Genomic DNA, 72,089 nt, shown 5'->3' with positions numbered 1-72,089 from the left:
TTGGACTCAAATAGTGGAGTGAAGAGGAAAAAGGCTAGAGGAGGTGTGTAAGGAGACTCAGGCTAGCTACCTGGAGTGGGGTGGCTAAAGAGAGTGTGGGCCAGTAGAGAGGCTTCACTGCACTCAAGCTGCCTGCAGGAGTTTGGATTGTGTCCAAGCAGAAGATCAGTTTCACTAGTGGCTAAAATCTTGGGCCTGGAGGAGATTCTTGGAAATTTCTTAGCTCAGTGCTCTGGTCCCTGACAAGAAGTTGCCTTTGTCATCTAGAAGAGAAAAATTATGTTATCTATCACTTATTGAGTGCCTACTATGTGACAGATATTATTTCTAAACCTCACAAGTATCCTGAAAAATAGGTATAATGTATTTGTTTTTTGTGAGAACCACAGGATCAGGGGGTGACACTTTCCCAAAGCCACTCAGCAGGGGTGAAGTTTTCTCAGACCCTGAAGTTGGTGTCTTTTTCGCTCTGCCAGAAGCCCATGGTAGCCATGTTAGTCTTACAGACCTCCAAGGAATGGTGGTAATGGTTCCCACCGACTCTTCAGAGAGCCAGTAATACTGATATCAAGGGAGAAAAGCTCCTTCCTACCCCATACAAGTTATTCTTTTTTCCTTTTTTAAAAAAAATTATGTCCACAGTAAAGATAAAGCCCAACTGATTAGCATTCTTTCTATGATTCCACTTCAAAAAGATATTCTTCTAGGTCCTCGTTTTGTGGAAATAGACCTTTGGCTTTAATTGATGGTAGTTATGTTTCTGGTACTGTTGTTGAACTGTGGACTCTTGGCTGAATCTGGACAAGGACAGTGAGTGGCCTCTCTTGGTGAAAGTCCAACTCACCCATGGAGGCCCATCAGCGCCTCTACATTGTCTCCCCAATCTCTTCACTCTCACATGCTGTTTCATACATATTTATTATAAGGCTTGCAATACTTTATTTTGTACCATAATGTGATGATTTATTTTGTGTTAGTTTAAGTGGGCCATGAAGCGCTCAGATTAAGCATTGTCTCTGGGTGTGTCTGTGAGGTTGTGTCTGGATGAGATTAGCATTTCATTGAAAACATTTAGTAAAGTAGACTGATTTCCCAATGTGGTTGGGCATCATGCAATTTGTTATGGACTTAAGTAGAACAAAAGGTAGATGTAGGAGGAATTTACCCTTTTATTCCTGCCTCACTCTTTGAGCTGGGACATTTCATATCCTCTTCTTTTACCCTGGGACTGTAATTTACATCATTGGCTCTCCTGGTCCTCAGGCCTTCTAAGACTGAATTATATCACCAACTTTCCTGAGTCTCCAGCTTGCAGACGGCATACTGTGGGACTTCTTAACCTCCAGAATCGTGTGAGCCAATTCCTTAGTGCATGTGTGTGTCTGTGTGTGTGTGTGTGTGTGTGTGTGTGTGTGTGTCCTGTTGGTTATGTTCCTCTGGAGAATCCTAATACATATGGCAATTTATCTACTAGACTAATTGCCATTATTAGGTAAAGAATGAGTCTTCCTAATGTAACAAGGTAATTTGTAGCAAGATTAATGGTCTGTGTTTTTCTTGCTGATGTATGTTTTCCCCGCTTTACATTCTAAGAAGAGACCCAAACCTTTGTATACACTGTCTTGACTGAATAGTTATTAGTGGCTTTTGTGGTAGAGGGCCCAAAGCAGATGTTGCCAGACTCCCAGAAGATGACCTCTAAGCAGTTTTCTGACAGCAAATCTCATCTGTACAAATTAGAGGAAAATTTTTCAGAGCACAGGGGATCCAAGGTTTTGAATGAATAGAATATTCTTGCATGAGAAGGGAAATGCTTTTCTTGAGAAGAGGTATGGTTCTATAGTTTCTGTTAAGTAGTAGGACCTAGCACCTGGCTTCCATGAAAGATTCTGAAGGGAGGTCAGGCTCTCAGATGGAAATGGTTTCTTGGTCACTTTGGGAGGTTGGTCACTATCTGGGCAGACATTCCTATTCCCTAATTAGGCAGACAACAGCAGAGCTGTTCACCTTCAAAGGACAATAAGCAGGTCATCAATAACCAATGTGGACTAAAGGCCAAAGGCCCTTTCTAGAAACCTGGACTAGGTAAGGCCTCCAAGATTCTTACATGGCTCTAAAAGAAAAAAACAGCCTTCCCTAAACATGTCATGATAAACATTATACTTTTGCAGTTACCTTGACCAGTGAGGGTTTAAAGCAGATTGAATTTTTCTTAAAACAAGTAAGAGTTTTACGCTACCTTAGATGAGAGTAATAAAATACAGTGTCATCTAACACCTTCATCTTTCCTTATCCTACAGTGACTACCATACTGACTCTCTGGTTCATAATGGCTGCCCAATATATCTTTTGGGTCACTGTTTCAGGGATCACAAGACCAACTTGAGTTCCATGATTCACTAGAAGGACTCATTATATTTATAGCTAAGGTTTATTATAGCAGCAGGAGAAGGATATGCATTGAGTAGAGTCTACAGAGGTCAGACATAGGCTTCTGAATCCTTGACCATGTGGGGCTACACAAAACATGCTTTTTCTCTAGAAATAAATTATAGGTGCATGTGCAGAGTGTCTCTATCTAGGGAAGTCCATTCTAGTTTCAGGGACTGAGGCTTTTAGGGGGCGCTGATAATGTAGGGACACACTTGTATGTGACCAGTCATAGTAATCAAAACTCGGGACCCAAAATGAAACCAGGTACGTCATGAATCTTGGTAAACAACAATGACAAATCTTGACATGTACAGCATGCCCCCTTCTCCAGGCATACACAATATGAAAACACCAGGGGCTAGCCAAGTGTGAATCATGGTTTTAGGCCCTCTAGGGACATGCAATGACTGAGCACCCGGTTCTGCGGTGTTAATTCTTTCCTCATAGTTTCACAGTAAACATGTGAAATTTATAAAGATATATAAAGAGAACTATAAAATCACCAAATATTTAAATACCACAATCTCACTAGCTGTCTTTCTGTTTGAGGTCACTTTACATGCATAAACACACGCACATATACAATTTTTAAAATTACTTCATTGCACACCTGTTAACCTTAGAGAACAACAGAGTTTTATCGAGATGTGTTGCTGACATCAAACATGCCACCTCAGTCTCTAGGTGACCCTCACAACTGCATTTATTACCCTCCCAAGTGTATTCTTAGAACTTTATACTTTTATCCTACATCTTATCACTTTGCATAATCAGTGCCCATATATTGATGCTTCCCCTTGTGCAGAAGGGAAGCTTCTTGACTACCTAGACTAAATATTACTCGTAGATATAATCTCAGTGCCTGGCTTATGACATGAGAGCTACTGGATAGTCAATAAATGTTTTTCAAATGAATGAATGAGTGAATGAATAAATTTTTGTCTGCCAACTTCGAACCTCCAGTTAAGATTCGTTCCTCAGCAAAATGTCTTCTACCTATTATGCTACTTTGCTTTTCAACCAGAACTGAATATTACATATAAAATCTCCAGGCTCTACTGCACTGTTATGTTGAAGTCTTCTCCCAGGCATTTTACAGTTGGTAGGAGAGCTACTAGATCTTTACATAGCATTAGGATGGGAAGATTTAGTCTCAGCCACCTTTTCACATGCCCGGAATGTGATAAGTCTGCATAAGATTCAGCCCCAAATTCAAGCATAGTTCCCCACCACCCTATCTCCCCCACATTTTATCCTCACTGCAGTGGGCAGGTGATGGCAAAGCTTTTGATACTTTCCTTCTCCCCACCCCATTTTTCTTTTTCTTTCTTTTTTTTTTTTTGACTCTATCTTTTTAAAACTTTGACTGTTTCTAACATTTCTTTTTCCTGTTTCCTCATATATATATATATATATATATATATATATATATATATATATATATATTTATTTATTTTTCAGTGAAGCACCCATCAATTTCCCCTTACTCTAGGGATTTACATTTTTGTGCTTGTTGTGGCCACTGCTCCCAAAGTGACTATAATACAGAGGATCCCATGACCCTTCAGAGCAGGCTGGACACCAGCACCAGAAACTCTGAAAACCTAAAAGTCAAGAATAATGTTTTTGCATTTTCCTGTCCCTCCCAAAATTTCATTTTTAAGTGGTGAAACCTCTTTAACAAGAGGTTTCAAAAATAATGTAAAAAGTATTGCTTGCAAGATTTGAAAATAAGCCAATTCAACAAATCCAAAATAAAAAGCTAAAAAAAGAACCGGTCTATTTTCTGTTCATTTGGCATGAGGGGGAGATAAGGCAATATACTTTTAGCCTCAGAGTATCATGAACTTGGCCATATTTCATAGGCCCTGACTAAAATATATTCAAAGTATGCTTACAATTCGCCCCTAAAGTTCAAGGCAGAATAGAACAGTCTGTGGGCCTATTTTCAGTTTTTAATTTTTTTTTTTGAAAAAAAAAAAAAAAAAAAAGACGGACAACAGATAATAGAATCCATATTAACTTAAGAAGTTTATTTTGTAAATATATTTCCCCACCATCACCACCTCACCACACCGAAACCCCAAATATATTCCAACACATTGCATTCAAAGCTCAGCCTTTCTAAACCAAGACCATTTTTAATTGGGTAAACATTTATTTTTATTTTATCCAATGTATAACCTTTCCTAAATGAAGATTCTTCATACATAATGATCTCATATTTTTTTCTATCTAAATCTTGGACTTCCAAGAAATAGAATCACAAAGACTCCTCTTGCCTATTTTAACCTGCTCAATATACAGATATCCAGTGGAGTGGATCATAGTAGCCTTTCTTGCAAGAAAACTGCCTAAGTCGTTATCATTTCATTATTTATGAAAAATTTACTTTGTGTCCAGCCCAGGCTGGAGGCAGCCTAACGGAGTAGGTGGATGGGCATTTGAATCCCACAGATCTGGGTTTGGGTTCCAGTTTTGTAATTTACTAGTATTCTTAAAGTTGGCCAAGATACTTAGCTTCTATGAGCTCCAGCTTCTTTCTTTGTAAAATGGATACAATAGTAACTATTTTACCAATTAGGGTAAGAATTAAAATAAGAAAATGTATGTAAAGCTCTTAGCTCAGTTCCTGGTTCCACTAAAATGTAGTCAATAATTTTTAGTTATTACTACAATAAAGATGAAATGAATTTCAAGGGATAATGTATGATTCCCACTTTTAAAACACTATTCTCATCTCATTCAGTTGAGACCAACATTCACAAAGCATGAAGAACACTAAAGGATAATGTTGAAATAAATACTAAATTATTTGATTTGGTCTGTATGGATTAAAAGGTTTGTTAATAGGATTGGAAACTCAAGCATACCAATACTGAAGATTTTTGTGGACATGAAATACACAATTAGGCTAATTACATTAATTAAAAATAAACTTATTATAAATTACAAATTAAATACAAAAAGCTTTCATGTATTTTTTATTCTAGTTTGTGTATTTCTGAATTCTTGGACAGCTAATGAAAGGAAAGGGGACGACTCTTTTCTGCCTATTTTGAAAGGTTAGCTATTTGTTAGTGCTGAGGGCATTGGCAGGTTGATGGACTAAAAGGTAGCTTTTTTGAACAGTTTTCTTGCTGGTCTAAGTCAGTGTTATGCTGTTGGTCCTAGCTTCCAAGGATGGATCACAGAGAAGAGGCAAAACTGCAAGCCCGGCTGCAACCCATAATCAAGCCACATTCCTAAATTCAGGCTCTGTTTCCAAAGTGAGTTTTTGTTGGGTGAGGGTTCAGGGAATATATTCATCAAATGCTCCAAGCACAATGTCACCCTCCCCATAATTTTAGAGTAAACAAAACCTCAGTGAGTGGCAGGTATGAAATATTGTAGACAGGGTCAAGACCATTTCAGAGGCTCTTGCAGCCCCTCATGTACTCAGTAGGATAAGAGGAGTTGTGGCTGGCCCCTGCCTGACAGAGAGGTCACTGCCTTGAGACATGGGACCAAAGCACAGGACAAGACTTGGTGATTACAGCATGGTCAGGAATACAAGCTCTGTTCCCCTTTCAGGCTTCGACTTGGACTTCAGTTGAGGGCGAAGAAATTTCTGAGAAGAAATTTAGAGCTAGAGATTTGACATTAGAAGACATCTTAAAGATGATCCAATCCCAGAAACATTCTGAAGCTTGAGTTCCTTCTGTTCCATCTTCCCAAGCAGTTGATCAGCCTTTCTGTGAGAACAGCTGCTGATGGGAAACGGATCCTTCTCCACATGCAGACATTTCTTTCTCAGGATTTTTCTTGCAGATATTGATTTAATTTTAGATTAGAAAGTTCCTGAAGAGTGACTGCATCCTATTTACCTTTGTAAGCCCAACATCTAGTACAGAACCTGGCACATAGTAAGTGCTTATTGAATAATAATAGCTAACAGTTATTGTGTGCTTAGTATATGCCAAACCCTATACCAATAGCCATCCCTGCATTGATTCGTTTAATTTTCAAAATAGCCCTTGGGATAGGTATTATTTTTATCTCTATTTTAACAGAATTGAACAAAGAGACTCAGAGACTAAACAAATTGCCTAAGGTCACATACTAGCTAATGACAATGTAGAGACTTAACGCAAGTATGTAGCTTTGAGTTTGCCTGCTTAATTGCTATTTTAGATAGATGAAAAAAATAAATTAATAAATGAGAAAAATCAGCACACTTGTAATTTCTGCTATTGATCTTAATTTCCTTCTGTGGCTAGCTGAGTCAAATTCTTCTTCCACATGACATGAGTCATGTTTTTTTTTTTTTTTTTTTTTTTTTTTGAGACGGAGTCTCGCTCTGTCTCCCTGGCTGGAGTTGCAGTGGCCGGATCTCAGCTCACTGCAAGCTCCGCCTCCCGGGTTCACGCCATTCTCCTGCCTCAGCCTCCCGAGTAGCTGGGACTACAGGCGCCGCCACCTCGCCCGGCTAGTTTTTTTTTTTGTATTTTTTAGTAGAGACGGGGTTTCACCATGTTCACCAGGTTGGTCTCGATCTCCTGACCTCGTGATCCACCCGTCTCGGCCTCCCAAAGTGCTGGGATTACAAGCTTGAGCCACCGCGCCCGGCCGAGTCATGTTTAAAGACAGCCTCAGGTTATCTTTCCCTTCTTCTTCCCTTTTTCAGGCTACACATCATTGTTCATATGTTCCTCATATGAATGGTTTCAGGTACCTTCATCCTCCAAATACCTTATATGGACTCAATAAATGCATTTCCTTAAAATTATTTTTTGGCTATTAATATTGCATCTTTTACCGGGGTAATAAAGTTCTGCCCTGATTACCTCCAGCACAAATCCCTGGCTTCTGTGCAGACGCTGCAGTAATGAGCCCCAACACCCTCCCTCACCTCATGGCCCTGGACCCAGAGTTCTGTCTGGTCAGCATGGATCCTCATAGACAATTACATCTCTAACAACTCTCATATACTTTGTATACTCTCCAGGGTGCATTATATGTGTGTATGAGTATTCATAAGTTTAGATGCTAATGATATATAGATAGATACACCAGTGCATAACTGATCTCTCTCTCTCTCTCTATATATATATAGCTCTCTCTGTATATATGTGTATATATAGATATATATGTGTATGTGTACATATACATATATGTGTGTGTGTGTGTGTGTGTATGTGTGTGTATATATATATATATAGAGAGAGAGAGAGAGAGAGAGAGATCAGTTATCTTATCAGATGCTCATAACAGCCTCTCCTAAGGCAGGTGGATATAAACACCCTAACTCATGCTACATGACTTACAAAGGAGACACAACCAATCCCTAACAGATCAAGAGCCTGAACGAGGACTGGCTCCCAGTTTCTGGCCCCTTGTTTAGGGCTCTTTCTGTTGCACCATGCAGCTTTGTAATCTAGATGCCTTGAAAGCTACTTTCTACTCTTAGCCCTGCAGCCTTCTCAGTTGTGGATCTAACATGAAGGGAGTCTGAGAGCTAAGTTATAAGTAAGACTCATGTTGGCCCCAGGAAGGAAGGAAGGAGATAAATGGTCTGCCAAACCGCCATTCCTCACAAGGCCCCAGCCAGTGCACTGCATCTCAACAGCCCCTGGTTTCTCAAGGTAGAGCTCTTCTTTCCCTTGCCCTCCTCTCTTTTTTCTTAATGGGTGCTGCAGTCATGTGCTTTTATACTTATATGGATGCATTTCTATTACTTTTATATTTACATTGATGCATCTCTACTGCCACATCTCTCTCTTACCATTACCATGCCGCCTAAATCTCCTATGAAGCTAAAAGGAGAAAGATGTCTGGAGAAAGCATGCTCTGCATATCCACAGCACAGGTAAACATTTCAGTGAGCATTCGCCAGCCAGAGAAACACTCTGATTGTTTACAATAACATCCTCCTATAAAGCTATCATCCGTACAGCAGGCCCTATAAACTTCTATGCCGACAGAGTGGGTTAATGAATGGAGCAGTCCAGGTGTAAGCAATGGATGGAGGAAGGTAGGGACTGTGCCACGTTGAAAGATGCATGTCCCATCCCAGAGGCAGCTGTTCACTCCAGCTCAGTGTTGCTGCCAGACCTTCTGACTTGTCAAAAGAAGCCAGAAATCTAGGTTTCATAGAACATTTCCCAAATGTTAAGTGTCTGTCATGAATTCAATCAATTAAACATGATAAAGACACCATGTGAGATGTGTGAGTCTCCCAGCTCTCAGTCTGTAGCCTCTGCAATACAAAGAGACTCTTACTGACACAGCAGAGGCTGCTATTCCATTGTACAGATGAAGAACTGAAGCCACGAGAGTTTAAGTATGTTGCACAATGGTACAATTTGTACCTGGCAGAACCAGGTTTGGTCTCACTGGAGAGCCCAACTCTTTCCACCAGGTTGTATTGATCCCCTCACAAAGAAGGGCATCAGAGGCCGGGCACGGTGGCTCACACCTGTAATCCCAGCACTTTGGGAGGTTGAGGTGGGTGGATCGTGAGGTCAGGAGATCGAGACAATCGTGGCCAACATGGTGAAACCCCATCTCTACTACAAATACAAAAATTAGCTGGGCGTGGTAGTGCGTGCCTGTAATCACAGGTACTTTGAGGCAGGAGAATCCCTTGAACCAGGGAGTCAGAGGCTGCAGTGAGCCGATGTCACGCCACTGCTCTCCAGCCTGGTGACATAGCAATACTCCTTCTCAAAAAAAAAAAAAAAAAAAAAAAAAATGAACGGCGTTGGAACAAGACACTCAACAAACCAAATGAGGTCTTGATACATGAGTCCTAAAAATAAACGATATGTCTACAAGTAACTGCCTCGCAGAAATGCCTTGTTTTGGTCGGGCCTTGGTGTCCTCATTTGCTAAGCAAGGCAGCAAGACTACAGCATAGCGAAGACTTCTAGAACCAGATAGCGAGTCTTGGAGCAGAGGCTTTGCCTGCTTTGTGAGGTAGTGTCCCTGGAACCCAGCGCAGTGTGTGGCATATAAAAGACCCTCAGAAAAGAATTCCTGTCTGAATGACAATTTTATAAAATACATTATAAAGTACCCCCAATGTTGAAAAGAGTTTCCTCCATTCTTTCATTTAAATCACAGGGAGGTATTGAGTACCTCCTACGAATGTAGTAATGTTCTATTGGCTCGATGAAATTGATTAAATGAATCATACCTATGTAAAGAGGAGAATAATAATAATAGCTAAGCTTTGCAATGCTGATTTTGTATAACCCAGTACTATTCTAAGCAGGTTGCATTCAGTAATCTAGTTAATCCTTATAATACCCTGTTGAAGTAGGTGTGATTCTTATCCCCATTTTATAGAGGAGAAGGCTGAGGTGAACAGAAGGAGTCACATAGTTATAGTAGTTTAGCAGAGCTGGATTTTAACTTAGGCTGTCTCAATCCAGAGTCCACACTCCTAACCACAGTGCTACATACTAGTCAAGAAAGAAATGGTATTTATTAAATCCTCTGTGTGCCAGGTTCTGACCTAGCTAGGCTCATCTGTAAAACAGTAGCTATTTATTCCTTCTAATAATCCAGTAGGTTAATACATTTATCCTCATCTTCTTATCAAACAATGTAAGCAACTTACTCAGTCACCCAGCTAGCAAACTGTAATAAGAGCTGGAAATGATGGCAGAGCATTTCCAGAAAAAAAGAAAAAAAAAAAAGCCAGGGGCAGAATGGGGACAGCAGAGCAGAGGGGCAAGGACAGGGGGAGTTTCAGGAGAGAGATGGTGCTTCCAGATGGGAGAGAGAAAAGCCGGTTCTCTGCTCCTGTTATCACCTTCAGCTTCCTGTGGCCTTGGCCCATGGGCAGGGTCATTGTTGAAGGCTCAACCCTCTCTCTGTGGCCCAGAGGGCAGCGGTGGCCAGTTGTGTGTCCTGCACCTCAAGCCCCTTACTTGTTTATGCTTCTAGTAGATTATCTGGGGCAGATTCAACATGGCTTATCAAAGGCTCATTTCAGTATTATCTGGCATTTCAGTGACAACAGAGAGGAGCCTGAATTCCTAACACAAGGGTGGATTTTCTGTGAGACACACTTCCATGGAACTGGAGGACTGCTGCTTCCTCAAGGGGGAGGAGGCACCACAGGAGTCTGGTCTTTGAAGTCCTGCTGATTGCAGGTTTGGGGCAGAGAGGAAATGGAGTTCACCATCTTTGTGGCAGAGGAGCATATGCCCCAGGAGCCTGGCCTGGGCTTGTGCAGTCTTCGGTGTGGACAGTAAGTGGCAGTGGCAGGGCTGTCTCTCAGAATTAAGCTGTGTGAGTGGCCCAGAGGCTGTGACTTGGGATGGCAGTGCCCTTGGTCAATAAATGAAACAGAAAGCATTGCTCTCTGTGTCCCTCTGACACTGTGACTTGGTTGATTTTTCCAGAAACAAATCCAAACTACTACCAAAACCTACATGCAAATGGTTATCTCAATCCTAATACTAAATGCAAAAGTCATTTTGTCTAAATACTGACCAGATGTGTGACAAACGTATTTTAATGAAGGGCCTTGTGACTCACAAAGCAATAATGCATGGGTTCTGCTGTTTTAAATTACCTTTTGATGGTTTGAAAAATCCATGCATTGTTCTAGTGGGAAGCCCACAGTGGAACATTGGAATCTGAGTTCATGGTATGATTTTTCAGATAGAGTTCTTCTGTGCTTAAAGATCCCCACTCAGGGGCTTAGCAGGGTGACACTCTGCCCTATGTTCTGTCCTTTTTCATTTTCTTTTCTTTCTTTCTTTTTTTTTTTTTTTTTTTTTTGCAGTCCTCCTCATGTCCTATGCTTTCTGTCCACTCCTTCTGCCACGAAACTCATCCAGGCCTCATCCTCGTGTACCTGTACCCTCAGGTTAACCTCCTAACGAGATTCCCCGATCTCCATTTCACTGTCACTCCAAGAACTGCTGCCACACAGCTACTCCCTGCCTGTCTTCCTACTCTGCCTATGTCCTTCCATTCTGCCTTCTTATTTTTTGTTTTAATTTTTCTTTCTTCCTGATGGATGCCCCAAACCCTGTGCCAGATATTCTGTTGGGGTTTTCAAAATGAAGAAGAGTGAGTTTCTGCCTCCAAAAGGCTTACAGAGAAAAGGGGAAGAAGGGCATGTAAACCACTAAGTGTGATGTAGATGCTGAAAATTCTGTTATATGCCAGAAATGTATACAAGGTTAAGGTGTAAAACTCAAAGAAGAGAGTGGCTAGTTATATTTAGGGCAGTCATGGGAGACTTTATGGTGGAGGTAATATTTGAGTTGAGTCTTTACAAAGCTGTATGGGTAAGAGAGAAGGCAGACAAGGACACTCCATGCAGAGGAGGACCTGAGATTTATAGGGACTTTTCACCTAACAGGACTTGAGGATAAGATGGTGAGAGATGGGACCAAAGAGTTAGAACAGGGCTAGATGATGTAGGATCTTACATGGCACACTAAAGGCCTTTAGGCTTAGGCCTCGGGGTGCCAGAAATGGATTTTATGAGGGGAAAGTATACGTCATTTTTTATTTTGATAGATTACTACACTTGTAGGTTGGAAGATACCTGAAAAGAGCAAGACAGACAGTGGATTTAAGACTATTAGTCCTGTACCCCAGTGGTCCATGTGAGAAATGACTAAGTCCTGAGTCAAGAAGGTAGCTGTGGATTTCAAGAGAAGGGACTGGATAAGGGAGGTGAAGAAAAGCAGAATCAGGCTGGGCGTGGTGGCTTATGCCTGTAATGCCAGCATTTTGGGAGGCCGAGGTGGGTGGATCACCTGAGGTCAGGAGTTCCAGACCAGCCTGGTCAATGTGGGGAAACCCTGTCTCTACTAAAAATACAAAAATTAGCCGGTCATGGTGGTGCATGCCTGTAGTCCCAGCTACTCGGGAGGCTGAGGCAGGAGAATTGCTTGACCCTAGGAGGCGGATGTTGCAGTGAACCAAGATCACGCCACTGCACTCCCGCCTGGGTGACAGAGCAAGACTCTGTCTCAAACACAAACAAACCAACTAACAAAACAACAACAAAAACAGAACCAACAGGACCTAGAGTGTGATTGGCATTAATACATAAAACAAAGAGAGGAACTGAGGTCAACTTCAAGGTTTCTGGTTTAATAAATGCCACCAGCTTCCACTCAGCCATGGGAGGTAAACAAACAAGAGAGGAAAAACAGATTGAAGGAAAGAGAATCATGGATGGATAGAACCCGAGGGCCTCAGCAGATATTAGGCAGACATGTCCAGCAGGCAATTGGCAAAACAGAAAAGATACTCTGGTAAGCTCTAACCTCTAGCCATAGATTGAGAATCCTGGTACAAAAGTTGTGTTGAAACAAGGAGAGTGATTGAGATCCTCAAAGAAGAGCATAAAGAAAAGGTAAAAAGGGCCAAGTAAAACCTAAGGAATGTCAGCCTTTAAAGAGGCAGTAGAGAAAGAGAACTCTGCAAATAAAACTGGGAGGAAAACCAAGAATGAACTCTGTGATGCAAACAAACAGAGAGTTTTAATAATAATTGATGAAATGACCAAAAAGTGTCATAAAACTAAGAAATCATGGAAAATGAAGGCAAACTTTTTTACACCCTCTGCTCTTATCATTTTCAAGTTCTTAGAACACTTAGAACATCAGTCAAGGTCAACTATGATTCATACCAATTATATTGCCCAAAAGTATTCTTCAGTTTTTTCTTAGGCTGTTTTTCACAATGGTGCCTGACTCCTGGGGTCCTTACTCACACTCTTCTCTTCTGATGAAGTCCCAATCTTCTTTCAAAGTCCACTCCAAAATTATCTTTCTTGAAGTCATCCATGACTGAGACATCTCCCCATCAGATCTTCAGTGACTCTTTTCAGAAATTGCCATTAGGCAAAGAACTGCCAGGATCTTTACTAGCAATGGTCGTTCTTCCTCCCAAAAATGTGGAAAGTCTTTGAGATAAAAGCACTTATCTTTACACCTGCAACGACTAGGACAAGAAAATCTCACTGTCAGCAGTTAATGCATCACCAGCGTGTTGTAATATATGATATACGTTTTACTTGTGGACTCTCATTTAAATTCCTAAAACATACCCATTAGGTCAAATAACATCATCTCACTTTGCATTGGAGGAAACCAAGTTCAGATAGGATAGATAGGATATACACCATTCGATGACAAGAGGCTAATAAATATTGATGATGATAAAGAAAAATTATTTCTCCTTAGCAGCAAGTACTAAAACTTTTTAACTGAGAAGATGTATTCCTTTTCTATTGCTGCTATAAAAAAATTATTGGGCTGGGTGTGGTGGCTCATGCCTGTAATCCCAGCACTTTGGGAGGCTGAGGTGGGTGGATCACGTGAGGTCAGGAGATCAAGACCAGCTTGGCTGACATGGTGAAACCCCATCTCCACTAAAAATACAAAAAATTAGCCAGGCAGGGCGGAGTGTGTCTGTAGTCCCAGCTACTCCAGAGGCTGAGGCAGGAGAATTGCTTGAACTTGGAAGGTGGAGGTTGCAGTGAGCCGAGGTCACACCACTGCGCTCCAGCCTGGGCAACAAGAGCGAAACTCCATCTCAAAAAAAAAAATATATATATATATATTTTATATAAAGTTATGTATATTATTTTATATATAAAATATATATTTATATATATAAAGTTATATATATATATTTATTAGTGCAGATGTGGTGGTTTAAAACATGTATGGTAGATACACCTGACAGCAATCAGTTAACTTAGGCATCCCCTGTGTCGCAGGCACACCTGGTGGATGATAGACACACCTGATAGCAATAACTTAAGAAATGAGGGTTGCCACATGGAGGTGGCCAGAGGAGGGTGCTAACTGAAAGTGCTAAATAAACTGCATTCTTTTTGCAAGCGCCTTTGGTTCTACCATTCAGTTTGCCACCACTGGACCGTCCCTGTATGTAAGTGCCCCTAAATAAAACCCTATGTCTCATTTGCTGGCTCCAGGTCTCTTCCTCAGCCTCTTGAAGCTGGTGCCATCCCTATTAAAGTTAATAGGGATCTGGCCTGACAACACAAATTAATCTTACAGTTGTTAGGTTAGAGGCCTAACACAGGTCTAGGTGGCAAACATCAAGTCGTCACAGGACTGTGCCCCTTTCAGAGGGCTCTAGTGAAAAATCTGTTTCCTTACCTTTTCTGGCTCCTAGAGGCCACCTATATTCCTTGGCTCATGACTTTCATCCTTCATCTCCAAGGCCAGCATTGTCACTGTTCTTTGAGCATTCCTCTGTAGTCATATCTGCCTGTGACCACAGCTGGGAAAGGTTTTTTTTTTTTCTGGAGACAGAGTCTCACTCTGTTGTCAGGCTGGAGTGCAGTGGCGCGATCTTGGCTTACAGAGACCGCTGCCTCTCTGGTTCAAGCGTTTCTCCTGCCTCAGCCTCCCGAGTAGCTGGGACTACAGGCGCCCGCCACCATGCCCTGCTAATTTTTGTATTTGTAGTAGAGACGGGGTTTCACCATGTTGGCCAGGATAGTCTCTATCTCCTGACCTCGTGATCCGCCCACCTCAGCCTCCATAAGTGCTGGGATTACAGGCGTGAGCCACCACACCTGGCCGGTTCTCTTCTTTTAAGGACCAATGTGATTAGATCGTGCCGACCCAGGTAATCAAGTATAATCTCCTCATCTCGAGGTCTTTAACTCAAATCACAATTCTAAAGTCCCTTTTCCTATGTAAGGAAATGTATTCACAGGTTCCAGAGATGAGGATATGGACATCTTTGGGAAGCTGTTATTCTACCTACCAGAGAAGACTCTACCTGGGCGTTATTTAAATTCTTAAGCTGTGAAAAACATGAAGGACAAAATAATGTCACTTTCTCCAGATCTCAGGTACCTTATATTAAGAAGTGAAATATTTTTATATTTTATATAGTTGTTTAGATGCTTTTTAATGAAAGCTGGGAACCAGTGAGCACATTGTAATATTGTGCTCAAATGTCTTCCAAGTCTCCAGGCCAGATGTGACAAATGGCTTAAGTGCCAGACCCATATTTCCAAATGTCTTCATCTGACTATGAGCTTGCGAATCCAAACTATGTTTAAAGAGCTGCACGTAAATCCCAAACACAGCAGGTCCAAAACTGAATGCATCATTCCCCAGTCCTATTCTCTTTCCCCATTTCCAAATCCCAGTTAGCAGTGTCATCATTCCCTCAGTCCTCAAACATTAAGATTAACCTTAGCTCCTCTTCATCCCACACAGCTCATGGACCAATAAATCCTACCATTTCTACTTTCGGTCTGTATCTGGAATTTGGTGTTTCTCCCATTCCCAGTTGTTGTTATTATTATTATTATTAAAGCATCTTCATTTTATACCTGAATTTTTTCAGTAGGATCCTAACTTATTTCTCTTCTCCAGTTTATTCTTCTTTTTAGCCATGCCTTCCCTGTGCTACCAGCATTAACTTTCCAGAAAGACAAATCTGATCATATCGCCTGTCTTCTGAAGAAACTTCTGCAAGTCCTCATAACTTACACAAAAGTATATACGGAAAACAATTAAAAAGCATACTCCAAAGAAAATGGGAGAGGGGGAGACAATGCCTCTCTTCTTTTCAACCCATATATCTGTCACAAGTGCTATGTGACTATAATCCCTGCAGATCTTTATGTCCTTGCCCAGGAGAAGACAAACTGTCTCATAATGGTAAGTCTGAAACTCGGACAAATGTGTCATTTTCTACTAGCTCTTCTACAGGCACAGAGCCACACAGAATTTCAGACCCATAAACACCCCAGATTTTTGGATTACAAAAACAGCAAATATATGTAAATCAGCAGTACCAAATGTCTACACAGGGAATAACTCTCCCCTAGCCCTCACTTATGAGCCCACACAAGAAAAAGGAGGGCATCCGAGGGCTTGTTTATCCTGGCTGCCACATGCAAAGGAAGTATGCAAAGCCAATAATGACTAATGTCCTCAAATATTACTTATTACTCATATAGCATAATCACAATAAATACTCAGAGGCCCACACACTATCTGTTTGTTTTGCTGTTTGAACCACAATTTAATGTCTACTCAGTGTGGCATCTCCATAAAAGAACTATTAGCTTACTGAGCTAAACTATATTTAAAGAGCAGTCAATTCTATGGATTCTTTGCTCTTAATTTGCAGCTAAGTTCCAATTAAACCTGTGTTGTATTTAATCAAGTTAAATTGCAGAGACTGTTGAGATAGAAATAAATTTAAAATGACTGTCTGGAAGCAGTTAGACGGTGACTTCACCGATCCTGATTAGAGAAGGATGTAGAGATACTTAATTACAGAGCATAAATCAATACTCTTTCTATGAGAAGGTACCACTATGTATGTCTAGACAACATGTATTTATTGAAGGCTCACTGCCTGGGCATTGTGGAGATAGCTAAAAATATATACGACACAGTTGATTCCAATAAGAATTGAGCCTGCAGAGAGTACCCTTGCTGAGGGATATACCAATGATGCCAGAGACAGCTTAGGTAATTCCCATTGCCATAATGATCAGTTACCTAAGAGTAAACCAGGTTGCTTGATAATTGATCTTATTTCCATCTTGTAAACGATAGTAACACTTGCCCCTTTTCACCTTTATAAGTCAGTTATACAATGGTTAACATCCATAGAATGCCAAATGTGTCCCAGCACTGTTCGAAAGACTGTATACATATAAATTTATTCAGTCTCTGCAACATCCCTCAAAAGTAGGTATTGTTCTTCCCATTTTGCAGATGAAGAAACCAAGGTACAGATAGTTTAAGTCCTATGTTTATGGTCACACAGCACTTCCATTGGTGGAGATGGCTTTATGAACTGCCCATATCTTGTTATATAACGCTGATGATTAGAGAATTCTTCCTATGTTAAGTTCAAGTCTCCCTTTAACTTCTACCCAGCTGGTCATGGTTCTGTCCTCTAGATCCAAACAAAATAGATATAACTGTTTCTCCCCATGTCAGCCCTTTGATATTTCAAGACAGTGGTCGTATCTCCTCTCCAGTCTTCTTTATCCTAGACTAAGAAACCCAAATTCTTGAAACCATTTCAAATCTATCTAGTTTGGAGAGATCCTCACTCTGCTGTTATCTGAGTGATGGACACTTGGCTCTCGTTGTGCAAACAACAAGAAAGTAGCCCTAGTTAGCATTAAACAGACCATTCCCCAGCTATAAAATGGAGGGAAAAGGGTCATTTTTATAGATAATGTTTCTTTGACCTACTTATCCCATAGTCAAATTAGCAAGACCCATAAACACATTATCATATTTAATAAAAACAGCTAGTGTATATTATGGCTTATTACCTACCAGTCACTACTCTAGGATTTATGTTTGAATTTATCTAATTATCACAACAAATATATGAATTAGAAACTATTTTTATTTCTGTTCTGATGAAGAAACAGAGGCATGGAGAAGTTATGATTTGATACTATATTCTACCCCATATGACCCAATGAATAGCTCTTCATAAGGAATAATACCAGAGAAGTACCATAGTGACTTGAATAAGGACATATTTAAGGAACTAATAGAGTGTGGTCTTTAATAGGCTCTTAAACTTTGCCTTCTGTGTCAAAGCAACATCTTGCTTCATGAGTATCTCACAATTATCAGATTTTAAGTTGTGTATAGCAAGAATGAAACACCTCCTCAGACTCAGATGAGACCAACCACTCATGGGCCACTAGTCAATTTCCACCATCCTGGCTGATCAGAATCTGCCCCAGTGATGGGCCATGGTTCAGCTAGAGAATGAGCCCCAGGTCAGTGGGGAACAGGCTGTCAGCCAGGAACAGTATTATAATGTGGGTATGAAATGTTTGCCTTTGCCTCTAGGCTTCCTCAAGTCTGTTTCATGATAGCAACGGTGGCATTTTGTTGCTGCAAGACATTCAATATCCTGGAAACAGTATGTATATATGTGTGTGCATGTGTGTATAAAAGTCTGGCCTTTGTAGTTAGTGTCTATTTCACCCACAATGATGGGCTTTTAAAGTGAAAACATTCCTGTAGGTTGGCACAATTCCGACCTCGTAACATGATAGTACAGGGAGAAAGAGGGAGACTAGAATTTTAAAGACAAGTCCTTGGAGTAAAAAGTGAGCAAGGAGAGTGTTGGAGGTGATTTAAAAAATGAAGTTAGGGGTAGGAGGAGTATGGAGAGAAAGAAGAAAATGAGACAAAATTGGACAATCCTAGAACCAGAGAAAAGGGTAGTAAAATAAAATCCAGGTCCTAAAAACACAAAATGTCAGGGTCCTAAACACACAGCAAAACTTCAGTGCCCATAGGGCATGTGGCATGATCATGGGGTGGGTTAGATAAAAACTACAGATGATGGCAAACATACAATGTGGCTGAAAGAGGATGCAGAGATGACTCCCCTGCCAGTAGAACGGTAAGCCACGGATTCCAGCCTATTATCGCTATTGGTTTTAGGTGAAAGCCTGCTATTTAAACCAACGGGGAAAGAAGTTTTCACAAGGTATCAAGTAAGCACCTGCCAGGTGACATGATGGATTTTTTTCAGGCAAGGTAGAACAGTAGTAACCATGTGTCCCAATGATTCCACTCCAATATGGCCTTTACCCCCAGGTGCATGCATCTTCCCATTTTCCTTTTTCACTGGTTCTCACTGTTCTCTTCCCTGTCACCCAAGAAGAGAGGCTCCTCGTGGGGATGTCACATCATAGACATTTTCACGGTATGCCAAAAAAGGGAAAGCCACCCTTTCCTCCTGGACTGTACCTCTCAGCAGTATCTCCGTTGCTTATTCTAGATGGATGCCATTGGTGTTGGGTGACTACAGATGCCATGGCAATATATTTCCAGGCAAGAAAAGCCTATCACACTTTGCCTGGAGGCATCTGATCTTTCCATGCATTAAGCACTCAGCACAGCCTCACTGTGCAAGAGGGAATTGCATCTGTTTCTTTTCATGGCCACCCAAAACCAAGCAGTCATTCCATCTCAGGGCCCAAGCTGGCCAGCTGATAGGAGAATTGAGAATGAGCTGGGATCTGCTCCCTGAATCGTCCACCAGCTGTCTGCACAACCTCAGAGGCAGACCTGACCTGTTTTCATGACAAACCATGATGTTAGGAGAAGGGAAATCCAGCTGGGTGAGTCAGTCCCAGGTGGGCTTCTTAGCACCATCTGGAGGCTTCATCCTCCGGGCTGCACATGGAGCACGCTCAGTCTGGAAGTCATTAGGAGAACATAAGCCCAGAAAACTCTGATGTCATCTTTAAAAGTGAGAAAAGTTGACCCTAACACTACTCTCCCAAACTATACGCTTCTGGTTGACCCAAATTTTCCAGCATATGCACTAATCTTTTCACCATGGAATTGTCTGTGTGGCGCCAAAACACACTAATGAGATGCTGCCAAGCTTAACTCCAGCCATATTCAGCTATTTTGTTGTAGTCTCCAGGTAAATTTTACTGGCTTATTTCTATGTAAGCTGGGGTTACAGGGCCAGCTCTTTTCCACATTCTTGACACAAAATGGATGCTAACTATGGGCATCAAGAGGGCCTCTGGGATATGGTCAACAGGAGCTACCGAGAATGTGCCCACACCTGAGTTCAGATTGCTGCATGTTCCATCCATCTGCTGGCTCTTCCTTTTGGCAGGAGACCCACTGGAGCCTCAGCACTCTCCACGGGAGGCCCACTGACCCATCTGCCCTGGTGACATTGACCTTGCTGTATTGACCATCCCAGGGCTGAGGGACAAGTAGAACCTGGCAATCATCTTTTCAAAGTTGACAATTTGAAGTTACCAAGTAACTTCAAAGCAATGCTAGCAAGTTTGCTGCAAAGGGAAAGGGCAATCTGCTTTTTTTTTCTTTTCTTTTCTTTTCTTTTCTTCCTTCCTTTTGTTTAATACAGATTTTCAGGCTCTATCTTAGCCCTATTGATTTAGTTTTAATAAACTCTTAACTATTTAGTTTTAATAAACAGATTAGTAACCACTGGTCTAAAATGGTCTGAAATGTTTTACTTAGTTTTGATCTAGTTGTAAGCTTATGAATATGATTGCAGGTACAAACTTGGGTCTATAATTCTCTGATTGTTTTATTCCCTTGGCTGGGTTGACATTCTTCCTTCCCTTTGCCTCTTTGTAATGATTCAGGCATGAGAAAAAGTTGTGCTTTCATTGCTGTTGCACTTTTGCAGGCTAAGCATGCATGGAGGAGGTGACCAGGTGTCTGTACTTGTGCTTTCTCATTTGTAAAAGCAAGCTCCTAGAGCTCACCTCAGACCATGATGTATCCACAGAAGTTTTCATGGAAACAGTGTAAGAGAAAATGTTGGTGATCAGTAAGTTCCAGAAATTGAGAATTTACTAAGAATGTTATGGCACATCCTTCAATGCAATACTGTGCAGTTTTAAAATTATATTTTCAAATTTTGCATACATAGGCTCTTTGCATGGTAAACATCTATAGGAGAATATTAGCTGAAAAGTAGTGTACAACTTTTATGCATCATATCTCAACTACTTAAAATATGCATGAAAATATATTGAAAATAGACTCACTAAAATATTAACAGTGGTTTTCTCTGAGTGGAAGGGATTTTTTATATTTTAATATAATTTTTTAGATTAAAAAATTCTACAATGACTATATTATAACTTTTATATTAAAGTGTCAAAGGTTATTCAACAAATTTTACATGGATATTATGGGAATAAAATGAGATAAATGGAAAGCAGCTCAAAATATGTGGGTGAGCATTGTTGTTTTTGTGGTAATTCAACTTTGGGGGAAACAGTAAGGAAGTTTTAATTGAAAAGTTATCCAACAACAGATTGCACTTTCTTCATTGGTGGGTGATAGTTGCATGCCAAATTTGCACATCACTCAGCTCTTCTTCAAACAATGATGTCAGTTCTTAGAGCACTTTGGTATAGAATAATAATCTGTACCTCTATATCTGAAGGCCCTGACATCCATCGGTTTATTTCACATTGTCCAAAATCACTCCTAGGTAAGTGCACAGGTATTTTGCCCCGTGAATGTGTACCATAGCCTGACCCACTCTCCCTCCCTGGTGCAGCCCTGACTTTGGTTATCACCCCTCAGCTCTTTGGGCAGTAGAGAAACCTGGTGTTGGGTTAGCTGTGGGTGTCGCACAGTCCTCAGAGCTCTACTCTGCACTGGTGTGAACCTGTCATGGGCACGGCCACTTTGGGAGATGACATTTGCCCAGGCCAGATGCTCAGGTCTAATCTCGCTTCCTCTTCTTTCATGTCTCCCAAGGAGTGTAATCCCACTCGCTAAATATAAACTGTATCATCTTAAAATACATATCCTCTGCAGCTAGCATTTTTATTTTTCCTCCCAGATGATATTACCAAAGTTTCTATTAATAAAGATAAGGCCAAGTGGCTGAACAAGGCTCTCTACCTCTCTACCAAAGGACGCACCAGGCCTCAATGTGGGTAGATGTGAGCTGCCCCTTTACTTTTCTCTGGGAATGGCCCACGAGACTCTGTCAGGTGGCCATAGCCATCTAAGACCACATGTGCCTGCTTCTTCTTCTTGTCATATTGCAACCAGCCTTGACCCTCAGCACTGCACCTGGAGAGAAGAATCCTTGAGAGACACACTGAGCAAGGTGGGATGAGTAGGAAGACCACAAACCCGGCTAGACCCCAGCTATCCAGCATAGCTGTTGCCTACAATTTCTGGTCTTTACCATCAAATGTCATACACTTCCTAACACCAGAAAGATGCAAATGCTGGAGCAACCTAATGGCCCATACTATCCTGTGTCCTCACTCTGGCAGTGGCCTCGGGAACACCAGGAAGAACTTGATACTCATCCTCACTGATCTCTGCCCACACCATCCAAGAACCTCTAATAAACCCTGCTTACTCCAAACCTAATAATAGCCACATCATATTGAGAGCTTACTACAGGCCAGGCACTTCAAACACATATGACTAATTTTCACAACAACCCATTAAGGTAGCCATTATTCTTTTTAACAGATGCAGAGACCAAGGCTCCGAGAGATGAAATAACTAGCCTAAGTCTGTCGCTCAACAAAGGATTCAAATACAAACCCACTAGAATCTAATTTTCCTAAGCCATTTCACTTTTTCCAAATTCCAGTGTACTGTTTGCAAGCGTTTTAAAGATAATTTGTTCCAAGGGCAGAGGAGCAGATCAAGGATGTGCTACACTTATTCAACCCAGGCTCACTCTACACAACCTTAGTGAGCAGGACATCAATTTGCAGTCATCCCTTATGAAATTGAGATGGAGCACAATGTTACCTGAGCTGTCCCAGTGAGGATTATCCTTTTTGGGACTTAGAATATCAAGCATATTTCTTATAAGAGGAATTGAGGCTATCTAGTATAATTCTATACCAAGGTTTATGAAGTTTGAAGGAATTTGGTTCTAATATTAACAGCTCAAGTACCTCTGGCCAGAAAGGATGACAAATATACAAATATCTTTCCTAAGATAACACATGGCTGAGGCATGTAAGTCTATAGAAAGAAAAGCCTCTACCAAAAGACTGAATAGTTGATGGCTCATGAAAGCTGCACAAGAAATGGTAGAGCTGTTTGTTATTCCAGGACTTGGGCAGCAGTTTGTCACTGCACTTCCATTGCCCAAAAATGAAGTTTAATGGATGTGGAATTATCTCTTAGTCTAGTTACATAAAGTGTGGGGGTTGGGGAAGCAATTGAGGTGACTTTGAGGGTATCAGTGTTGCACTGAGCTCCCTCAGGACTCTGCCTGGTAACTGGTACTGCCATTTAGATTCAAATGGAAAGGCTGGGGGAGGAGGATCAAGTTAAGTGTGACGGGAGGGCTGGGAAAGGCTCAGGGTCATAGGTTCTCCTGGGTCCCTGTTTGTTCAGGACAACCTGATAAAGGCAGGTCTCTCTAGAAGCCCAAAGATGGTACTCTAAGCTGTTCTGCAGATCAGCAGCCAGAACTCAACTAGCAGCCTTGACTCTGCTTTCAGGGAAGGCATTTTTTTGTTGCACCTGTCTTTCCCTTCCTCTATCCATGTATGTTTTGATGTATGTTATCCGAATCCAACTCAAACAACATACTGTGAGTTAAGGCCTAAATATCAGGATGAAAAATAAGAGGATTCAAAAGGATATAGTCCCTACGCCCTGGAAAAGGTTACAATCTCAGGGCACAAGACAATTTTTTAGAGAAACAAAACAAAGTATGTGATGCTGCAAGGTTTCAAAAGAGGAAGAAGTAATATTCTTGCAGAATTCTGATTCTTATATATAATAATTCAATATATGGTAAAAAATAAAGCATTACAGTTCAATGGAAAAATGTGAGATTATCCACTCTCCATTTATAGTAGCATAAAAACTATAAGCATTTTGGAAAAAAAATAGTACAGACATACACAAAGTAAATTAGAACTGGAAAAAAGTGAATTAACTATTAAAAAGAAAACCACAGAAAAATGGGAATAATATAAGTCATCTAAAACCTTGAGAGGTAAGAACTTTTTCAGAATGGAAATAGTGAAAGAAGTTGCAAAGCAATATGGTGAATCACAGATTTGAATCCTTTAACATTGGAAACTACTGTGTGCTTAAAATCTCCACTAAAACATAACCCAAATGAAAAGGGTTTCTCCAACTTCTTCAGAAAAAACCTGCAGCAAGCCAGACTGGCAAAGATTAATATCTTTATTCACCTGCACAGCAATTTTACAGTCAAACCCTCTGAGGAGGGCTGCAATCACCCCATTTTGCAAATAAGGAACTTGACATAGAGTAGCAAAGTAACTCACCAAAGAGAGAAAAAGAGTTCATGGGAGGGTAGGAGCCAGACTCACAGACTCCTTGCTCAGGGACTGGACTTTTCCTGCTTTTTCTACTTTTAATCATCTACCAGTAGCCCCACATGAGTTTCTTCCAGCTGGGACTAGATAAACTATTCACCTTCTCCATATAAGAAGGAAGAACCATAGCTCAGGTGAAATTAAGTCTGAGACAAACTGAACATATTTTTAGAAAAGACTCTTTAAGAGGTGGTTATTTGGCCGGGCGCGGTGGCTCAAGCCTGTAATCCCAGCACTGTGGGAGGCCGAGACGGGCGGATCACGAGGTCAGGAGATCGAGACCATCCTGGCTAACACAGTGAAACCCCGTCTCTACTAAAAAATACAAAAAAACTAGCCGGGGGAGGTGGCGGGCGCCTGTAGTCCCAGCTACTCCGGAGGCTGAGGCAGGAGAATGGCGTAAACCCGGGAGGCGGAGCTTGCAGTGAGCTGAGATCCGGCCACTGCACTCCAGCCCGGGCTACAGAGCAAGACTCCGTCTCAAAAAAAAAAAAAAAAAAAAAAAAAGAGGTGGTTATTTGTCCCAAAGAAAGTAGATATCATTCATTAAGGAGAATTGAAAGAAGAGGCATAGACTGAAAAAATCCACATACAGCTATTCTTTTCCATGTAGGTATTCTAAAACACAATGCTTAAAAACAGGTGAATCGATGACTGATTAAAACCAGAATGCTAATAATTGTAAAGCAGGAACTTTCATTTAAATCCTCAAAAGGCGTTAGCATTTAGTTTTGATAATAAATAAGAAAATGATTATAAAATTATTTATTTATTGTTCCATTCATTTTTGAGAGAGTCTTGCTCTCTCGCCCAGGCTGGAGTGCCCTGGCATGATCTTGGCTCACTGTAACCTCCGCCTCCCAGGTGCAAGCAATTCTCCTGTCTCAGCCTCCTGAGTAGCTGGGACTACAGGCACCCGCCACCACGCCCTGATAATTTTTGTATTTTTAGTAGAGACAGGGTTTCACCATATCAGTCAGGCTGGTCTCAAACTCCTGACCTCAAGTGATCGACCTGCCTCGGCCTCCCAAAGTGCTGGGATTACAGGATTGAGCCACCGCGACTGGCCTATAGAAACATTTTGAAGTATTTCGAAGAAAGATACAATATATTCAAGGCATTATTATTTTTGTACATACACATATCTATATATAAATTTTGAGATGGAGTCTAGCTCTGTCACCCAGGCTGTAGTGCAGTGGCGCAATCTTGGCTCACTACGCCTCCACCCCCCGGGTTCAAGTGACTCTCCTACCTCAGCCTCCTGAGTAGCTGGGACTACAGGCACATGCCACAGCACCTGGCTAATTCTTATATTTTTTGTAGAGATGGGGTTTTGCCATGTTGCCCTGGCTGGTCTACGAACTCCTGACCTCAGGTGATCCACACCCTCACCCTCCTGAAGTGCTGGAATTACAGGCGTGAGCCTCTGCAGCCGGCCTACATACATATATTTTGTGTGTGTGTGTGTATATACGTATATGTGTGTATATATATATATACACACGCATATATAACCTTAATGCTAATGTTTTCCTATTCTGCAATTACTTTCAAGTTCCTAAACATTGGGCAAGGTTATTTGTGTTTTTAATGCCTGGGCTACATGTAGACACAGCCTACATGTAGACATAGATCTGTGCTAGAGGAGCTCAGAGGTAGGTGAGCTTCCTGGTGGCTGAATGGGGATGGAGAAGAAGTCATGGAAGGGATAAGGATGACAGGCCAGGCAGCTTCTACCCTCACAGAGGCAGAGGCAGAAATGGGCTCTACCCATACTACAGCCACAGGAATGGGAAGAAGGCAAAAATGGAATGTCAGGGAGCTATTACTCCTGCCTTCAGGCCAAAGTCAGGGATCCCAGGCAAGACTTGGGATGAGGAGACCTTGCTTGTCCCAATTAAGTTCCTCAGCAGGGAGAATTAGGCTGTGTGCACTGTAAGTTAAAAAAGTGGAAACATACCTCCTCATTCCCTCAGGCAGAAGCTTAATTAACACAGAACTATAAAATATAACACTCAGTTCTTCAAAAGATAATGTTAGGCAGTAATTCTCAATTTGTATGGCACTGGGTTTAGAAACTTCATGAAGATTTATAGAAAGGGTGAAGCACTGTTACAACTGCTAAATGAGAAAATCTAAATCTTGAGAATGAGTGGCAGGGGAGAATGGAGAAATTATAAATCTGCCAAATGTTTGAGTCAACATCATATTGGAAGATAAATTGAAAACATCTGACTGTGAAAAATCATGGTTGTAGACCGCACTGACAAGCTCTTGGCTAAGATAGTAGAGTATAAAAAGTTGAGCATCACTGCCTTCAACGGTTCTGTCTTTGTGTCAAATTCCCGCTAGTCCAGAAAGGATCGCTTTTCTTAGTAGACTCTATGAATTGGTGAACAAAGGTCTATGTACAAAATAAACACAAAATGAAGATCAAATAATAAAATATAGAAACCATACATAAACATCTGGACCAAAAGTTTTAAAAAAAACAAACACAGGATCTCCTACAGACATTTCCAAATATGTAGTCACTTAGTTGATTGACAGAATTACAGATATTTCCAAATATATAGTCACGTAGTTGATTGACAGAATTCTCATTTCTTTCTAAGCGCTGAGTATTTTATAGAAGTCACTTCCGTTGTAACACATTTATTCATGTATATTTGCCCTACATAATTTTCATCTTGGTAATATTTCTCCATCTTGAAAAAGCAGTCAAAGGCGTCCTTGAAGGCTTCTTTTAGAAAATGCCCTTTAACAGTACAGCCATGATTAAATCAAATTGTAGGCAGAGGCTTATCCAAGCAAGGCCTGGACAAAAAAAACAAGTTATGTCACTCTTCTACTTTGGACCAGGTGTCCCTCATGCCACACCTCCCCACTTTCCAAAGCTACTGGTTATTCTTAAGAACACTTTCCCAGTGCATAGAAGTATTTAGACTCTAAAGTTTAGAGTTTATAAATTATAGAGACATGATGGCAGTAGAGCATTGCCTTCTCTTTTTCCTTGATAAAATATTTAAGTGACAAATTTTAAAACAGAATAAGAGGAAATCTGACAGGTAAATGCTCTGTAGCCATCTCAAGGGAGACAGATTGTTTTTGAATGTGGCCAAAAAAATAAAAATAAATGAATAACCCTAAATATCTTGTTTAAATCAGTTTGGAAATTTTGAGATAAAAATACCAAAGGAGGAAATGATGGATGTAGTCATCATACATGATCATTCAAATTACCTTAGTAAGAGAGTAATCCACACACTTCCCTCCCTAAACAGCTGAGAACATTATGGATCAGTGATGTAAAGTGACTCATCCTGACACAAAATGAATTAGTAGCAAAGCTAGGGTTAGACCTCAGACCTTTTTTGCTTTTTTTTTTTTTTTGCATTTCCTCACCATACAGTACTCTTTAATATGCTGGAACTGAATCCATCTGCTATGGTTTGAATGTTTGTCTCCTCCAAAACTCAAGTGGAACTTTAGATGCTGTTGCACCGGTATTAAGAGGTGGGACTTTTAAGAGGTGATTAAGCCCTGAGAGCTGCACTCTCAGAGGTGGGACTGGTGCTGTATGAAAGGGCGAGTTTTGCCCCATCTTGCTCCCTCTTGCCCTTTTGCCTTCCACCATGGGATGACAATTTCAATCATAGGATGACAATTTCAATCATGAGATGACACAGCAAGAAGATGACCCCTTAAACTTGGACTTCCCAGCCTCCAGAATTATGAGACAATATATTTCTTTTCATTTTAAGTCACCTAGTATCAGGTATCAGGTAGCAAAAAATGAACTAAGACACCATATAAACATCAAAGTAATTTATTTGATTTATTTGAAATTGAGTCATTTCTTTCCCCACCACATCCCCTGTACCTGTTCTGCCCCATCTAAAGTGTCCTAAGGCACAGATCTGATCATCCTGTTCTTTTGACAAAAAACAATAACAGCTCCTTCTTTGTGACTAAAAGAGGCAGCCAAACTCCATAGGTTGGTTCCTCATTAGCTCTTCCATTCTTCACAATGCTGTTTCACTTGGAGTGTTTTCCAACCAAACAAAGCTACCTGCTGCTATACAGCCTCCTCTACTCTTCCTATTCATTCCCCCTGAAAATCCCCCATCACAGTCTTCCCTGGTGAAAATTCCATTTGTCCTTAAGGTGAGACCACATACTGCCCCCTATAGGCAGCCTTCCAGGACTCAGCTTCATGCAATTGCTCCTTCTGCTTTGCTTGTTTCTCTGTATCAAATTTTATTACTGTCTGCCACTTGCTAGTTTGTAAGTTCTTTGAAGGAAAATTCCTCTCCTAGTTATGCTACAATTCCAGTGCTTTGTACAGCACATACAGTTAAAAACAATTGTTGAAAAAGTAAATGTGTAGTTTAATTAAAACTATAACAATCTCACCTTCCCCTACCCAAGAATCAGTGAATTCCCATGAAAATAATCCAAACTTGAGTCTTGGTAAATAGGTAATTATCTTTTTTAATAGTAAACTTGTTTTGCACAATCTCTGCATAACCCTAGTCTCTCAGCAAAACTCTCAGTAACTGGAAATTTAAAGTCAATTTTAGACTCAAAAGCAACACATTCCTCTGGGGAAAAAAATGGACAGTTCTACACCAAATTCCCCAGTTATACACAGAGTCATGGTTTGTCACCATTCATTCATTTCAATGATGCCACAATGCCAAAGAAATGTTCTATTCCAGAACTTATTAAATGTCATTAAATATACTATATGCTTCTGAAAGTACTTATTAACATTTAATATCAAGACATGTGCTTTGGATATTACCAAAGAATAGTTTTTGGAAGAAAAGACCAGATAAAGAAGGGAGTTGGGGTGGGGGGAGGGGGCATGCACTATACTGCCTGTTTAATATGAGGCTACAATGCTACTAAATTCAACAGTTAAATTTCTGGGGACACAAAATTATCCTCATGGCACATCTATTTTGCAGTTAATAAATATAGATGGTAGACAACAACTATGCATAGTAAGTCTAATAGAGAAGCATTTAGTACCTCAGAATCAGGGGTTGGCCCTCTGTTTTATCCGAGAAAAAAGACAAGACCTATAAAATGTGGCCTGGCTGGTCATTTTCCTCTTTTTTCATTTTTATCCTTTATGATGATCTTATTAATCCCTATTTTCAGGTGCCTGGCCTGAGAAACATTCTGTTTTTTAAATGGGTGTGTGTGCTTACAAATTAGCAATACTGTTGTAAGATATAATCTTCTTAACATTTAAAAAAAGTTTAAGTGCAGTACATCTAATCCCTCCTCCTGAAACATTTTGAATTTTACATACTTCTTAAAATGGGAAAGAAAGAAAGAGAAAAGGGAGAAAAGAAAGGAAGGGAGGAAGGAAGGAAGGAAGGAAGGAAGGAAGGAAGGAAGGAAGGAAGGAAGGAAGGAAGGAAGGAAGGAAGAAAAGGAGGGAGGGAGGGAGGAAAAAGAGAGGGAGGATGAAGAAGGAAAGAAAGAAGGGGCTGGGCATAGTGATGCATGCCTGTAAGTTCAGCACCTTGGGAAGCTGAGGCAGGCAGACTGCTTGAGCCCAGGAGTTTGAGAGTAGCCTGGGCAACATGGCGAAACTCTGTCTCTATAAAAAATAAATACATAAATCAATAAAATTTTACAAATTTTAAAAAGGAAGGAAGGAAAGAAGGAGGAGAAGAAAAGAAAAAAGAATCCATGGCCCAGCAAGACAAAGTTAGAATGGTGTAGGTGTACCATCAGCTGTCTGGAGTTAGTGGGTTAAATCAGCGGTTATTCAGTTCACCTTTCTATAAGGCATATTTTGAACATGGAAAATAGGGCTGAGAAAAGCCACTTCCTGATGGGGAGTGCTTGTGGGCAAAGTTCTACCACCATCCATTGCCCTAATCCGAAAGGATGTAAGGAGGCAGTAAATGAAGACATGATGTGTCACTTCTGAAAGATTGCCAAGGGCTGTGTCATCCCTGGAGCTCTAGGTTTGCTGTTCTGCCTCATCCAGATGAATGCTCTCTTAGTGGGACTTGTAAAGCCAGAGCTTTCATGCACACTTTCCTCCCAGATCTGGCAGGCCAGCTATACCGCATCCAATCAATTGTGATCCAAGCTGATTCTACTTAAAAACACCTTCCAATTAGCATGCAGCAACATGGTACAAGAAAGAATTCCAAATAGATCAATTAGAGAGCTGCATTGTGAAGAATTCATTTCCCAAGGGTCTCATTTTTTTTTTTTTGTCCTTTGTGAGTTGGAAAACAATTTATATATTTTTTTCTGTAAAAGATGACTTCTCTGTAAAAATATGAAATGATCTAATTAAAATATTGATTTTGAATGCTACATTTTTTTCTCTGTCCAACAGTCATTATCTACCAGACTGTGAATTGTATAACTCACCTCGTCACCCTGTACTCTTCCCCCAGGATAATGCATACATCACAGGCTATTATGACCTACACCATCAACCCTTGCCTGAGAGCTTTGTTTGTTTTTGTTATTTGAGACAGAGTCTCCTTCTGTCACCCAGGCTAGAATGCAGTGGTACAATCGCAGCTCATTGCAACCTACACCTCCCAGGTTCAAGCAATTCTTGTGCCTCAGCCTCCGGAGTGGCTGGGATTACAGGCATGTGCCACCATACCAAGTTAATTTTTGTATTTTCAGTAGAGACAGGATTTCACCATGTTGGCCAGGCTGGTCATGAACTCCTGACTTCAGGTGATCTGCCCACCTCAGCCTCCCAAAGTTCTGGGGTTACAGGCATGAGCCACCGTGCCCGGCCTGTTTGAGAGCTTTTGACTGGTTTGTCCACTGGTGCAGCAGGCCAGAAATGCCAGGGACTTAATTTATATTTCACAAGACCTCTCAACCCATACTGGTGGGGTTAAGGTGTCAATACCTTCCTTTCCCACCTTTCTGGTTGTGTCCTCTGAAATGTATGTTTCATGGAGTTCTCCTGGAGTTCCCCAGAAGGACTAAACGTCAGTTGCCCACAATGGTAGTTTGCTTCAATACCTCTTTACTGGCTGCCTTAGTTTCCCTGTCTCACATTCCATGCCCCCAACACCAGTGCTTCCTGTGACTGTCTCCCAACGAAACTACTTGTACCCTAATCTTTGTCTCAGCATCTCCTTCTGCAGGGAGTGGAAGGAACTCAAGACAAATCCTCAGCGAAATGTTGTGAGATATCTGGAAGCAGGTGGGCACAAGAACAGTTCATACCTTGAAGCCATGGGATGCCCAATGATTGTGGGTTGGAGACTCAGCACTGTAAATGGCTTCTGTTACCACCATGATTTTCACCTTTGTCACTGCTTCCCCTTCCATAGGAAGGCATGACCTAGAGAAGCAAGGGTGTCAGAAAGTGTACACAGTTTATTATGGAACTGTCAGAGGGGATGAGGTAGGACAGGAAGAAGCAGCTATCTTGGTTGCATGCCTGCTGCATGCTTGGCTGGACTGGCTGGGGAGAGAAAGTGTGGTGGATTCTTAGTACAGTAGCATTTCTCTACTAGTATGTCCCTGTCACAGCTGTGATATTTTTTACCTGTACAGCAAATCTGTTTACAGGACAGGGTTGGCAGTTTCTTCCACCCCAGACTTCTCCTAAAGCTTCCACATCCCTTTAGCTTGGAGGCTTCTGTCTGGGGAAGTGGGTCCTCAGAGCCATGAACCTCCCTAAACAAAAATCTCAGGGCATTTGGCTTTCTCAGCTCTTCCTCTCCCAGTATTCTCTTCCTGGGACTTTCAGTTCTGTACGTAGCTTGGATATTTCTTATATGAGTTATGCTATAACAATAAACTGGTGATGACAACGATAAGAAATGCAGACTAAAAACATGGCAAAATCAAATTGGTCCATTTTTTTTCTGTTTAGAATTCTCCTAAATCTTATCTGAGGAAAATTATTAATAACTTCCTGTTCAATAGCTTCCACGAGGCCATACCCCCAGGTCTCCTCACCAGCTATGGGTAACCTTTCCTTCAGTTGGTTACTCTTTCATTCCTATAGGTCTTTGCTTTTCTTTCTAAGTCAGAAAACCCTGATAAGTGTGTTTGGGCAACTCCCCCTGCCCCAGTCTGCTGGCTCTCAGTTCTGCATGGCCTGCTTGCCGTTCCTAAACCTGGTTGATTGTAGGCAGGTGTCTGAGATCCAGTCATCACTCTGCGCTACCAGCCTGGAAGGCTGGGCCTCATGTTCCATGTCAAATTACTGCCCTCACTGAGGCTACTGAGGACACAGCTTTCATATTCTGGTTAATTAGGGTTAAACAGAATTCACAGAACAGCAGGTATGGGGGCTGGAATCCGAGAACAAGGGACGTCAGTCAAAATTGATGTATTAACACTGCTGCTTCCAAACAAAATAGGTTTCATTGGTACTACTTTCTAGATCTGCAGCCTTCAACAACAACATGAGGTGGAAGGGTTAGCTGGCATTCTGCACCTGGCTTACCAACTGAAAATTGAACGTAACTTTGTTTAAAAAAAATAGAGGAAAAAATATTTATTTTTGAGCATTAACATTACCCTTAAAGATGTCAGAAATGTGGGCTTATCTAGCTCTTCTGTCTGTGACACCCTAGGGTCATAATAACAGATATAATCTCATGTTTTCTCATTCTGTCCCAAGGGAGGCAAAGAACTGTCTGATTAGGACATTTTATAGGTGTGTGACCAGTGGTGCAGAACAGCCAAGCCACTCACCAATGTCACATAGCCAAGTTAGTGGTTCCATTGAGGGAAAATATAAACAAAGAATATTGTGAGACTTTTACATTTCCATGACTTAGATTCTTTGAGTACTATGCTTTCAGGGTCATTTAATTGGATTTTTCGGTTGTGAATTACAATTATTTTCTAGAGCAATGATAACCAATTAGAAATTTATATAGAGATTTAAAAATATTTTTACTGTCAATATTAATCCATTATTTTTTAAGTAATATGTTATTCCTGGATTATGGTTATTAGTAATTGCTGTGGTTTGAATGTTTGTGTCCCCCCCTCCAGATTCCTATGTTAAAATATTAACTTCTAAGGTGATGATATCAGGAAGTGGAGCCTTTAGGAAGTAATCAAGTCATGAGGGGAGAGCCCTTGTGAATGGGATTGGTGCTCTTACAAAAAAAGACCCCAGTGAGACCCTTGTGACTTCCACCATGTGAGGACATAGCAAGATGACATCATTTCTGAGGAATCAGGGCTCACCAGGCATTGACTCTGTCAGCATCTTGAATTTGGACTTCCAGCCTCTAGCACTGAATGAAATAACTTTGTTTTTTATAAGCCACCCAATTTATGTTATTTTGTTATAGCAGCCCAGATGGACTAAGACAGTAATTATAAATATGTAAGAACATATTTGAACTTTTACAAGTGTATGTGAATTTCACTGACCTGGAATTGTATACCAAGGACCTAGGGCATTAATATGACAGTATCTTATGACTGAAGAATTTTTTCAAATGACAAAGTGCTTTTGCATACATTTCACATTCAAATACATTGTATTATTTTAATTGTGTGAAGTCGAATAGTATAGAGTGATAAAGCCAACCTGTTGGTAACAGGTGAAACCAGGTCTCTTTCCGCATCCCTCCTTCTCTATCTCATCACCCACTCTAGTACTTGATATTAAGAAATTTCTCATTCAACCAACCTCTGAGGATTCTTCATGCTAGTAGAAACTGGATTCCTGTTCTTTGCATTGTTCCTAGGGCCAGAAATGAGTTCCTATTTTAATTGTTAAAGTTGGTCCAAATATCTACCACTTATGCCTGCTTTGCTTGTCTCCATACTAGTAAGGCTCATACAGAACTTGATAACTGTTAACAGCACTGTCTCCCAGTTTTGCAGTACTCTCTGAAATAATAAGGAAAGGAAATGTATTAAGGCTTTAGTTATCAAGCACCTGAAATCAGGGCCCAAACCAAAGCAGCTGGTTTTTCAATCAAAATGTGATCACACCTGTCAGCAATTTCCAACACATCATATTTTCAAGGGTAAGAAAAATACATTTTCAACTCTCCGTCCAATAGTCACAGAGGTAGGCTGATGGAAGTATAGCAACATAATTAAACACTTGTGGTAGATGAGGTTAAAAATAGTCATTCATAATTTTTAGACCCTGACTCAAAACTCACACTCATTTATGGCATCCTTCTGGATTAACTGTGTACATTCAGAACACATGTGTTTAGCCCTCTACTCTTGACTGGTGCTTTAATCCACATTATATTCCTTTGCCCTGGCTCAGGAGCTACTTCCAATTGTTCCAGAGTTATTTCACTCTCAGTCGTCTCCTGGAAGGCTAGAATCACATCTTTAAATTTTTTTCAATCTTCCCTCCTCCCAGAGAAAGGAAATACTGAAAAGGAATAAACAGAGAATCTGCAGTTAGAAGATGGGGGTTAAAGTCCCAAGTTGACCGTTCACTAGCAGAGAGAAGATGGGCTCTTGCTGTTTAGCTTTTCTTTAAAGAGCCTTGTCTTTAAAATAAAAATAATAATATATTCCTCCCTTACAGACTAGTTGTAAAGATTAAATGAGATGGTGTATGTAAAACACTCAATCTCATGCCCAGAACCTTGCAAATCTCATGTAAGGGTCATTTGTTTGTTGCAAGACTACTGATGTACCCTGCACTTGGTAGACACTTGGCACATAAATGTTCACCCTACATGTGCACCTTGGGCTTAGGCATCTGTAGACATGGTTTCTTGGTCATTTATGGCTTTTCTCTTAACTAAGGAAGAACTGCTGTGAACATTTCAGAATAAGAGCCATCTTCCTTCTTGTCATTCAGTTGCTTTACAAGTGGGTCATCTATATACTGGCTCCTGAAGGCATTTGGTCTTCTCAAGAGAATATGATCATGTCAATGAAGTAAGAAAGCAGCCACTGCTGTCCAAATGGCAGCCCACACAAGACTCCATCTTTTAATTACTAGGTGGTTTGCTGGTATAATTGCCCAGTAATTGCCTGAACTTGTGTAGCAATGAAGTGTGTTTATAAGTCATCAACCATGCAATAAAGGCCCACTAATTCACATTGGCTAGGGTTTGGAAGGTTTGAATGCCAATTGCCTTGATATGGGGCTAAAAGTGCCTGATACATTTATCTTCAGTGCCTCCTTGAAATATGTTTCTTCTTGTATTCTTTCTATGGGCATTCTAATCATGGCCTAAAGTCATTTACTTGCTTCTTTGTTCTACAAATCTCAAGTAAGCTTTACTTCAGCAAGTATGTAAAACAGTTCACTAACATACTGAGGTTTATTCATCTACTCTTAATAGTGTATTAATTAGAATAGACCAAGCTAAACAGAAAGAAGAGTAGACAGTGCTGAGTAGGCAATGCCTGCTTGTGTTTCTGTGACTTTAACATGACTATATGTTACAGACATTGGTGGGATGTATCATTAGGGCTAGACATAAGAACGTTTTTAAGTAAAGACTAGTCAGAATGAAACATGTCAGAATTTTTCACTCTTTATGCACTTAAGTATGGCTGTTAGAATGACTTATTTCTGATAATAAATTGTTTTTTGCCAATAGAAGCCATTGACTTTGGGGGCATCAAAATGTGGGTTTGCAATTGAACATTAACAGCACCTAGTCCTTGTGAGCAAGTTTAACTTTTGGGGATATTAAATGTATAATGTAGTAGAAAGTCTGGAGAAATATTTTGGGTCTAGGCTCTCCCATTTGCAATTTCTATGACAATTTACTTCAATTACTTATGTCCTAGCTTCTTCATCTAGGAGACAATGAGTTTGGAAAAGATTGGTATTTCCATAGAAAAATATCTGTGAAGCCCTGGAGCTCACATTGGGCAAAGTTCTGGGCCCTCCCTATGAGTCTTGATAAGTAGAAAGGGACCTACTTTTATCTATCTGGCATACTGGCTTTCAAATTCATTTTTTGTAAAGTGCCTGCTAAATTGTATTGGAATACCACTGGACTAGATGATCACATTGTCACTCTGAATTCTCACTTTCTTTAGAACTAAACTTTCACTCTAGAATGTTAAACATTGTGAGGCTCTTGGTTTGCTCCCTGTATGTACCCTGAGAGAAGGCAGATTCATCCTTCCCTGGGCGCAGCCCCATCAAGGTCAGCTTGGGCGTACTGCATGGTCTGGTTGCTGGAAGCCTTGAAGCTTAGCTTTCTGGTTGCTACCCTTGGTTCCTATGTATCATGGTCAGGACCTAAAAACAGTCCTCAGGGGCTGAGTAACTTTAGCCTAATACATGTGCACAAATGGCAGCAGAGTGGGCAACCATTGAGTTGTCTAGGAACCAAAGAAGCTGGAGGACCCATAGCCCTCCCCTCTCCCACAAGGTAGCATCATTTACTTAGATACCAGTTCTAACGATACCATCTCCCTGGAAGGGAGGAAGAAGGCAGAAGTATCTGAAAGCCCAGCATTTGACCTTGGCTAAACATTCATTAAAAGGCTGTATAAATGATCATATGCAACTAGGCTTGAAATTGGTGGGGTTCTAAATTATTCCCCCACTCCAATCAGTCAGTGAACCCTCAGAAAAGAAACCATCATTTTTACAGGCAAAACAAATAGTGTTTGTCATGTGTGTGCACATTTGAGTCATGTTAAGAATTAAATTTGGGGGCTCACTGTACTTAGAAACTGTTAGAGCATTTTGCTGATGACCATCTATTCTCTGGAGTTTGAAGGACTCCTCTGAGTTGTTCAGGCCTATCCTTCTTGTATGTCTTCACCTCCATAGCAGAAAGCACTTTCTCTGCTTTTTCCCACTCTAGGAGTGAGATTGATTTTCAGCATGTATGTTTTATTTGGGCCCCTAAAAGGTAACGTTACCCGAGAAGCTCCTTTTGCATGGATGTCATTGTGCCTGCCCTACGCGTATGTGTTGGTTGCATGGGGGATTTGCTCACTCTGGCCTGTGAACAAGACAGCAATTGGTCATTCTCCTCCAAGCAACAGCACAAACTAGACTGAGCATGATGGGTCATTCTCCTTCTTTGGGAACTGGATGTCCTGCCAAGAGCGGAAGAGAGCTCCCCACACACAGGTATCCCATCACGCTGCGCCTGGCTCCCTGCCCCCTCCCCTCTCCTCTTCCCAAGAACATGTCCACACTTACCTTGGTGCCAGCAAGAGCCTTGTTCTTCGACACAGCCACGGCGTTCCTCACAGGTTAATGCAATTGTAAACACTGAGTCACTGCCAGAGAGTTTAAATGCTGAAGAAACAGCAAGTGGTGTAAAGATGACCTCACAGCCTGTGACTGCCAAGTGGAGGCATCAGACGTTGCTGCTGGCAGGCAACATGGCAGAGAGACAAATGGTATAGGGGGGCTTTTGAACAATGATCTCCCCAAGAAAGAGCCACCCTTTCCTGTGTGTCCCAAATGGTTAGGCTGCAGGTGGCGGTCATGATGAAAGCCACAGGGGCCAGATCTCCACCCCAGGCAGGATGACTTAAGGGAGAAATTAGTCCCACCCAGTCCTCTCTGAGTGTTCATACTTGGAGAAAAATTGCATTTGCTAAGTTGTGTTGCATTGGTGGGTGAGGGTGGGCAGGGAGCAAATTTTGTAAAATGTACTCAGGGATTTCTTTGAAGTATCCTAAAGGACTGCCTTTAAAAAGATGCATGTGGTAAAACAAAAAATAAAATAAAATAAAAAAGTAGTAAAAGATCTTGTCATGAGTTTGCCTACTGTCAGAGGAAGATAAAGCTTAGTAGTGATGTCTGTATTATAGTCTGTACAATTACAAAGCTATTACATTACACACTAGATGCTCAGCCTGTGTCATGATGAGTAGAGGGCAGTAGACAGAAAGGCGAGACAAGGAGTAAAAAGGGATTTTTGCCTTCAGGGTGCTCAGAATCTATAATAGTTCCGGAGAAGTAACTAACTCTTAAACAACCAAATAACATGGTACAGTTCTCATTATCACATAGGCTGAAAACCGAGGAAATGTTCAAAAAGGATGTGGAGGGATAAGAGCTGGATTTCAAAGAATGGCTGGATGTATGTGTGTGCACATATGTACATGTGTGTATGTGTGTGTCTGTGTATGTACGGTGTGTCATGCTTTCAATGTGAACATGGTTAGTTATTTAGGATTGCTGGGGACACTGGCTCTGACCGGCCGCAATCTAGCATAAGTGGAAGAAAGTGTAAACCAAATGTCATAAACAAAGTATAACTTAAAAGCTCTCTTTTTCAAATAAACAAAGTTCTCCAATCAAAGTTTTGAAAGCAGAAATACTTTCTTCCCATAACCTCTAAGTGCTTTGTTTTTATTGTTATTATAGTTACCTGGTTTATGATGAAGGGAAGATATCCACATTTGCGTCATATCTTACATATTAGTAACTAGAACTTGGGCTTTTTTTTCCTGCAACCAGGTTTAGAAAAGAACAAACGGGGAAAATATATGCATCTGCTGGGTGGGAGGTTTTCTCTTTCTTCTCCTTCTTCCTAAGCCCCAGGCTTCTCTCTCTACTCTCTCTTCTTCTGGAAGAGTTAGTGTGCAATTTAAAAAATCATCTGAACTACCTTCCTTTCTTCATTGACTGCTTTTTCTTCCAGTGTCTCTGATCTCCCTGCCTCTCAGGCCCCAGGTCCCTCCAAGCTGCATGGCTGGGGTTTCCTCGAGGGCTCTATAGCCCAGGATCTATGCACAGTCTTTGTACTTATGTGGAAAAAAAGAAAAAGAATTGAGACCCACTGTAATGTGAGGTAGATGTGGTTAGGGATGGAGATGGGAAGAATCAAGGAGTATGGGGGGGTGTGTGTGTGTGTGTGTGTGTATGTGTGTGTGTGTGTGTGTATGTGTGTACATCTCCATTTCCTTTTCTCCCTCATCTCCAATCCACAATTATTTCTTGCCGTTACAGAGCCATATAATCCTAATTTTACAATAGAACCATTTGCCTTAAATAGTTGTCTCTTACTCTAGACTTAATCCTATCCCCAAAGTAGGGGAAAGTAGGGAAAATTGCTTTGCCTGCATAATTTGTAACTAGGAGCGCGCGCGCACACACACACACACACACACACACACACACACACTTTTTCAGATGCTTTAATACAGTAAATGCCACTGCCTATTGATAATTCAGGGAATTTTTAAATAATTTCAGTCTAAAAGTAAAGTATTTTATTGGGTGATAAACTTAATTCTTAGGTACAGCTTCCTTTATTCTCATTTCCCTCTTCACTATCTCTTTCTCACTTTTTCCAGAATCATTGGCACGGTAAGGAAATAATGATATGTGGAACTCCGCAAAGAGCACACTCTTATGGCTGCAGAAACCCCTTACTTTTTATTTAAACTAGAGTAAAATTAACAGAGGTCTGAAACTGCAACTTGAAAGTAAAGGGTATTCTAAAAATCAATGTCTAAATTACTTTATGGATTGGTTTGTCTTTTATTCTCCTCAGATTTTTTCTTCTTATAGTCGGTGTTTGCATGTCAACTTGTCTCTCCAATACTATCACTTCAATCATTGCCTAGAGTCTTTTATCGATTGTTGGTGTTGCTATGGGTATTAGTGTTGCTATTGTTATTAGTGTTGCTATTATTACTGTTGTTATTATTATCCATTTAAAGATGGGAAGAACCAAGACTCAAACTTTAATTATTTTCTTACAACTTTTCTCACCTCGAATGGTGTTAAAAGAAAAATGCCAGTGTAAGAGAGAGAAAGAGAAAAAGACTAGATTAAGTCTAAAACATATGGCAAGTAAATATATCCAGAATTATAGTACAAACACCAGAAATTCTGCTGTTGTGATTTTGCAGTTTGCAAAGTGTGCTGTAGCCCAGGAGCTTCTTGCCAGTGATCACTTAGCAGTGCCCTTCTCTGCTTGGGGGAAAGATACAGGGGTCTCCTAGAACTTTATCTGCTGCTAATTCTGGGAAGCATTAACTTGTATCTAAAAATATTTTATTTTCTATGAAAACTGTTTTGCAATGTTTGCCACACACTTTTGATTTAAATTTTTTCTTATGCAGGCACACTGATCACTGATACCAAGTATGGGTAAGCTGCGGCAAAGAAAGGAGAGACAGGTAACACCAGGAAAGGCACACTGTCTGGAGGGGACCGGGACAAACTTTATTCGCCAAAAAGATTTAAAAATGTTTTACATTAGTTTAAAGCTATCAGAAAATTAAATGCAAATATAGATTTCAATGTATGCTTAATTGTTTTATAGAAACTTTTATACAGATAAAATATTTTTCTTCTAAATTGGTTCTGGCAGGATTTGGAGAGCACAGGTTTCTAGCTTGACTTATAGTGAGGGATGTGTAAAAGGCAGCAGAGGAGGTAAGGTCAAGAGGGGCCAGATGCCGGGAGCACTTCAGTGCCTGAGTAAAGAGATGGGACCTACGGGCTGTCTTTATGAACATATAACTAAACAGCAGCAGGTCAAGCAAGTGTCATCAATAGAGATCCCTATATCAGGGTCCTGTCTACACCTCCAAGTCATTTCTGCAGAGTCGGACATCAATGGAAGCTTTAGAGATGAAATATTTTAAGTACAAGAATACAATTCACTATTGAAAAGATTCCCTTGATAGAGAAAATAATCCTTACTAAAACGATACTATCTCATCCAATATACTAGCCCAAAGGCTCAGATTTGTGAGTGTATCAGTGGAAGACCCTTGTAGTCTTGAATAAACTCTTCTAGAAACCATAAAACTGAGCTTGTGGCTGGTGATCGACCATCATAATCAATCCATCCATCTTCATGATGCCAGCCCTGTGCTCTGGGTGCTGAAGTTTCCTCAAATATGCCAGGCACCTGTCTGCTTTAGGCCTTGACTCTGACTTTCCTTTCTGCCTGGAACACTCCCTTGCCCCCAAACTTAAATATTTTCCCTAGTTTGATCGACTTGGATTAACTTATTTTAAATTGCAACCACCCTGTGGCCTGCAATCCAGATCCTTCTTGCTCTGCTCTACACCTTCCTCTTCCCAAAGCACTTACCACTAAAATATGACATACTTTACTCACTTACTATTCTTATTGTTTACTGTTGTCTCTTGGGAATCAGGGCTTTGTTTGGTTTGTTCATTGATGTATCCTCAGCATTGGGTCAGTACCCAGCACATTGTAGATCCTCAATAAATATTTCTAGAGTGAAGGAATCAATGCCTGGTTTTTAGAGGTTCTGCAGTTAACACAAAATCTTTATAATGTTGCATTTTCGAGCTCATCCTTTCGGTGCCACACCCATGATGCTGCATGATGGGTGTGTGTTCATGACTTGCAACTGCTCCCTCATGGGGTAGCAGAAGGATGCATAGGACTTGGGGTCCAGTTCCAGCCTTGCCCACTGTGTGGCCTTGGGCCTCAGTTTCCTCATCACTACAATAACTTCCTTAGAGGGTTTCTGAGAGGAAGAATGAGGTGACATAAGTGAAAGTGTTTGTAGACCATAAAATGGGATACAGGTGTTTTCCTATTGAGAAACACACAGAACTTTGGGCTGCAGTTTTCACTGTTCATAAAATTTTCTGGCCTGGCTTGCTGGACCTTCACTGATGATCTGCTATGTGACTAGAACTCTCCTAGGCAATTACACATATTATCTCCTCACTGAGCAAATTTACCTTCGTTATCCCACTTTTTACAGATGAAAGAGAGAAGACTCGTGAATTGTCAAAGTCACCTGGGTAGTGAATGTCAGGCTGAGACCCAGATCCTCGACTGTCTGATATGATTGTATTCTTGGTCATACTGCCTGTTTCACTGCTCTCTCTCCATAGCAACATGTCCCATCCCTCTCCCCACTCAAGTCTCCCACCCAGTCTCCCACTCTTTCACACTAACACACATATGTACATATACACCCTGCCCCATGACCTGGCGTAACGTGTATCTTGAAGAATCAGCAACTCTCAGCACTCAGATCACTGCCAAGTCTCAGCATCTCAGCTCATCTTGCCTTTTGTCTGTTTGTTTTGTTTTTTTCACTTTAACCTCATTAAAGGTCAGCAAGGATCACTTAAATTTTGGGTTATGCTCTGTCACATATTATGGGGTAAAGGTTGCATCATAACAATGTTTTGGAGAGTCTTAGAGACCTCTGGACTATCCCATGTGAATGATGAGGTCGTAGTACATATCCATCCTGCAGGCTTTCAGCCTTGACCAGAGGTTTTCATAATTAATGCAGCATCCTTGGGGCATGATCTGAAGCTGGTGAGCCAATGAGGACACCCTGGCAGGGCAGCTGAGCTGCGTGGATCCTTGTTCTGTCACCAAGCCTTTAAGTCATGTGCTGACATGTTACAGTCCTGCCTGGGACCCTTCCCACAAATACTTAAGATACACGGTGAGCTCACAGTCTGCTTGTCTGAGGTGGAAGAAATCATCTGTTCCATTCTTAAATTCCTCCATTCTCTTTCTTTCCCCAGACTTTGGGAATCATCCAACTGATGGAAAGAACCAGGAAAGGAGTCAGGATCTGCACCTTGGCGACTTTGAAGAACACCCAATTTGATGAATGAAAACTCCTCACTTGTGCTCTGGTGGTGTTTTGGGACAATGGGGCCCTCCTGGGTAGTAGTTATTGGTGCAGTCTCTATCAGTAACCACCCCAAGTTTGAGATCCTTTACAAGGGAAGGTCATATTTCCAAAACTGAAACCTTGACCAAGGACCCCAGAGAGAAAGGAAGGAGACACCACTCAAGTGTGTCATGGGCCTGTCCTAGGGCCTGGGAGTCGGCAGTCAGTGGCCTGGGATCCAAGGGTTAACAGCATGACCTGTTCTGGCTGATACCAGTCACATGGTGTGCTCAACCTCACTGTTATTATCTGTTTCGGGTGAGTCACTGAGAACACAGACAGGAAAGACCCATGAACTTAGCTGGTTTCGCCCCAGGGTCTGAGACTCCACACAGCTGAGTCTGGGCCGCTGACAGTGACTCATGGTGAGCCTCATGGGATTGCTGACGCAAGGTTGGAAGGGCACGTGGTCCTTCCCCCCACCACTGGGTAGAATCCCCACTAAAGCATCCAGGCTGGAAATCCATCTTGGTCCACGGGGAGAGAGAAAATAAAACAAAAAGGAATCATTTCTGATACTATAGCAAAGTATACAGGTGGATTTGGCAGGTCCAACTGACAAGTCTTCCACATTCTGAAAGGACTGACTTTCTCACAACGTAAGAGTCTCTGGGAGTACCGGGGAGTGCATATTCAACTGTTATAACTGGCATGTGCAGAGAAAACATCCGTCCTATCTCTGTTCTATGACTAGTGAGGTCTTTGTCCTACTCCTGACCATCCTCTTTGGGCCCCTGGGGGGTCCTGACTGATTTAGCCTCACCTGAGCTCTTGGTGTCACTAGAGACACTCAGTGTGACTGTGAGTCCCATTCATTCACTTCCTGACTGGGCTATCATCCTGCCCCGTTCTACCCATGCTGTTGGAGTTCAGGACAGGCTGCTATAAAATATGGCCCTTTGGCATTTTAGAAAACAGTAGAAGCAGTCAGGACACTCTCTGACCTTCTCTTGCCCTTCTTCCCTTAAGCAGGCTATAAAACCTAGACAGAATTTTCTGACCACCTGAAAGAGGCCATAAGATCCTCATTCAAGAGGTGTCTTCAGGCCATGTGCAGTGGCTCATGCCTGTAATCCCAGCATTTTGGGAGGCTGAGGTGGGCAGATCATGTGGTCAGGAGATAGAGACCATCCTGGCTAACACAGTGAAACCCCATCTCTACTAAAAATGCAAAAAATTAGCCAGGCATGGTGGCATGCGCCTGTAGTCCTAGCTACTCAGGAGGCTGAGGCAGGAGAATCGCTTGAACTTGGGAGGCGGAGGTTGCAGTGAGCTGAGATCACACCTCTGCACTCCAGCCTAGGTGACAGAATGAGACTCAGTTTAAAAAAAAAAAAAAAAAAAAAAGTGCCATCCCGATACCTAGAGGAAGGGAACTTCCTTATCCTCAAAGACACGGAGGCCAGGAAGAGTCTGAACAAGGAGGCCTTGCTAAGTTCCCCTCAGGTTGTTACCATCAGGTCACACCTTTTTGTCCTCCAATCATATTTCTCCTTGACTATCCACTCTTCATCAACCCAAAAATAAACACACTTCTCCCTTTCTTTGGATCTTCATTTCCAAAGGCTCCCCATCCACATAAAACTTATATTAATACCTTTGTATACCTTTCTCTTGTAAATCTGTCTTTTGTAAGGGGCACCTCACCCATGAACCTAGCGATGGATGTGCGAAGAAAATAAACCTTTCCTCCCCTCCACCAGTAAGCTGGACTCTCAGCCACCTCTAGGTCCTGATTCAGGCACACAGGGACCCACGGCATCTCATGAGAGTTAAATCTCAGGAACTCCCATTCTGCTGCCAATCTGCTATACACAAATGGAGTCTCAAAATGGGGAGCAAAGTCAAGAGCCACTCTCTGCCCTTGGTGTTTCTTTCATTTATCATTATTTTCTCTTCTTGTTGAATTTCTGTTGCGATTCATTGAAAGATCTATCACGTACCTGCTATTTGACAGGGTTAACTGTGACCTCAACGACGATGTTTTCCAAAAACTTCCCTGAAAAGTCACTTCCTGCTCTGTCTTTCCAGGGCACTTTACTCCTACCTCTTATTCTGCCTCTCACATGTATTGCAGGGATCTATCACTCCCCTGTTCTGTAGACCTCCCATGTTCCTGCTCAAAAGGAGAACCAGTCTTATTCAGCTTCTCGCCACCAGTGCTTGACACTCTATGAATGTCTGTTGATAAAAAATGAATAATGAAAGGAAACAGAAGGGCAAACTTAAGTACAGAAACTCTTCATACTCAGAGAGACAGCATGGTTTTGTGATTCAGGGCACAGGCTCAAGTCACACTGCCTTGGTTTTAATCCTGGCTCTAAGATTTAGCAGGAGTATGAGCCTAGGCAAGTTATTTAACTGTCGTGTGCCTCACCTTCCACATTTGAAATGTGGCAATAATAAGTACCTGCTTCACAGTGTGCTTGTGAGGATTAAATAAAATAATCTACAGTAAGCATTAGAATAATGACAGGTATGTAGTAAATGCTCAATAAATGTAAACTATTACGGTTTGTTCTTCCCCAGTGGATTTGAGTCTTTGTGGTGAAATGCATATGCGCTTAGATGAACAAATGGTTGGATTTAGGGTGTGAAGAAGAGAGTAAAATTCAAATTCCATTTTCAGTTAAAAACAGGGGAAAAGTCAATGGATTTTATGCTTTGCCGTCAGACTTCCCCAGGTAGATGGGAGATAATCTAATTTTTATTCTCTTTGCTTTACATGGAATCCGATGCAACAAGAAGGATGCAGGGGCATAGCAAAGTGTAGCTGTGTGTAACAAAGAAAATATAGTTGGAGGGCAAAGTGTGTCATGAAACAAGTGAAAAAGTATGCATTTTTCTTACTGAAAAAATGCATACTTTTTTCGTTGTTTGCTTCAGCAGCACATATGCTAAAATTGGAACGATGCAGAGAAGATTAGCATTGGCCCCTGTGCAAGGATGACATGCAAATTAGTGAAGTGTACCGTATTTAAAAAAAAATCATGAAGGTAGGATTTGGGACCGTTTCCACCATATGAACTGCTAAAATACCCATAAGATAAATGGTTACTTTTAGGGAGCTGGCAGCAATCCCTGGTCTGAAAACATATAATCTGAGACAATTTAGTTAATCTTGAATTTATCAAGCACCTCAATAAACTCTTTTAAAAATGCCAAGAGAGCTTTCTCTAAAGATTCCCCCAACACTCACCTTTGGTCTAGTGGCTCTCACTGGTGTTTCAGCTCTCTGTTCAATGTCACAGCTTTGCTAGAAAGTGTAGTGGTCCCCCCTTATCCATGGGGGATATATTCTAAGACCCCTGGTGGATGCCTGAAACTACTGATAGTACCAGACTCTTTACATGCTATGTGCTTTCCTATACATGTGTATATATGATAAAGTTTAATTTATAAATTAGGTGTAGTAAGAGATTAACAACAATAAACTAGAATAGTTGTAACAATATACTGCAATAAAAGCTATGTAAATGTGATCTTTCTCTCTCTCTTTCAAAATACCTCATCGTACTGTTCTGCAGGGTAGTTAAAACTGCAGAAAGCAAAACTGTGGATAAGGGAGGACTACTGTAGTCACAGACTCTTTCAGAAACAGTCAGATGAAGTCTTGAAAAAATGCCCATGAACATGGGAACCACTTGTAGCAAATCATGGAGACCACAGGAAGAGTTAAAACATACAAAATGCTGCCTCCAATTCCCAGAGCACTGAAGAGAAGAGTCTCATGCTAGGTTGGGGAGTTAGGGAAAATGTGCCAAGCAAAAGGAGGCAGGAAAACACACACACACACACACACACACACACACACACAGGGGAAGGTGACCAAAAGCACAGGGCAGCATGAGGGGAATTCGGAGCACGCCAGGGAAGTGAAGTCTAGACTTGCTCGCACAATTGCAGCTCCCTAATCCTCTTCCTGGATCTCTGGCTTTCCCTGGATTTCCCATAATGGGATCTTCCATTTTCACCTCTTCTTCTACTTCCCTTCACCCTCTGTCTCATTTATGGAACTGAGACTGGACTTAATTGGCCTGGGACAAGAGAAATGTTTAGCCCAGTGGTTCTCAAGGTTTGCTGTGGGTGGGTCAGGGGCCAGGCAGTCTCCATTTGTCCCGCAAATCCACTCACCATCCTTCTCACCCAGGGGTGGCCTCCTGTGTAGCAAAACCACAGGCTCTCTTGCCTCTGGCTTCTGGTTTGCAGAAGATTGGCAAAGTGGGGTTAGGTGCTTATACCCCTATCAGGCCATCAAGCACTGGCTGTGTCCCTCCATGGCAAAATCCCAAGCACATACTATCTTATGGCCCTTCCCACAGTCCCTCTGCTCCAGATTCCAGTAACCCACTTGCTGTGCGTGCACCTGCATAGCTGCACCAAGGCTCTTAACAGCGCACAGCACTTGTGACTTCTCCTTACCCTGACTACCTCTCTGAAATGGTCGCTTTATTAAACTCTCCTAAGACTATCCTAATTTGAGTGTGTCATCAGTTTCCTGCAGGGGCTCTGACAAAAAGGGAGCTTGTCTAAAATTCAGATTTCTGGGTATTGACTGCAGAAATTCTGAATAAATAGGAGGTCCTGGGAAAGGCAGGGAGATTTCTAAACCAAGCCCTGGAATCTGTGGGAGGGCTCTGGTAGCCAGAAAAATAGAATTACAGAGCATCAGAGTATGTGACATAGAGATTCTCAACACCTCATGGATTTATGCTGGCACAGTTTACCTATAGCCTAGGGCCCCTGAAGTTTATTTGTATTGATTGCAACATCACTCACAGGACAGGGAGATGTAAGAGATGGCATATGCTCAAACATGAAGTTGAAGAGTGGGATCTATGCAAGCCAGCCATGCATGCCACTGGTCTACCCAATGGTTGTTACTAACACAGTGTGAAAACGAGGCACTTGGCCAAAGAGAAAAAAAAATCAGAAAATGAACTGGTGTTAGGGAAACAACGAGGACCAATCAGGCATACAGAGAAAACCCAAAACTTACTTGCATCTTAAAGTCCTATGGACAGAAACCTGTCCTGTTTTGCAAGTATCAGGTGTATTCCTGGAAGATGACTATTTCAGGTATTTAGAGTAATATTGTTTAGGTAACAGGGTAGACAGCAGAGGCGGTTGGAGAAGAACAATGCCTTTTCTGGGAACTGCAACCTCCTGCTGTTTGTCTGTTTCCTTTCTTAGCATAGTAACTCAGAAGGTAGAGGGGCCAGCTCAGATTCTCCTTCACAAGGACATGCTGCAGACGTCAGGCCCCACCACTAGTGCCTGCCTTGAAGGTCTTCAAGCAAGAATCTAGTCATGGACATCCCCTTAAAGAAAATCTAATTTAAATCTTCTGCTATTGCTAACTGATGTGCCAGAAGAGATAACGCAAATAAATTAATTTGCAATGACATGAATGAAGTACACATTCCCCTGGCATTCTGCTTCCCGCCATAGCACACCTAGGTGTGATGTGCCATGAATCCCTTGGTAGCTCTAGAAAAAGAAGATGGGCTGTAATATCAAAACCCTGGATTCAAATCTTGACTCTCTCACCTGCTTTGGAAGAGTTATTTAACGATTCTGATTGTTTCTTAACAAAATTGAAAAAGTCTGGGAACCTCATAAGAAGATGAAATCTTTAATCGTATTAATGTATCTAATCACAACACAGCAGCTGTTATAGAGGTGTCAAATGAGAGTGGTCGTTCTTCCTACTCTTCTAGAAGCTCTAGGGAAGCCCCACATCACCTTTTCCTTTCCTGTTTGCCATGGCTCCAAGTAAGAGACACTGCAGTCAAAATGACAATTTTGATTTCAGTCTTGAAATGTGCGGCCTAAATATAAAGCTCATCTATTTGGTTTGAGGTTCAGAGACCCGAGTAATTCATTCTGAGAGATCCAGGTTCTAAAGTAACTTGATCCCTGCACAGGAAACAGTCTCAGCAATGACCTTGTCATCTCTCATTCACTCTAACTTCCTGGGCACCAAAGACTTCTACTTCCTCAGTGGAGAGTCAGATCAGAAGCTATAGACTCAATCCACTAAAACTCAATGGCCCTCTCTCAGCCTGCCGCCTGTCTGAGGTGAATCCAGGCAGCCTGTGAGAAGATGAAACTCCCCTGCATGAGTTTTTTTGGCGAGAAGTTTTAAAATCACTAATTCAATGTCTTTACTTGGGTGTTGTGCCATGTGTAACACTTAGAATCACCCCTGGTGCTCTCCTTTTATGTATTTCCTGAATGAATATGAAAATATCCTGTATCTACTGAACTTAATCCCTCAAACCTGCCATTTTGTCAACGACCTACCCTGAATTACTATCTGGGCCCATTCGACACTCATGAATCTAGATTATTTTTCACCTAACTATACTAGCAAAGAACTTGTGTCCTGTGGCTAGCTATTGGCATTGACATTCCTCCATCCATCCGTAATAATATATACATTATTGGGTTCTCACTACATGTTAGTGACCTCTTAAATCTGGAAGTTCTTGGGTGAGTATGAGGAAATTTGGTCTATTGAAAGAAACATCTTTCTTTCAGCGTTGAATTGAGGATTAAGCACTTGACCTTGGTAGCCTATATCTGTCCCCAAATAGCCAATGTCCCTATGGAAGGTAGACTCCATCCACCTCCAAACCAAGCCCCTGGAAATGCATCCCTTGTTCTCATTGGTGGTAACAGGCACCTCCTTGAACCTCTCCCCAGCTTGGCCTCTCAAAGCACCAAACAAACCTGAAATTGTCTCAGGGGAACCCCTGTCTCTCTGACACCAGGGTACTAACAAATTGGACAGGAACCCCACTAAGCAGAGTCAAATCTAACTCTCAGCCTAAACCTGATAGTTTCTTTCTCCCCACCCAGATACAAGGTACCTTGACAACAATCCTTTAAAAATCACATAATGTCTCCCTTGTTCTATATTAATTTTTAAATTTTCATAGATTTCTCCTTTTGCTAAAGCCAAATGTAGCTGCACAACTGCTTTTATGTTACTTGCAAGAAGCTATTACATTCAAAAGAAAATGAGAACTCCAGGCTGTGCTGCCTAATGGCACCTAATATCTGCATTACACACACAGAAAACTGAGATTGGATCCTGCCCGTTTTTCTTAAGGGGATGATGGTATAGAATCTATTTAGTCAAGAGCAGAAGGTAAGAGAGGATAACATTTTTCTCCAAAGGAAGGGCATGTAGCCCCTAAAGGTTCCTGCAGCCAGGCCTAGGAATATCACCAGTGACCTGGCTTGGCTTTCAGTGGGCCTGTTTGGTTTTGTCCTAGCATAGAACATAAACAGCATCAAATAGTCTGGGACATCCAGAGGCTAAAGTGCCTGAGAGATTCTCAACCCTTTCTGTAATGATACATTTATTTTAAGTTCACTCCATGGATCTCCTCTCAACCACAATTTTAACTTGAGTATCTTTTCTACTCGTTCTGTAGGTTTATATGTCACTGCTGTTTTATGCTATGAAGTTAATTTTCCTTTAACTTTCTTTGTGTCATGATGAATTACTTACATTTAGGATCACTGTACTTTTCTTTCTTTAGACAGAGACAGGGCACCCTAAGTAGTTGTTCATAACACTGGAACCTAACTGTTGCTAATTTTCCTTTCTGACATCACAACTTGGTTCAGATTAACAAAACAGTGGTCCCTGTCTCAGAAAGGTGATTAAATTCCCAATGACAGCAAAGTTCACACAAAGCAGGTCTAACAGGAAGCCACAGTGTCTAGCGGCAGCCTGCAGAGTCATATGTGACAGGAAGCAAGGAGAGGGCTGGAAACTCCAAATGGAGCAGCGCCTGACATGCCTTTACAGCCAGAAGTCTTCATGTTTATTGATGCTAAGGAAACAATTATAATTAGTTATGGCTAAGGAGGCAACCTGAAATACCTTTCCATTTATTCTTAATTCTGTTTCTGTTCTTAATACCACCACCACTACCATTGATGGAAATTCTATGGAAAGAGGAAGAAGGGAGAGTATGTGGGAAGAGGGAGGGATGGAGGAAATTGGGCAGCTTGGAACTAATGAAGGTAGTCTGAGGAATATCACACTATCAACAGTCTTTCAGAAGGGAGAGTGATGACAACAGTGAGGACCTTTGTGGAGCGCTTGCTCTATGCTGGGCACTGTTGTAGGTTCATTACCTGTATTATTTCACTGAATCTTCACTACAACACTATCAGGTAGGAAGTATTATGATCCCTTAGAGTAAATGGATCGCTGCCACATTGCATGTAAAAGGGTGATGTTACATATACAAAGTAATATTGCATATAGATTGAAATCACATGTAAATTAAGATTGATATTGCATGTATGTAGATCATATGTAGAAGAGTGCATTGGAATCAAGGCCATTTGTCAAGATGGCAGCCATCATTGGAAACTTTTTTCCTAGGGGTTACCAGTGGCCTAGTTTAGAAAATAACCTTGTGCCTCTTGGAAAAGGAGTTGGGAGCAAAAGAAACTAGCTGCTCATAGGAAAAAAGCAGACACAAAGAGGTTCTAAGATCTGCTTCAAAAGGGATCTGAAATAAAGACTAAGTGAGTGGTCCTTCAAGAGGCAGCAGGCAAAGCTCACCTTAGGAGGAAGAAGAGGAAGCAGCCATCTATGTGTCACAGGTGCTGAGGTGTAGGAGACCCCAACCCTTCAATCATCTTCCCTATTTAATTTGCTAATAATGCGTCAACATGGTAGACCCTGGCACACATTAGGAACTCAATAAATGTTACTTTTTTTATTTATTTGATAAGATCCAAGTGCTTTATCAGTGAAGTACATCTTTCTGTAAATTTAGTTCTATGATCCATTCTTAAGAATTGATTTTAGGGCTGGGCACAGTGGCTCATATCTCTAATAACAGCATTTTGGGAAGCTGAGGCTAGGAGTTTGGGACCAGTCTGGGCAACATAGTGAGACCTCATCTCTAAAACTGTTTACAAATTAGCTGGCCATGGTGATGGGTGCCCACAGTCCTAGCTTCTAGGGAGGCTGAGGTGGGAGGATCCCTTGAGCCCAAGAGCTTGAGGCTGCAGTGAGTTATAATTGCACAACTGCACTCCAGCCTGAGTGGCAGAACAAGACTCCATCTCACACACACACACACAAAAAGTTTTTGCTAAAGAGAAGAGAGATTTTGGGGATATGTGGCAATAAAAGAAAATACTCTAGGGGAGATGGATATGGGAAGGACAGAGTGGGACACCTAAGAGAAACCCCGCATGATTTTCCCAATATTGTCTGGGCAGCCTTAGGAGCTGAGGGATGGAACAAGGAGATACCAGCAGCCTGCAGAAAGCAGTAGAGCTGACCTTGCACACACACCATCCACGGACACCTGGATGCAGCCCATGTTTACACCATAGCATGCGCTCTCACTTATATGCCTCATGTACCTGCTCTATTCCTTTAGCAGGAAAGCTATACATTATTTTTCCAATGAGTGGCCATTTGGAGGGAGATGTGCAGATATTTGGTTTATAACCTATCCCTGCTCGTTGCACAGCATAGGAAGGTATGGAATGGATGATGGCACAAATAGTAGAACCTCGTCAAAATACTCTGAAACCTTTATCCTTTGTAAACCCAGAGGCTCCTTCCATCCTCCACTCTCCTCTTTCAGAAGTCAATCATTTTAATTATGGCAAACCTTTCTCGGCCTATATGTGTCCCAGCAGCAAAATGACAGTCTCAACAACATTTACCTGTTAGCTATGGATTCTAGTCTAAAAGGACTCATATTGCTTTCATCTTCCTAGATCCAGTGCCTGGCACAGTGAAATTATTAAAAAATGTTTGTTGAATCCTTAGGTGATTTTACTATGTGCAGAAATATATATCAAAATATTCATTGAAACATCTCAGCCCTGGATCTAAGATTGGGTGAGGTATAGGAAGAAAGGGTAATGTACCAAAACAACAACAACAACTACAACAACAAAACTAGAGTAAGATATGGTTTCTGTCTTCTAGAAGTTAAAAAGACAGATAAGTAGCAACAGGCATGGTATGGTTAAACACTAAAATTAGTCATTTATATATTACCTGTTTTTCTCATACCCTCGCTGTGCATTAGAAGCTTTGTGAAACTACAGATGCCTGCAGTTCACACACAGAGATTCTGATTAGGTCTGTCTAGTCAGGGTCTATATTTTTAAACAGTCCACAGGCGATTCACATGCATATCCAGGATATGAATCACTATAACAAGTGCTAGAGAACATAATTAAAAGAGCTACTAGCAAGAACCAGAGTGGGGGGAGGAGTCTCACGGCATGATTGGAACCTCTTTTGAACCCTGAATCATACAGAGAATTTGGATGGTAGGGATGGAGACCAGAGAGCCTTCTGGTTGGGAGAAAGAATTGAAGACATGGTGAACAAAGGAAGTTGAAAATTAGGGAGAATTAGGGAGATATTGTTCAAAGGATACAAAATTCCAGAGAGGGGAAATAAGTTTAAGATATCTATTGTACCACATGGTGGCTAATCACAATGTATTGTCTACTTGAAAATTGCTGAGTAGATTTTAAGTGTTTTCACCACAGAAAACGATGTGTGTGAAGTAAAGTGTATGTTTAGTAGCTTCAGTTCCCGGTTCGATAATGTATATATTTTGTATACCATACATATATTTTTTTTTTGTCAATGAAAAAAGCAAATTAAAAAATGCCAATGTTAATTAAAAGAAAAGAGTTGGAAGTCAAATGGATACATATTTGCTCAGTGGCAACCACATCTTAGAGTAAGGTGCAGAAGTGCCCATGTGAAGATGGTGGCTCTGGTTGAGGTAGTACCACCTGGTTACCCGATGGCAGAAAGAATATCCTTAATGACCAAAGGAAGGCCACAGAGGGAAGATATGCTTTGGCCGTGTAAAACCAAAGAAAATGACTGAGGCGACTCAATCAATCTAGAGATTTATTCTGCCAAGGTTGAGAATGCGCCCGGGAAAAAGGCACGCAAAGTCACAGGAACATCTGTGATTCGGGGAAAAAAAATAGGGAAGAATAGGCAAGCAATTGCATTCTTTTGAAGCTAGATTGGTGTTCACTGAATCCACATTTTAAATGTGAAAAGAAGGGATAGAGGAATAGTCAACTATGTATTGGCTCCAGCTCAATGAATCTGCATTTTTAGGTAAGATAAAGTAAACATAGAGTAAAGGAAGTATTCAAATGCATTTGTCTCAGGTGAGCATAGGGATGACTTCTAATCCTGCCTTTGTTCTCTAACTATGAAGATAAGCTGTGCTTTTAACTTCTAGAAGACAGAAACCATATCTTACTCTAGTTTTTTTTTTTTTTTTTTTTTTTTTGGTACATTACCCTTTCTTCCTATACCTCACCCAATCTTAGATCCAGGGCTGAGATGTTTCAATGAATGTTTTGATATACATTTCTGCACATTGGGGTGCACAGAGAATTTTCTTGTGAGCGAATTGTGAGGGAGGCTCCCTGGGGAGGCCTGTAACCTTCTACCTTTGTAGCTATCTATTTAGGAACAAAATGAAAGGCAATTTTGAGTGACTCCGTTCCCAAGCTTAACTTTGCCCTTTGGCATAGTGAGTTTGGAGTCCTGAAATTTTTATCTTCTTTTCACAGCCACAGCCTGGGAAGTAGGGCCCCTTTCTTTGTGCCTACAAAACAGCTGTGGATGGCTACAAAAATGGTCTTGAAAAAAATGTTGAGATAGACAAAGAAACACATGCATTCCCATTCCCAGATTTCATTATTAAGACTCTGTCTCAAGAAAGGTGCTTGAGTTTGAGGCCCCATATTCTTGGAATGGTGACTACTGGGAGCTTCACCTTACGGGTTGAGGATATGTTTCCCTGGCTTCCCTTAATTCCCAGATTATCAGGTTTCTTTCTTTTCAGTGACTCAGTGGCAAAAGTCTTTTGCCTTTCTACTTCCTTTCTAGGGAGTAATAAAGAAGAGGGGTGTGAGTGGGACTCAGGGATAACTGGAGGTAGAAAGGAGGTTCAAGAGATGAACCAAAAATATCTTAAATAAAAAATGCTCCCAGCAGAGGGTCAGGGGTGGATGTGCCTGATTCCCAATGCATGTCAAATATGCATTTGTCTCAGGTATGCAGAGGGATGACTTCTAGTTCTGTCTTTGTCCTGCACCTATGAAGATAAGCTGTTGCATATAAGATGTTCCTGCCTGTTCTAGGGCAAAACAAGATAGTAAAAAAAAGAGGTAATTGTAGCTGCTATCCCAGATGGAAAGGTGAGGGGTTATTGATGGCACACACCAAATTTAGTAAGCTCACTTATGACACCAAGTAAGGACACTTTCATTGTGCGAAGCACTTTTCATACAGGTGTAGGGACAGATCAGAAGATTCTGGAGAAGGCAGATCACCAAAGAACTCAAGATGTGCTGATATTTTGCCAATTTCCTTCATCAACAACTTGTCTTCTTTACCAACTAAGGGAAAACAAAGAGAACAAACTGAAAAAAAAAAAAAAAAAGAAGAAGAATAAATAATTAAACAAATAACTTAAATAAGAAGGTAAGACCCCCCCAAATCTCCCAAGATGGTGAGAAGTGTATTTGCGTCATGTCTGCCTAACAATGAGCTATTATTAGGATGGTAGAAAATAGCAGCAAGTAAGGACTACAGATTTCACCCAGAGGCAGAGCAGACAAAAGACACAACAGTTTCCCAGGAAAGGAAGATGATTCCAGTTTAATTCATTCAACAGAACTCTTCCAAGAATGAGACCAGAAACCCTAACTGCATCTTGGAGGGAGCTGGAGGCTTTCCCATCACAGCGAGGCCAGCTGCTACCATGGGTGCCAGTGCCAGAGCCGCTGTCTGCAGGCACTCTCATGTCTGCTTGGGCCAAGCAGCAATCTAAATTAAGATGATCATCTGGGTCCTCAGGCCCTCAGGGTGAGTATATATTGCAGCAGTTTCAGCCTGTCTCATACCCTCCCTCTGCAGATCTGCAGTGTCTATAGCCAGATTCCCTGACCCCCAACCCCTCAACTTCAGATCTCAATCCCCAGAACAATGTGGGCTTGAGACAGGAAATATTAAAACAGGTTTAGCACTTCCTCCTCCTCCCCCAACAGCAGTGGCATCCTAGTGTTGAGTCATTCTCCAGATTAGGTTGAACCAGCTGGCCACTGGGCTCCCTGTGTGTCACCTGAGTCATCCTCACTCTTGATTAGGCCTAGGGGTCCTCAATGGGCTTCCGCCCTCACCCCTGGGTTGCAGCTCTCTAGTCTAATAACATTCCCACTGTAATTACAAAACTCCTATACCCAAACTTCTTCCTGGGAGACAGTGAAGAGTGTTGCTCTTTCTTTCCTTCCTTCCTTCCTTCTTTCCCTCCTTCCTTCCTTCTTTCCCTTCCTTCCTTCCTTCCTTCCTTCCTTCCTTCCTTCCTTCCTTCCTTCCTTCCTTCCTTCCTTCCTCCCTCCCTCCCTCCCTTCCTTTCTTTCTTTCTTTTTTTTTTTGAAATGCAGTTTCGTTCTGTTGCCCAGGCTGGAGTGCCGTGGCGCCATCTGGGCTCACTGCAACCTCCACCTCCGGAGTTCCTGTGAAGAGACCACCAAACAGGCTTTGTATGAGCAATAAAGCTTTTTAATCACCTGGGTGCAGGCGGGCTGAGTCCGAAAAGAGAGTCAGTGAAAGGAGATAGGGGTGGGGCCGTTTTTATAAGATTTGGGTAGGTAAAGGAAAATTACAGTCAAAGGGGGGTTGTTCTCTGGCGGGCAGGAGTGGGGGTCACAAGGTGCTCAGTGGGGGAGTGTTTTTGTTTTTTTTTGTTTTTTTTTTTTTTGAGACGGAGTCTCGCTGTGTCTCCCAGGCTGGAGTGCAGTGGTGTGATCTCGGCTCACTGCAAGCTCCGCCTCCCGGGTTCACGCCATTCTCCCGCCTCAGCCTCCCAAGTAGCTGAGACTACAGGCGCCCGCCACCACGCCCAGCTAGTTTTTTGTATTTTTAGTAGAGACGGGGTTTCATCATGTTAGCCAGGATAGTCTCGATCTCCTGACCTCGTGATCCACCCGCCTCGGCCTCCCAAAGTGCTGGGATTACAGGCTTGAGCCACCGCGCCCGGCCTTGGGGGAGTGTTTTGAGCTAGGATGAGCCAGAAGAAGGAATTTCACAAGGTAATGTCATCAGTTAAGGCAAGGACTGGCCATTTTCACTTCTTTTGTGGTGGAATGTCATCAGTTAAGGCAGTAACAGGCCATTTAAATATCACTTCTTTTGTGATTCTTCAGTTACTTCAGGCCATCTGGATGTATACCTGTAGGTCTCAGGGGATATGATGGCTTAGCTTGGGCTCAGAGGCCTGACACCACGTTCAAGTGATTCTCCTGCCTCAGCCTCCTGAGTAGCTGGGATTACAGATGCGAGCCACCATGCCTGGCTAATTTTTGTAGTTTTAGTAGAGACATGGTTTCACCATGTTGGTCAGGCTGGTCTCGAACTCCTGACCTTGTGATCTGGCCTCCCAAAGTGCTGGGATTACAAGCGTGAACCACCATGCCCAGCCGTGTGTTACACTTTTCGACCTTGGTTCTCATCTCTTCCTTGGTTCAACCGTCTCCTCTTGCTCTTGACTGTCCTGAAATGGGAGAGTTTCCTGACCCCATCACAGAACATGCAACAGGGGTGTGGCTCATCTGTTCAGCTGCCTTGCTCAAACCCCTAATGGGCAGGGAGCATGCAGATGGGCAGGTCCAAGAGCTGGGGCCAGCACTTTTGGGCTCCGGCCCTATGGTAGCATCTAGGGGTGGGTGCCTGCAACTCCCGAAGCCCAAGTGGGAGTGTTACAGTGCTCTTTTTAGCTCTGCTGTCTGCAGAAGGCTTAAGTGTTAACCAGTTCAGTACCCTCTTGGTACCCGAAACCTTGTCCAGCATCCAGGAAGAATTAGGTCACATGGACGAAACAAAGGATGGTAAACGCAGGGGACTTTATTGTCAGATGGAGGTGGCTCTCAGCTGGAGGGATGGGGAGCTGAAGAGGTGATGAAGTAGGAAGAATGATCTTCCCCTGGAGTTTGGCTGTCCTGCAGCCAGTCTCCTCTCCAGTCATCCCCAGATGAACTCCTCTTGACATTCAGACATTCCTTCTTTTCTCTCCTTCTCTGCCGGGCCCGCTTTTCTGCCTCTGCTCATCTACTTGTGGAGCATGGGATTTGGGGTTTATATGGGTATGAGACAGTGGGGCATGGTGGGCCAAAAGGCAATATTTGGGTGCAAAAACAGGAATGTCTGTTTCTATTTAGGGCCATGGGTTTCTAGGCTTGAGGGTGGGGCCTTTGCCAGGGAACCACCTTCTTCTACCCAGTATTTCCCTGTCTCTTGTCCATATCAGTACCTCTCTCCTTATCTGAGGTTAAGATCAGGGGAGGCTTTAGCTCTGTATCTTAGTTTAGTGTTGGGGTCTGGATTTCTGGGGACAAATCTGCCAGAAGCTGGCAGCCTGCCCTGAGTTCCAAAAATTACCTGTCCCCAATTTTCAGTGGGGCTGCTCATGTTTTGGCATAGTTTGCAATTCCACTTGGAGCACCTGATGCCAACTACTTAGCTGAACCGCTATGTGGAAGGTTGAACTCCTTGCACCTGTGCCTTCTCCAGCTTTTCCTGTTAGGTTGACCTGTCCCACTCTGAAGGGCATGTCTAGTGCTAAGTCTCAGTCCCTTTCCTGCCGACACTGTCCTGCTCCCAATAAACCTCCACACCTCCTGATAAATCCTGGCACAAGAGAAGCATGTATGGGAAAGTGTCAGCCTCAGAACTTCTTGGGAATTGAGGGGGAGGGAGTGACTGGGAGGAGGGCTAGTCTCAGATCCTAATGCCTACCTTGCTTCTCATTGAGGATTCCGGTTGATAAAAAATACACATATTGTTAAATGAGGATTGCAACATCAGTTCTGTTTGACTTTCTGTAACAATTAGAAGACTAGAGAATATCGCTGGCTTTCTGACCTCCCACTCAGAATTATAGAGAGCCAAGTCTTCCCTACAAGGTGGACTTATCTACCCAGTCCCAGGCTGAGAAGCTGGATATCAGTCCTCCCTGCTCTGAGGTGGTCCCACCAAGGGGTTGACCTACAGAGACTGATCCATTGCTCTGAAATAAAGGCTAGTTCAAGATGAATCAGGAAATGGGGAGCATGTAGGAGAAGTGAGGGACCTTGAGTTTTTACCCTGCCCAGTAGAGGAATAGAAAGTGATTATCAAGCTCTCATCAATGTGTCTGATAACCAAAGTCATTCTTCCCTCTTTGGAATGGGAAAGGTATAGGAATGAGGTAGGTGCTGAAAATTCCCACTCCATCTCTTCCCACAAATGAAGAAGGTATTGGTGGAAGCACCTTCCTTTCTGGGTTGTGGAGGAGATGATTCAGCTGAGTCAAATGACACGTGAACAATAGGAACAGCTCTACCTCCCATGAACTGTTGGCTTGCTGTCTTCCTCATGAGTCAGTTTCAGCAGAGTGTGGCCAAGAAAATTCCCCTGATGGAGACTGGGTAAACAGTCTACCTCTGTGGGCCACCTCCCTTCCATCCTCTACCCAGTGCAAGTCAAAGCTGCCCATCACTGGGCACGGGGCAGTCAGGGGACTCCTGATGACTGACTCAGAGCAGAGTGATGTCGTGACAATCAGGCACAGAAAATCAACTTCTACAAAAGCCTGACAAGTGAGTGCTTTTCTCTGCTCTCAAATCCTTTTCAGAGTGGAAGCTTTCTCCAGCATTCAGGCGGCACCTAACGCTCCATCCCGAGACCACAGAGATAACTAAGACGTGCCAAAGGTTTTGAGGAGAAGGTGACATCAGTGCACTGTGTCTTAGTTCAGAGGCTAACTGTATGTGTCACAAGTAGCATCTGTGGGTAAGTGGTGGAGAACTTGGGAAAAGACAAACATCTTGGGAAAAGAAAACCCTTCCCTTGCAGCCACACACCAGAGACTATTCATAAGAGTCAGCTTCAGTAGTGGGCAATTTCTCATGCACCTGAACAGTTTATGGCTAACTTTGGAAATAAGCAGCCAGGTTGGCTGAATTCCAGCTAAAGAGCTATCAGGTAGGGCAGACACTCTCAAAGACAATTTTATGATCCTTGTCTTGATTCTTGATGAAATGGTAACTTTTAAAAAGCTACCATAGGTGTAAGGAGATCTGACTTCATTTTTTACGTTTCAGAAGTTATTTCCTGTAATCATCCAAAGCTTGCCTGGTGTCTCTCATTCCTGGATGCCAGTTTCAGCTTTATGCAGTGGAGTGCTTCTTTCTACTTTCTGCATCCTTCCTATGGCGTAATCTTCAAAATGCATCTCTACTCTTCAGTGGTTTTTCTCCTCCTGTGGTTCTCAAAGCGTGGTCCCTGGACCAGCAGCATCAGCATCACCTGAAAGTTTGCTAGAAATGCAAATTCTCAAGCCTACCCAAGACCTACTGAATCAGAAACTCTGGGGGTAGAGTTCAATAGTCTGTGTTAACAAGCCCTCCAGGGGGATTCCAATGCATGCTAAATGTGAAAGCCACTCTTCTAAGGCAACTTATCCTCTTGATTAACTCGTACCACTGATACACTGGGCCAGAGACCAATGGTGATCCAATTCTGTTAAATATTTAATCAATAAACAACTAATATTTAAGTTATTTTTGGAGGCTGCTCTGATCACTGGAATCCATGGCTAAAGCCAAGTTGTCTGAAAACTTATTTGTCACAAGCCCTCACAGTTATATTTTATCTTCTTCATGTACTCTAGATTCCGTAAAGTAATTTGGTATCCTTGGCATAGTTCTCTTTGTCAAATAGCTCTCTACTGCTATAATAAGATCTATTGAGAGAGGCATCAAATGCTTTGTTAACGATCTATTCTATTCACACTAATGAAACCTCCATTGTCCACCAAAATTGGAATGGTGTCAAAGAGTCATCAAGTTTTTCTGAAAGGTTTTTTTGTTCCCCTTATGTGCTACCCAGAGCTTACCTATTTATACCCTATGAGCTCAGTTTGATTAGCTTTCAATGCATTGTCTTACAAGTGAAATTAGATGAATGAAAGGGTTGTTTCCTTTAGGCTTCATCTTCAATGAGATTCTTCCTGTGTCAGAGACCTCGAGTAACTTTAACGTGTCTTCAGGCAAAAGATGTCAGGAAAAACCTGGCAGGAAAGGGAAAACTGTGTCTAGTCCCATAATTTTGTCTGTCTTCCTACCTGTACCTTCTGGTTCTTGACTTGGCTTGACTTGGAATTGCACTGCTTTTCCAAATGAAAACTGGTTATTAAAGCCCTTTTGCTTGAATTTCTGTTAGCAGCCTACTTCCCACTGTTGTCTGTCTCTCTCTGCCTCCAAATCTCAGATAAAACCTGATACCATACTCACCTCACGATTCTATTTCAGCAAAATTTGATTGTTTTGGCTTAGCTTTCTCTGACTTCAGTGTATATCTGAATCAACTGGAGGCCTTTTTTACCACACAGACTGCTGGGCTCCACTCACAGAGTTTCTAATTCAATAGATGTTAGGTGGGCCCAAGAATTTGCATTTCTAAAAAGTTCACAGGTCAGGCTAATGCTGCTAGTCCAGGGACTACAATTTGAGAACCCCTGCTGTACACCAGCACATGGCAATATCTGGATTCTTTCTGATTATTGCAGTCCTGACGCCCTTCCATTCTCATTGCAGTGTTTCATGTTTCTGTTTCATTTATTCCCAAAGCATCGTATTTCTTGCAGGCTGCCAGGCAACTGTGATCTATTGCTTGGGCAAGAAAAGGTATACAAACCTCACCATTTTCCCATAACTTTTATTTGGTACAGTGGAGTGACCTGACTCCAGGAAAACAACTTACTTCTTTGCTAAAAGTAAAGTCCTTGGAGGGTATTAAAACCACGCAGTATCCTTTAGAAACTTAATGCAACCCATGGTATTTACTGATGGACACCCAGACATGTGTAATAGGATTATAGATCAGCCTCATTTAAGACAAAGTTTGCTGGGGGAGATCAAAATTACTCCCTGTGGAACCTAAATTAGGTACAAAGCAATTAACTTTAAGCAACCAAAAAATTGGTTCTATAAAAATTCCATTTCAAATCAGCTCTTAACTACAAGCTCATTACCAGGTACCTTCACTAAATAAGAGACAAATAAGTCTCTGGAGATGGAAAATATGAACTAAATTTTGAGACACCTCATTGAATATGAAAACTGATGAAGTCTTAGATCTAATCTGTAAGAACAAGGATCAGCTATTTCTACAGACTTTCTGACTTTTCAAATCACTTCCACACCCAGAAAGACAAATCTTCTCATTCCTGAAAACAAATACATTTATGTTTCAATTCCACTGATGGTTCAGTTGGTGAAATATTAAATACACTTGATTTCATTTCGTTTCTTTTTGAGTGTGAGAATTTCAAACAACTTTTATTGAGAGCCAACACATCAGCTCAATAGACTTTTATTTTCACAAAGTGTGTTTCTTTGCTTAGCATATGGTAAGAACTTTATAAGTGTTTGTCAATTAAATATTAACAGATCATTAATTGTTGAATGAATACATTAATGAAAGTTGTTGACTTAATATATGATTATGAATTTAATGTAAGTGCTTTAAAATTAGAAAATACAGAAAAATATAAAGAAATAAAACAATCATCCATAATCTCACAACCTGAAGCAAACTACTACTAATTTTTGAAACATTTTTCCCATCACATATGCCTATGTGTGTATGTAGGTATATATAGTTATTACCATATTAAATATAAAATGTCACATTTTGTGAAATTTACTTTTATAATGGAAATCTGTAGCAACAGAGATGGAGCTGGAGGCCATTACTCTAAGAGACTTAACACAAGAACAGAAAACCGAATACTGCATGTTCTCATTTATAAGTGAAAGCTAAACATTGAGTGCACATGAACATAACGATGGGAACAACAGACACTGGGAATGGGACCATTAGTTGGGGGAGGGAGGAAGGGAGGAAGGGACTGAAGAACCACCTGTGGGTATTATGCTTACTACCTTGGTAATGGGATCGTTGAGACCCCAAGCCTCACCATCATGCTATTTACCCATATAACAAATCTGCATGGATATCCTTTAATCTACAATAAAAATGGAAAAAAATTTTAAGTCACATTTGTTAATTTACTTTTTTTTTTTTTTTTTTTTTTTTGAGGCAGAGTTTCACTCTTGTTGCCCAGGCTGGAGTACAATGTCACGATCTCGGCTCACTGCAATCTTTGCCTCCTGGGTTCAAGCAATTCTCCTGCCTCAGCCTCCCAAGTAGCTGGGATTACAGGTGCCTACCACCATGCCCAGCTAATTTTTGTATTTTTAGTAGAGACAGGGTTTTACCATGTTGGCAAGGTTGGTCTCAAACTCTTGACTTCAGGCGATCCACCCACCTTGGCCTCCCAAAGTGCTGGGATTACAGGCATGAGCCACCATGCCCAGTCTTGTTAATTTACTTTTATAACGAAAATTTCCTGAAATCATTAGCAATTCACTGAGAACATCATTTTCATGGTCATGTAATAGTCCAGTGAGTGAATATTCTCAATTTAATACTTCTACTATTACCCAATATTAGGGTATATCTAATATTATTTCTATGTGCCTAGATAAATATGTTTCTAGAAAAACATTTTATTTATGATTAGAATCTACTTCTTAGAATAAAATCATTGGATGAAAAGATAGAAATATTTTTAAAGCTCTTGATACCTATTGAAAAACAAATTGTTTTTCAGAAAGGTTGTACCTGCCTACAAGATTATCAACAGTGTGTGAGAACATCCGCTTTGCTGAACTCTTTCTCACATATCACCTTTAGAGATGTTATGTGGTATGTTTTTAATTTTCATTTAATCTTTTGCTAGTTAGATTAAACATGGCAAGTTTTGCTAGCCATTAGTACTTCCTTTTTATGTGAAATGTCTGTTCATGTTCTTTGTCCATTTTTCAATAGTATCTTAGAATATTTATTGTTCACTTGCATATGCTCTTTATACATGAAAGATATCAACCCATCATATATCATCTCCCATTATGTCAATTAACTTTTAACTTTGTTAATGATTTTTTATATATATACATAAGTTTTGTTCTACATGTGTTTTCCATAGCTTTTAAACCTAGAATGTATTTCCTTAGCCATAGACTAGATAATAAAACTCTATTTTTAAATAAAGATTTCTAAATTGGTTTACATGTTAAAATTAGCATTTTAATTTTTCTAAGAAAATATTTGGCATAAGAAGTAAAAACTTTGCTTTGCCAAAGAGACTAGATAAAACAAACCATGCTTCTTCATTTATGATTAATATATATTACATGTATATATGTATGTACCTTATATACAGATAGATATATACAAAAGTGTGTGAATATGTGTACATATATACATGTTTGTATATGTATATATATACACAATGTATGTATATATACACACATATGTACATATACATGTATATATTTATACACACACACATACTTCTAGTACAGTGTTACCCCTTTTCACTGAATTATTTATCAGCTTCTGCAATTGCATTACAGTTTTAATTATTATAGCTTTACCGTATGTTTTAATAACTAAAGCAAACACCATCATTAAATCACTTTTTAAAGTACTCTTGGCTATGCTTATCTATTCATGTTTTCTCAGATATTCTCAGACTGATTTACTTGTTTTTCCTCAAAAATTTCAATAGAATTGCATTAAAATATGTTTAAAATATTCACATTTCATATTGGAGTATATGATAAATCTATCCATTTATTTAGAACTTCTTTTATATTTCTCAGTAAAGTTTCACAACTTTCTTTATATGTATGTTATCCATTTCAGGAAATATGTATCCCTCATTGCCTTATATTTTTATCCTTATTGAAAATAGCATTTTTTCTCCTTGTTATCATTTAGTTGATTTTCAATGGCATACCGAAAAAAAGAACCCGATTAACATTGATGTATTTACTTTGTATTCAGTGACTCCACTGAAGTTCTTTCTTAATTATACTTTTCTCCAATGATTTTCTTGCATTTTCTTTGCAAACATGGAAAAAAATGATGGAATTAACATCATTATGCTCACTAGCAAACTTTAGCAAGTCTTAACTTTTTTCCATATTTGCCTCTACTTTTTTTTAATAAAACCATAAATTAAACATTATTGACATATTTGAAAACTCTGCATACCCCTCCCTAACAGTAGTCCTTTCTCTTTTTTTCCCAGAGATGTCTATGAACGCAAAGTTACTTTCTGGGCTCATAACCCTCCCTTTTATGGGTTTATACTTAGTAGTTATGTGTTAGTAAAAACTATCTGATTATTATGTTTTAAAACATTATGAAATTATATTATAGTGTATATATGATTTACAGTTTTTCTCAATAAAATACTGTAATATTTATTCATGTTGATATAGTAGTTCTATGTTAGTGATTTTCACGGTTATATTGAATTTGATTGTGTGAATATACAACAATGTATTTATCCATTTTTCTTCTGATAGGCCTTTGCTATTGACAATGCTTCCATTCCCACATGTGTGGCCTTATGCAAATGTGCAAGAGTTTCTTTAATACATATGTGGGTATGCTCACCTTCCACATTACTAAATATTGCCAACTTGCTCTCTGTAGTCTTTGTACCAATGCAAGCATCCTCCAGATAGCTATCTGAGCAAGCTCTCCTTCCACATCCAACCCTGCAGGAGGTACAGTAAGACTTTTATTTGCCAATCTGAAGGGTGTGGAGTGATATCTTAATTTGTTTCAATATGCGTTTACAACAGGCTTTTTTGGTTAAGGGCCAGGTTTGTTCTTTGGGTTTCTTTGGGTTTGTTGTTGTGTGTTTTTCAACCAACCATTCAAGAATGTAAAAACACATTCTTAGCTCTCTGGCTCCGCCACAACAACTTGTGGGTTAGATTTGACCTGCAGGCCATAGTTAGCAGACCCCTTTCTTTGTGAAAACCAGTGAAGTTGAGCATCTTTTCAGAGGATTATTGACCATTTTCTTCTTTTTAATTGAAACACAAATTTTGTGATTTTTGGGGGTGATTTGTCTTTTCTTATGGATTTGTGGGACTCCTTTGTAAATTCTGAATATGAGTCTTTTCTCAGTTATATGTATTGCCAATATCTCTTCCATCCTTTGGCTGTTTTTCAATTACAGCACAATCTTCACTAGAAGTTATTTCTTGGGGTTTCTAAGTAGAATTTTGGTCCTCTACAAATAATATATCCTTTCCTTTTACATACACAGTCATTCCTCTTATTTTGAGTTCAAGCTTTATTACATTGGCCACAATGTTCAGAGCAATTTAAAATAGTGATGATTATATATGGTTACTATGTTTTATTTTTGATATGTTAAAATGTATGTTGGTCATGTGAGTTAATATGGCTGTTTCTGAGTAAGAACAGAATCAGGCTTTTTGTGCCTTCCATTATGGTAGTCCTCAATCCTTTCAAGCCATGGACTCTCTCTTTGTAGCAAAAGACATTTTTGCATTTTCTGCTAAGCCGATGGGCATTTATCATTATGTAAATTAAATCCCTGTGCTTTATACTGGATGATTAGCCCATCTTCAAGCTCAGTGGTGAAGAGTCACTAGTAGAAAACGCAGTTTCTAAAGAAACACATTCTTGTAGGTCATGAGTAAATGAGTGAACGCATTAACATGTGAAATGAATAACAAGAACACCTCAGACAGGGAACAGAGCACAGGCATGCCTGGAAGATATTGCAGGCTCAGCTCCAGGACACAGCAATAAACTGAATCACAGAGATTTGGTTTCCCAGTGCATGTAAAAGTTATGTTTACACTATACTGTAGTCTGTTAAGTGTGCAAAAGCATTATGTCTGAAAACAATGCACATGTTTTAACTAAAAATACTTATTGCTAAACAATACTAACAATTATCTCAGCCTTCAGCCAGTCATAACCTTTTTGTTGGTGGAGAGTATTGCCTCAGTGTTGATGGCTACTGACAGATCAAAATGGTAGTTACTAAAAGTTGAGGTGGTGTGGCAAATTATTAAAATAAAGCTACAATGAAGTTTGGTACATTGATTGACTCTTTCTTTAAGGAAAAAAATTTCTGTAGTAGGTAATGCTGTTTGACAGCATTTTACTTATAGTGGGACTTCATTCAAAATTGAAGTCAATCCTCTCACTCCCTGCTGCTGCTGCTTTAATAACCAAGTTAATTTAATATTCTAAATCCTCTATTGTCATTTTAACAATGTTCACAATGTCTTCTCTAGAAGTAGGTTCCATCTCAGGAGACCACTTCCTTTTGCTCATCCATAGGAAGCAAGTCCTCATCTGTTCAAGTCTGATTATGAGATTGTAGCAATTCAATCTCATTTTCAGGCTCTAGTTCTTCTAACTCTAGTTCTCTTGCTATTTCTACCATACCTATAGTCACTTTTTCCATGAAAATCTTGAATTCCTTAAAGTCATCCTTGAGGATTGGAATAAAATTTTTCCAAACTCCTGTTAATCTATATATTTTTATGTCTTTCCATGAATCATGAATGTTCTTAATGGCATGTAGAATGGTAAATTCTTTCCAGAAGATTTTCAACTTACATTGCCAGAACCATCAGAGATATCACTATCTATGGCAGCAATAGCCTTACAAAAATGTATTTCTTAAATAATAAGACTTGAAAGTCAAAATTACCCCTTGATCCATTGGCTGCAGATGGATGTTGTGTTAGCAGGCATGAAAACATTAATCTCCTTGTATATTTCCGTCAGAGCTCTTGCATGACTAGGTGCTTTGTTAGTGAACAGTAATATTTTGAAAGGAATCTTTTTTTGTTCTGAGCAGTAGGTCTCAACAATAGGCTTAAATATTCAGTAAGCCATGCTATAAATAGATATGCTGCCATCTAAGCTTTGTTGTTTCACTTATAGAGCACAGGCAGAGTAGACTTACCATAATTCTTAGTGCCCTACAATTTTTGGAGTGGTAAGTGAGCATTGCTTTCAAATTGAAATCATCAGCTGCCTTAGCCTCTAATAAGAGAGCCAACCTGTCCTTTGAAGCCAGGCATTGACTTCTCCTCTCTAGCTATGAAAGTCTTTGATGTCATCTCCTTCCCAAATAAGACTGTTTTGTCTACACCAAAATGTAGCCACCTTCATCAGTGATCGTAGCTGGATCTGAATAACTTGCTGCAGCTTCTTCATTAGCAATTGCTTCTTCGCCTTGCACTGTTTTCATTTCTTTCTTTCTTTCTTTTTTTTCAGATGGAATCTCGCTCTGTCTCCCAAGCTGGAGTGTGATGGCATGACACCTTGCACTTCTATGTTACGGAGATGGCTTCTTTCCTTAAACCTCAGGAACCAAACTGCTAGCTTCCAACTTCTCTTCTCCCGCCTTCCTCACCTCTCTCATAGAATTAAAAAGAGTTAGGGCTCATCGAACTGAAGGGAGTTAGGACTTTGCTCTGGAATAGGGTTTGGCTTAAGGAAATGTAGTAATTGGTTTGCTCTATTCAGATTGCTCAAACTTTCTCCATATCAGCAATAAAGCTGTTTTGCTTTCTTATTTTCTTTGTGTGTTCACTGAAATAACACTTTTCATTTCCTTCAAGAACTTTTCTTTGCATTCACAACTTGGCTAACTGGCAAGGGCCTACCTTTAGGACTGTCTCACTTTTGACATGCCTTTCTCACTAAGCTTAATCATTTGTAGCTTTTCATTTAAAATGAGGAACATGCCACTCTTCCTTTCACCTCTTTCCCTTTGCTTCCTTTCACTCTTCCTTTCACCTAGAGACCACTGTAGGGTTATTAGTTACCCTAATTTCAATATTGTTGTCTGTGGGAATAGAGAGGCCAGAGGGGAAGGAATGGCCAGTCAGTGGATAAGCAAGTATACACACAACATTAATGGATTAAGTTTGCCATCTTTTATGGACTCACTTCATGGTGTCCTGAAACAGTCAATGGTAACATCAAAGATCACTGATTACAAATCACTATAACAACAGTTATAATAATGAAAAAGCTTGAAATATTATAAGAATTACCAATACGTGTCACAGAGACACAAAGTGAGCATATACTGTTGGAAAAATGGCACAAATAGATGTGCTTAATTCTGGGTTGCTACTAGCCTTCAATCTGTTAAAAAGAAAAAAAGCAATATTTACAAAGCACAATAAAGCAAAGCACAACGAATCAAAGCACAAAAAAGGTACTACATTTAGAAGGAGGCTTATATGGTTGAGGTTTATAAAACATGAAAGAATATTTTGTAAAACCAAATAAGTGATATACAATGGTAAGTTATTATTTAAGTTAGCAGCAACCGTGATCACCATACTATCAATATCTCCGTGGGAAACTTCTAGCTGCAAGGTATTTTAAAGCTCTCTTGAACTTCTCCATGGGTACAACTGTGAGAAAAATTGGGATCAGGTTGTTCATGGTTTTGCATGTGGCAGGTTTTCCAAAACTACTTGAGTCTGAGAACCATGTTATGAATCTTTATGTTTGTCATGTGAATTACATAATAATGACCCATGGAACTAGCTTGATAAATGTTTAGAAATTGAAATCATTGAAGTGGGAGAATTTCTAAAGAATCCTGGGCTCAAAAATGATTCACTCAGCAGGGAAATACAAAGGGAATCATGTTACTTCTTCAAACAGATAAGAGGCTCTGCCAACACTGTGCTACCTGTGTTTCCAGAATCTGCTGGTAAAGTTTCTTTTGTCTGGGACCTAGAAAGAGTGAAGAAGGGAATATTAGAACTCAAGTCGCAATTCCCAAAAACATACTTTGCAAATCACACACTGAAGAAGCTGACACCACTACTTACCTTATGGGGGCAGGTGGGAAAAAGTGTCCTTGTTTTTGAAAGGTGACTTCATTCCAGCTTTATTACCTCTTGTAACTCTACTGTTGAATAAGAAATAATACAGTGAATTATAATAGCTCTGTCTGGAGACTATCTTCAGCCTAAAAATATTGCTACATTCTAATGACAGTAACTTGTGGTCCATTCTGGAAAGACAAGACACACATCTACTGCTCCTGTTCCTGCTCCTGCTCCCATCCCCACCTCCACCCCCATCATCTCATGAACACCTTTCCTGGCATCTGCACAGAGACCTTGTCAGGATTTAACCACCTCATACACCTTTCCCCTGGACATTTTTTACCCCATAAATGTTCCCAGATTGCTCTTTGAGTAGGTTTTCTCTGTCCTTTGTCTCTGCTTCTCCCTTGATATTGATGAAAGGGACCACCTCGTAAGATGCATGTTGGCTGGACAGCTCCAGCTCCCTGGGGACCTCACAATGAAGACAGGGTTTGACTCCATAATTTTATTACAACCATTATTCACCTTCAGGGCACAGAAGCCAGGGAGGTGTGCTGAGACCTCAGGAACCACTGACAAGTAGGCAATCATGTCATTGGTTTAATTTTCAAAAGCCTGAAGACACAAATATACTGCCTATCTGGTGACTCAGGCCATCGGTGTCATAGCAGGTCTATTACAGATAAAAGAAACTTGTGACACCATGTCTGTCAAGCTGGAGAAAATGGTGCAGAAGGACAGCTACACCAGATGAGGAAGCACATGGAGGGATGCACACAGCAATTTTTCTCCAGGGGGAGACTTTCCTAAGAAATATCACCACAAGAGGGGAGAATATTGGAAAAATGTGACATACAAAGCACCGGAAATGATTCGCAAAATATGGGACAAGTGATAATGAAAAAACAACAGTCATTATTCTCTGACCCTGGGCCATAAAGCCCTCTGATTTTCCAACTCTACCTGCTTTGGGAAACAGAAAGTAGAGAGGCGATAGATTGTACTGCGACATTGATCTCTTTCAAATATTCAAAACAAAATCCCTGCTTTTTCTTTCAGAGAACAGGCTGGGTCAGGGCATCTGTGTTTAATTGTGTCCACCCTATTCTCTGTTTAGGTGACCAGTTGTCGTTAACTTCAGATGTTTTTCCTTGAGGAGAGTGTGCAGGAATGAGAAGAAAACACCATCAGAATCATGTGGACCCACATTCATCCCTCCCTTCACCCCTACTGGGAAGGAATCCAGAAGGCTCAAAGATGTGGAAAAAGCTACCAGAAAAACAGTACCTGGGACAGAGGGTAGAGATTCCTATGGCAGGAATGTGACTACTTTTAATCTTTCTTCCATCATCTCAGCTTTTAAATTTCTCCCTAGAGAACCTTTCAGTAGTAAGATTCAGAGGTGCGTGTTAGGGTGTCAGGTGCACCCTGTGTTCCAGAGGTAGATGGTACAGGCTCCCTTGTCTGGAGGCAAAGCAGGGCCAGAGTTGGCAGGTTCAGTTTCAAGGTTTTGGGAAAGCAGTGGCCCAGCAGTATCTCTTCTGGCTCTTGGAAGCAGGAATGCACACTTGATTCAGGCTGGGAGCAAATCCCTGTGTCATCTTTCAGGAATATCAGGAGTGTGGCAGCAGGTAACAGGGTGCTTTGCAGAACCAGCAGAGGGGTGTACACCTCAGGGCACACCCCAGGGAGCCATAGTGTCCCAGTGTGGAGGCAGAAAGGTAGAGAGGAGACATTGGAGAAGCTTAGAGTAACCTTGTGAACTTTAGCCTTAAATCAGCTGACTGAGCAGGGTCTTCTCTTAACCCTGTTCAGGATGAGGCTATGCCTGGGGTAAAAAGAAAAAGCCTCCAACTCTTTTACATTGGCAACTATGAGGATGGAAAAAATGATAGTGGTGGTGTATGTTTTTTCATTAACAGGTTAACCTGACCATTTCGGGAATGTCATTAAATGTTTTTCTAAGATAAAATTTTTTACTGAGTAATGCTTGTGCCACTACTTAAACCATTACCTTAAATTGTTTTCTAATATAAATAATTCTGGGATGAACACCTATGAATATATATTTTCTCCCATCACTGAAGTGAGATTGCTGAATCAAAGGATGGAAGGTTTTGAAGACTCTGGATACAGCTTTCAAAGTTCCTTTCTAGAAAATTGTGTTAACAAAAGCACCCACCAGCAAAGCAGAAGAAGACTGATAAATTTGTTCTTGTGACTTTCTCAGGATGTGGAATTTGGAGAAGTAACACCTGCTGATCCTGGACTTCTGAGTATGGGTGTTTATGGGATAGGATGGGAAGGTTATCCAGCCTCCTTTAGGGAT

General features: G+C 41.0%; 2 long non-coding RNA genes and 1 other non-coding gene across 3 annotated transcripts; all 3 read left to right on the top strand.

Moving 5' to 3' along the window:
- The first annotated feature begins 42,509 nt into the window (after positions 1 to 42,509).
- On the top strand, positions 42,510 to 55,323 carry LOC105493471 (uncharacterized). The gene is made up of 4 exons (XR_011608783.1): positions 42,510 to 42,658; positions 42,741 to 42,885; positions 48,613 to 48,667; positions 55,233 to 55,323. It is a non-coding gene; the product is annotated as an uncharacterized lncRNA (long non-coding RNA).
- LOC112428860 (U6 spliceosomal RNA) lies at positions 45,770 to 45,873 on the top strand. The gene has a single exon (XR_003020927.2). It is a non-coding gene; the product is annotated as a U6 spliceosomal RNA (small nuclear RNA).
- A 191-nt stretch (positions 55,324 to 55,514) lies between the features above and the next one.
- On the top strand, positions 55,515 to 68,478 carry LOC139356634 (uncharacterized). The gene is made up of 2 exons (XR_011608787.1): positions 55,515 to 55,808; positions 68,178 to 68,478. It is a non-coding gene; the product is annotated as an uncharacterized lncRNA (long non-coding RNA).
- Positions 68,479 to 72,089: the final 3,611 nt, after the last annotated feature.

Source organism: Macaca nemestrina, chromosome 1 (assembly GCF_043159975.1).
Source record: "Macaca nemestrina isolate mMacNem1 chromosome 1, mMacNem.hap1, whole genome shotgun sequence".
Taxonomy (NCBI): Eukaryota; Metazoa; Chordata; class Mammalia; order Primates; family Cercopithecidae; genus Macaca; species Macaca nemestrina.
Note: the sequence above shows the minus strand (reverse complement) of the source record. Positions and strands in the feature narration are given on the sequence as shown.